The following is a 72,089-nucleotide window of genomic DNA, read 5'->3' on the forward strand; positions in this document are numbered from 1 at the left end:
CTGATCTAAATGATAAAATGAAATTCGGATAGATAGATAAATATTAAATAAATAAATGTACATAGGAAATTCATATTTTATATATATATATATATATATATATATATATATATATATATATATATATATATATATATATATATATATATATATATAAACTGTAAATAGGCATTTCTTAAATATGATTCTTCTTTGATCCGATTAAGAACCTTTAAGGTTGTATCCAAACTTAAGTATGTAGGATCCAAAATCCAGTAATAGTATTCTACACATTCCTTGTGTTTTATTCCCTATAACATCTCTGACAATAACATTACACCTTTGAAAATTAATTTAAATTAATTTTGTAAAAAAGAGTAGGCTTTAAATTAAAATTGTAGCTAGCATTTGTAATTCAGTAATTCAAATGCTCACTTAAAAAGTAATTCAAATGGCACTTTAAGGACATGTATAGCTGAAGATATAAACCTGCAAATTGTAGTTTTCTGTTTTAAGAACGCAATGAAAATCTGTTGCATTCATTGAGCAATACTGCCACCTGCAGGCAAAATACAAGGTTGAAAACGTATTTTTGTTCATGCAGTTATTTTTTGTAATCGACTATAACTTGTAAAACGTGTTGTATTCATTACTGCTTAATTACGGCTGTAATAACATTACAGAAACTGAAATGCAATAGTCAATCTCTATGAATAGGTTGCAATATAGTGCTTATTGTTTTATGTATAACCTGAGCTTAAACATTACATTGATTTTTTTCCTTTTCCTCACATAGCTTTGGATGAGGCATTTGCTGTTATAATAAATGTTGTGTTAAAATAGCCATACGGTACATTCTAGGTTATTTTTACGATAAATAATACTTTTATCCTATTATATATAATAGGTTCCACAACATAACATGGGGCCTATTTCTTATGCATTAGTCATCACGTGGACTGTATTCGTGGAATTATTAGCCAGTTAAAATGTATGGAAAGGTCATACGGTTCACTTCTCGAAAAAACTACAAACGTCAGCAGCGATGAGGTCACGCGACCAGAAGCCCACATTGCATCACTTCCGTGTTAACCACCTGACGAAACTAAACATGAAACCAGAAACGAAAGTGAAATCTGGCGTGTCCTGTTGATAGGACTCGGGAACTTTCCCTTTACTCATACTACACCAACATCCATGGAGCGTCTACGATTCCAAACAGAAGCTGTTATTCAGATATTATGGTAAGTGATAAAAACCTACACAGTAATTTTGCTTTTCTAGATTAGTAAATTACACTTAAAAATAAAGAGCCTTAAATGGTGGGGCGTCGAACTCAGTTCCAGGAGGGCCACAGCCCTGCAGACTTTACCTTTCAACCCTAATTAAACACACCTGATCCAGCTAATCAAGTCCCTTCAGGCTTATTTGAAAACTACAAGCAATGTGTGTAATTGAGTTTGACAGTGCATGCATGATGTTAACCAGAAAATTCTCTTTAATTGACAGTTTAGTATGGATAATATATTATCATTATTTATTTTTTCTATAAAGAAAGAGATAGATTTCTCGTTTTGATAATTTTTTTTTCTTAAAGGCTATTGTGTGCACTACTTACCGTCCATGCTTGATAGTTTTATTGCCAAATGAAACAAAATAATTCTTGTTATGATGTAAAACCCAATTCCAACATTGTTGAATTGAACTGCATTTAATTACCCTATGAAAAAAACGTTAGTCTATATGTTAGCTTTGGTGCTAACTATTTGCCAAAATATTTTTTGACAAATTGAATAAATACACTTAAAATGTAAACATTTTCATGATCAAATATTAATGACTCATCCTCTCTACATTTTAGTCCTATCAGACGCTCTCAAGAATAGAAATGCCCCTCCCCCAATATCACCAGCAATTGGCTAGTCAGATGTCAATCATGCGTAATAATTGTACATTGGAATGATTCTTAAGTAAATCCACAATATTAATGAGCGAAAAGTAGTCTGTCAAGAAATGTAAACAAACTTTTATAATACTTTTGATAAAACCCTGCCTCTGTGTGTGTTTGAAGATGATGGTGATTGTGTATTTTAGATGCTAATACTCTACTGTGTTTTTTAGATGCGCAATAGACAAAGGGGATCCAATCTTGGCCTGCTCCTACTGGCCTGTCAGGTTTTCCAGCTGGGAATCGACAACATCCCACCTGTCACTCTTGCAGCGCTGGGTCTGAACGTCTATTTGTTCCTGTTTCCTGCCAAACCCCTCCTACAGGTACATGTTATTATAACAAACTTCAACACCAAAAATGGGTCACATCTGCTAGTAGCGAGTCAATTGAGTAAAGGCAAGGTAAAGGCAAGTTGTAGAAAGTTCTTAAAGGGTTTTCTGGATTGTCTGTTTCTGTTTTGCAGACGTGTTTGAGTGTTCAAGAGGCATACTGGCACAGAGACTGGAGTCGTCTGCTGCTGTCACCGTTTCACCATGTTGACGACATGCACTTATACTTCAACATGGCCTCTCTCCTTTGGAAGGGCATTCAGCTGGAGAGGAAACTGGGAGGCGCCTGGTTTGCGTATCTGCTGTCTGTCTTCTCTCTACTCACCGGATTGGTGTACCTGCTCCTGGAGACAGGACTGACACACATGACAGAAGACTCCTCATATAGTTTACAGTGTGCAGTGGGCTTCTCGGGTGTGATGGATCAGGATGGATTGCATATGCTTTAAAATTATTGTTTTCTATTATAATATATATTTAAATATAATTTATTCCTGTGATGCAAAGCTGAATTTTCAGCATCATTAGTCTCAGAAATCATTCTAATTCTGCAGATTTTTATACAAGAAACTTTTTTTTTTTATTGTCAAGTTGTTGATTCTTTGATGAAAGAACAGCATTTATTTAAAATAGAAATCTATTGTAACATTACAAAAGTTGGTGGTAAGAATAAAATATGGAGCGGACTGATTCATATATGTCTACTAAGAAATAATGATTGAAGCTGTTGATTTATTGATTCATTTCAGGTGTTCTGTTTGGGCTGAAGGTGGTGAATAATCATTATCATCCAGGAGGGGCCACATACATCATGGGGCTGCTCATTGCTAATCGCTACGCCTGCTGGGTAGAGTTGGTCCTCATCCATATCATGAACCCTGGGTAAGCATGAAACACATTTCAAAGATGCTAGTGTAATTTTATTATTATTATTATTATTATTATTATTATTATTTTATTTGTAGTAGGCCTAAGACCTGATTCACAGTTTGTATTAACAGACATTCACACATCTCTTGCAGGACGTCATTTGTCGGACACCTGGCTGGGATTCTGGTTGGTCTGCTCTACACTAATGGACCACTAAAGACTCTCATGAAAACCTTTGCAGGTAAACACAACATTTTCAGTGTTTATTTTTAGTGGTTGACTGATATGTGTTTTTTGATAGCCGATGCTGATATCTTGGAAAGCAGGAGGCCGATAGCCGATATAAAGCAGATATGATTTTTTTCAAATGCCAAATATCGGCCGATATATCGGTTGACCACTATTTATTTTATAAGTGTGTTTGACCTCTTTGTAACTGCACTATGTTAATATGCTTATACAGTGCCTTTCAATAAGTTCATTTCAGTAATTTAAGTAAATTAATGCTTTTATGACAGTGACAGTAACAATATTTATAATGTTTATAAATTAGTTAAAAATTTATAAATATGCTACAAAAGATTTATATTTCAAATAAATGTTGTTCTTTTGAACTTTCAGAGTCACGGTTTGCACAAACACATTAACTGTTTTCAACACTGATAGAATAAAAAATATGTTTCTAGAGCAGAAAATCAGCATATTAAAATTATTTCTGAAGTATCACGTGACACAGAAGCCCGGAGTAATGATGCTGAAAATTCAGCTTTGTATCAACGCAATACATTTTTAAATTAAAATAGAAGCATAAGAGACTTTCAAAAACATAAACTTTTAATTCAGGAATGAATGCATCCTGCCACATAAACAGCCATGACTATGTAATTTCAGGCTTTATGGCCTCTGATGGACATTATGGAAGGCAACAAACATACTTCAACTCATCAGGTAAACAGTTTTGCTCTTTTTGTTTTACATGGAAATATTCATTTAGTTATAAAGACTGCAACCTGATTTAAAATTTCTACTGTCCTAGAGATGGCTCTGAGAACCAATAAAGATCGAGTGATTTAGGGATTGTTAACTAGACCATTGTAGCATCAGTCTGTGGACATCCTCATGATCTATAATGTGTATGTCTGTGTTCACAGGATACAGTGGATATGGCATGCCGTATCCTCCGAACCCCCATTATGAACAGCAGTCATTTATTCACAGGCAGTATGGCGCCCACTACAGGGAGCCATATGACACAGCAATGCCCTCTGCACCATCCCAGCATCCCTATACAGCAGGACTGTCAGAAGAGGAACAGTATGCAGCAGCTGTCAGAGCCAGCCTGAACGACAGAGGTTAGGTGGTCAAAATGGCCAGTTTCTTAAAAAAAAGAAGGCTTTTTCATAAATAATTTTGTAAAGAAAATTATTATATTTTTGTTTTATTTGTACATACATAGAGCAAAACAGCAATAGATATTTAAACGTAAAATATGAACAACATTCTTTGATTACTATCAAAGATTTAAAAGAGTTTGATTCTTCATGGGAACAAATTTGGAGAAATGGGGCATTACATCACTTGCTCATCAATGGATCCTCTGCAGTGAATGGGTGCCGTCAAAATAAGACTCCAAACAGCTGATAAAAACATCACAATAATCCAAAAGTAATCCACACAACTCCAGGAGAACTGTTCCTTTAATTTTTTTTCTTTTTTACAGTACTAGATTTTACAATGTGTAACATTGTTATTTTTGTTTTGTAGGTATTCCTATTCATGGGACATATACCCAGTCTAACCCAACTCCTGAAGAGATCCGCTGGCGACGACTTCATAGATTTAGACAGCTGAACAATTGAAGAACGTAACACATAATGATAATACTACTAGATTGTTCACATCAAAGAGAGCACTAAACAGCCAATTCAAGCTAGCGGAGAAGATTCTGTGGACTGGATGTGTCACCTAATATATTTTATGATGTCACCAGTGTGAGGTTTCAAAGACTGTTGGCTGTATTTCTCATTGCACACGTTTGTATGCACATTTGTTCTTGCTGTAAATGCTTCTCTTTGCATTAACGTCAAAAGTTGAACATTTATAAATTGAATATCCATGAACAATGGTTGTGGATGTGCCTTTATGTGTGACCTATACTTTGTTTCTTAAGTATATTGTTGTAAATAAACATAAATCATTCTTATTATGGTGCGTTCTTGCTGGTTTTCCATTTGTTCCATCACATAAAATATTTAGTAAACATTAAAGATGATTGTAATTACAAATATATAATTAAATTCAGTTTACATGTATTATTCAAATCACTGTGTAAGAGAGAATTTAGATGCATAATAATCCATTTTCATAGTACATTCACAGTACACTTCTATTCACATAAAATAAAAAACATTACTTGGCAAAAATGCTTTAAATTAATGAAAACTGACAGTAAAGATACATATAATGTTACAAAATATTTCTCATGTTTTCACCTATACTTAAATGACTAACTATATCAAAGGCACAGAAGTGGTTTATAGAAGATTTAATAATGGTAACACTTTACAATAAGGTTCCATTTATGTATTAACTAACATGAACAAACAATGAACAATACTTTTATTACAACATCTATTAATCTTTGTTAATGAAAATACAATTGTCCATTGTTATTGTTAACAAGCACAACTTTTGATTTTAATAATGCATTTGTAAATGTTGAAATTAACATAACTGATATTAATAGATGCGGTAGAAGTGTTGTTCATGCTTAGTTCATGTTAACTAAAGAACCTTGTTATAAAGTGTTACCGATTTAATGGAAAGTGCTGAAGGGACATTCAATTACCAGTGTATTCTTGCCAAAAATCTGAAGGTTTTAGAAATAATGATATATATGAACTTCCACCACTGTACCACTAGTGAGTGTACTTTATATAAAGTGCTCCTAAAACTCAAGAATACTGTATAAAAAAAAAAAAAACAGAGTAAAAACAATAAATGATGTAGTGATGTGAAACTCAATGCAGTTTTTTTTAGGTGTCTCAGTTGGGTGAGTTTATATTCTTTTTACCATGGTATTATTGCGCGTTATACAAATATCACACTTTATTAGACATTTAATACACAGTATGTTGAACCTGATTGTTAAAATGTAAAAATGCACGTGACACTGAACAAGATCAAACTTATTGGGAAAGAGTTTTAACAATCTGTGTTATCCTTATGTGTGCATCCACGCTCAGGCATAACAGTACAGTAATCAAGACATTAAAACATCCCCAAACAGTGAATTTCATTTCTTACCACAAAATTAGACTAAAAGAATAACTTATTTTATAAAGGAATGTTTTTCATTCACTCTTAAATTTTTAATTTCCATCCAAGATAGAACCAAAATAAAATATCTCTGGCTAAATAAATACTATTGACATTTCGTAAAAATATAAAGCTGTTCTGTCAACAGTGCAATCTTATGTACATACAAAAGAATATATCATGTTCAGAACAAAAACTGCTTAGGACCCCTTACATGGACTGTAAAATACTGAAGGTGTTAGTTACATTTAATAGTTTGTGTTAGTTTAGACATATATATAAACTAAACAGTGTCCAATAATGAAGAATGGGACTGGCAACAGACCTTTCAGAACACCAGAAGTAAGAAGAACTATTTTTATAGTATAAACAGTACTTAAAAAAAGTAACTGATTTGATTATAATAGAAGTGTAGTAACCATGTTTTATTTTCATTTTTATGACCACAGTTTTACGACAAATACCATAGTTAAACTATGGTTCATGTAGCAAAATCATGGCTAATTTGTAACTAGAATAACCATGATTCTTTGGTTTTATTTAGAGTAAATCCACTGTTAATTTTCTTAATGGACATACTGATAACATTGCTTGAGATGTATCTCTCGAATGACTAAATTTTCCTTGTTTTACAAACCAACAGCTAAAAAAATGTTGTCTTGGTTTCCTATAGTTCCTTAATTCAGTTAAAAAAGTTAAACAGTAAAGGGGTTAGGCAAAATGCAGGCAAAATATCAATTGTCTATTGTTAATAATGTAGCAATATTTAAAGCACAGCACACACAGAAGCCACTTTCAAACCAAGCAGCTGTTTCCCTGAACCAGGAGCAAAATCTGCATGAAAAAATCTTTAAAAATGATCAAAGAAATTCATTAATTTGTTAATATCTATACAGAAAAAAACTGCATTTACTGTACACTGACAGCAATAGCAATTTAGTTATCTGCAGCTAGCAGACAGTTCTATTAGATTTGACTGGATCATGTGAGTTTTGTTCTCAAGGTTCAGTATTCCTGCTTTGTTTGGCTATAAAATGGTACCATAGAGCTAAACTAGCATTACAATATAGTGTTGATAATGTTTTGATGTGCACAAACATAATACTTGCTTATACAAGGAACTAAAGAGAAAATGAACATTGGTGTACTGAGATTTGTGCAAACGGTCTTGGTTTTTGCAAGAACCAACATGTAATAAAAATGGGAAGACATAAAGAAAGTAATGTTAGACTGAGCTATGTGGGAACAAATCCGGTGAAGGAAAAAGTTCACAGCTTGTAGTTGAACAAAAATGGTCACAGATTATGTCCTTTTTATCGTCTCCAAAATAAGTGACCAAAAGCATCTCAATCACTTCCACTCCAGTGACCTATGGATGTGCATTCTCAGTGCAGTCTTTTTTTTTAGAAAACACAAGAGACTGTTTTAAGTCACGCAGACGCTGCATGTGCTGATGCTATCGAGCTGGTTCTCTTCAGTGAGAACAGTACTGTAAGGATCAGAATTAAAGGGCTCCATGTTCACTCTAGTCAGCCAGAAACTGTAAAAGGTGGGGGAATATTGGCACGTGCCAAGCGGACCTTGGCACTCCACAAACGGCTGACTGTGGAATTCCTGCAAACAGCTTCCTGTTGATGCCAGAGACGGTCCCCCTCCCTCGTCCCCTGATCCTGTATGCTGGAACGAAGAAATAAAGTTGCATCATGTTAATTGCTCAAAATGTAAAGAGATACACAGTACCATCAAAACATAACATTGAATATCAAAACATGCAATATTGTGAAATGTTTTTACAATTTAAAATAACTGTTTTCCATTTTAAAATATTATGCTATGTAATTTATTTCTGTGATACAAAGCTGAATTTCAGCATGATTTCTCCAGTCTTCAGTGACACAGAAATCATTCTAAAACGCTGATTTGTCTAGAAACAATTCTTAACATTACTAAACATTTTTTCATTAAAAAAAAAGATCAGTGTTGAAAACAGCCTAATATTTTGTGTGGAAACAGTTCTTTTTCTTTTCTTTTCCAGGATTAGGTTCTGTAAAATGATTCATGTTTTTCATGTTTTTACTGAAAGTATTAATTTTCTTACATACTGTACATAGACTAATGCTTATAGTTTATTCTGACTGAAAATGATATCAGCGTGCTGCAAACATAAAAACTAGCTATGCTAGCATAATAAATCTTGAATGGTTCATGTTTAACCAAATGTCTTTTTAAATATACATTTTAACACCAAATGTTTTCTTTATTTAAATGTATTAGTATAAAGAAATTTACTTCACCAAAATTAGGTAATTTAAGGCATTAGGAATGCATCTAAATGCCTAAAAAATATGATGAGTCGTACTTCTCTTCCCTTACCATAAGAAATGAATATCCGACCCAGAGTGTTCTCCAATTGAATGGACACTCTGGTGTATTCCCGTCTTGACTGTGTAATGTAATGGCTGGCGATGACACCTCACACACCACACACCTGCTGATGTGTGGTTGAATTTCCATCCCCCTCAGGGTGGAATTCGAGGGAATTGAGGCGTTTGTAGACAGCCAATAAGATTTGTCGTTGCGGCTGGCATAATCACATCCATTCATATTACAGCAGGAGAATGGTAGTGTGCTGAACATACGTAAACAGGAACCTGCTTGGCCTGGTGAAAACACACAAAAACACGTTTGAACATTATTGTTATCTGTATTGTGTATTGTATTGTTATCAGGGTTATTATAATTAACTAAAACTCTAAACTGAAAGTTTTATTGTTGACTGAAATAAATATGATGTTTTTATATTTCAGCTATTGCCAAAGCAACACTTCTCATTTTCATTTAGTTTAACTTGATGCACTAAAAAAACTAAAATTAAAACTGAAATAAAAATTAATTAAAACAAAAATAGAAATATTTAAAATAAATAAAATGACAAAAAACACTTAAAAATTACTAAACTAATTACAATATATATTTTTTTAAAGTCCCACAAGATATTCTCAAAAACATTTTCATTACATGAAATAAACATTAACTGAAATAAAATTAAATAATAATAATAAATTTTAAAAAAATCACCAGTTGATTTAACTAGTAAGAATTTTTTTTTTTCATTTAATCCACACAAAAAAAAATAAAAAATAATAATTGACACACACACACACACACACACACATATATATATATATATATATATATATATATATATATATATATATATATTTATTTATATAAAGAAATGACAACAAATAACTAAAACATTAACTGAAGTTATGAAAAAAAAAATTAATGATATGAAATAAAACAAATAAAAATAATAGTATTTCAATGATACTAAAATAACTGGTTATTATAGCTCTGTTTCAAAACCTAGTGAGCTTTACCTAGACAGCATTTTATGGAATCATAGCTGCTTTTGAGTGTGATTGTGTTTATTAGCCACATACCCAGGTCTTGTATGTGTGCTCTTTCCTGAGCCTCCAGATATAGTAGACTGTAGCCGTTCCATAACTCTGCTAGACCCGAAGGACAAGTGGGCACAATCTCAGACTGGCTGTGTATCACCAAAAGGAAGCCAGAGGAAGACGGTCCAGGAGGACCCTCATCACCAACTGATCCTTGTGGTCCTGGCATGGAAAAATAAATTTATGGACAAATGGTTGGGTCGATGTGAGTCGCTCTGGACAAAAACATCTGCTAAATAAATGAATGTAAATGTAGTGGATGAATGATGGCAGGAGGAAAAAGGATACAGCAGTGGCACGCACAGTTGAGACAATAATTACTGTAAGTTGTTAACAATATACAAAAACACACCCTGAGATCCTTTTGCTCCTTTCTCGCCGATCTCTCCAGGGTTTCCAGATAGTCCCTGTGGTCCTTCTGGCCCAGTAGGTCCAGAAATCCCAGAATCTCCTTTTTGTCCCTTAATACCTGAGCAAAAATAGGCAGTGTTCATCCAAACACAAACAATTCTGCTCATTTACTTACCCTCTTTTGCACTTCTGCACGTTCAAACATTAAGATTCTGACATCAATGTATACACACACACTTTATTACTTATTATATACACACATTATTTTAATAGCAGTCTTGGCATTGAAGAAGTAGTGTTATTTTGGTATTACCATATTGACCCAAATATAAGACGACCCTGATTATAAGAAGACCTCCCATTTTTCAGATGTACCTTTTTGAAAACCAAATATATTTTTTCTCTCTCTCTTTCTCTCTCTCTGTAAAACTAATTTTTTCTTACATTTTTTCATATTGCATATTTTTCCTATTTTAATTTTAGTTTTAAAAGTATGTTAAATACTGATAAAATGTACCAAAAATATAATATAATACATTTAAAAATATACACTTTTTGATATACCATAAAAACAACAGGTAGCCCATTTGAATTATATTAAATTTAGTTCATCCATCTCATAGTAGCCTACCAAAATGTTACTAAATGTAGAAGTGAAATCTTTATATAAATTTATATATATATATATATATATATATATATATATATATATATATATATATATATATATATATATTAATTCTTTCCTATATTAATTTTAGTGACATATATATATATATATATATATATATATATATATATATATATATATATATATATATATATATATATATATATATATATATATATATACACTGTATATATAGCTTTAATACATTTTTAATTCACTGAAACTTATTTTCACTGAAAACAAATCACTTAAAAAGGGCTAATCATTTTCACAAATAATAAAAAAAGTATTTATAGTAAAAAGTATTTCAATAATCTTATAATCTATAAATTTATGGTTTTCATCTAATATTTACATTTTATTTTAATTTAATCAATTTCAGTGATTTTGAATTTAGTTAACAATAACACCTCTGCCAAGAATGGGAAATGTTTCATCATCTTATGAAAATAAACATGCTGGGATTAAATTGAACTGTACCATTTGGACCCTCAGTACCATTAGGTCCATGTTCACCAGCTTCACCAACCGGGCCAGGTGCACCAGGAGCACCAGGAGGACCCGGAAGAAGGGGACAAGGAGTAGGGGGAATTATGACAGTCCCAGGGTCTCCTTTAAGCCCTACACATAGAAAGATATAAGGTATAAATCATAACTTTTCTGATTCATAAGATGGTCAGCTTGAGGATCTGAAAGCTTCAATGACCTGGGTCCCCTATGTCTCCTTTTGGACCACAGAGTCCTCGGGGTCCACAATCGCCTCTGGTGCCAGGGAGTCCTGGAAGGCCCATAAGTCCACATTGTCCTCTTTCACCTGTGGAATAATAATAATAGAACAATCCGAATGACACAACTGTGAACTTAAAGTGGCTGCAGGAGCCTTTTTCATGCAATTATATATTTGTCCATTGTGTGGTGCTCTTGTATGGTATATTAGGACATTTGGTGAATGAGACAACAGGTAACAGGTGTGCATTGGTAGTAGGGAAGCACACAGTTTTTGACTGTTCAGGATCATGGTAATACAGTAGATGCTGACCATGCTTATTGAATTAGATGTGTTAGAATGAGCTGAACAGCATGTGCTGAATCTTAAAGGTACAGACTTGATATTCACATTCTGTGAACTAGAAAATGACACCACTCCTATTACTATTACCAGCAGCTTAGTGAAAAGCTAATGCAGTGGCCCCAAAACATTTCTCATAAGCCAAACTTTTAATAAAAGCTGTTTCCTTTACCTTTTGGACCTTTTAGTCCTTCGCACCCTGGGAGGCCACTGAGCCCACACGATCCTCTTTCTCCTTTACACCCTGGGTCTCCTTTACAACCTGGGTCACCACAATCCCCGTTCACTGTGAACACACAGCCTGCCTCTCCTTGCTCTCCCTTGAGCCCTGCAAACAGCAAAACATTCACCATAAACATACAGTAATACACAATTCTATTTATAAACACGTAGCCTACATAGGCACATTACAGTTTGTCTTCCTGATTTGTATCAGTGCTATCCAACTTAGACCTCAAATTCTATTCGTACGCAACATTTGTGCCTCCAAATGTCCACACACACCTGGAGGTCCATCTGGCCCAGCACAACCCCGTTCTCCACAAGGTCCATGTTTAGGAGTCTTACATTCTGGACCACGACAGCCTGGAGGACCCATTGGACCAGGGTCTCCTATTAAAAACAAGAAAAGTTGAAAGACAAGGCAGTGTGGATTAAAGTAGATCATGAAAATGTGATTGTGATGCCTGATTTACAATCTACAATTCTGCTTGTTAAGACATTGAAATTAGCCAACAGTATCATAGAAACAAAATGCACTACCATTCAAAAATGTTCAGTTGGTATATATTTCATTGCCGCATTTTTATGAAACTGAAAGGGAAGCCTCCTGTACAGTCATACAGCAATCGTCACTATTAGAAATTATGAATTGAATAGGATTATGAGTTATGTACCTTGGCACCCACACTTTCCATTGGGACCTCGAACACCTGTTTGTGATGGGCCTCGCAACCCTGGGTCTCCTGGAGTGCCCTTGTCTCCGGTCAGCCCTTTATTGCCCCTACAACCGTTTATACCCTGTCCTGAAGGACAATGAAAGAGAGAGGGAATGACAAGGATGTTTTCAAGCTGGCAATATCAAAACCAACTTCTGACAGCACAAACAAATTGCGAATGAATCTCACCTCGACACCCCTTTTCACCGTTGTACCCCTCCAGGCCGTCCAGTCCATGGAGTCCTGGGGGCCCCGGAGGTCCTGAATATGTTTTTTTTTTAGTTTAAAATGTATATATGATTGTTCTAGTTTTAAAATTTGTGTCAGCATCAGTTTATTTGAACATAGCATAAGTATTCAAACCTCTAAGGCCAATCCTTCCTGGGTTTCCCTTAGGGCCCGGGGGACCTGGACATCCAGGGGGACCTTCTGGACCATGTCTTCCACAAGGACCTGGGGGCCCAACGACTCCTGAAAAGCATAAGGTGCATTAATATAGGTTTAAGATGTTCATTCACAGCTATGTGCATGTGTTAATTTAGAGCCTGATGTACTCATTTAACAATGGGTATTTTACCTGGAGGTCCAGTCAGGCCATTGTTTCCAGGTGGCCCAGGTGGACCAGAGCATCCCCTAGGCCCTTGTGGGCCAGGGTCACCGCAGTCTCCTTCACCACCAGGAGGAGCTATTGTGAAGAAAGAGAATGTTTCTACAGCTCTATCAGTTTCCCCATGCATTACTGTATTATAGAAATATATATTAAAGTACATGAACGAAAGAGGACAATAGGATGAACACTACCTGACACGCCTCTGTCTCCACATGGCCCTATCTCACCTATTAGTCCTGGCTCACAAATAGATTCACCTCTGTCACCTATACAAGACAGTACAAGGAGGTTTTTCAATAAATAAAACTTCAAAGGAGAGTTGAATGTGCAGATTGAATATAATGGGTCATATGTTGGAATATGTACACATACACTGTTCAGAGGTTTGGGGTCAGTATGACAGTAAAAACTCCTACTTTGTTACAAAAGATTCTATATTTTAAATAAATGGGGTTCTTTTAAACTTTAAAAAATTAGCATGGTTTACTCAAATATTAAGCCGCAAAACAGTTTTCAACATTGATAGTGATAAGAAACATTTTGAAGGGTTGTGTTGGTTTGAGTATGCAAGGTTTCAAGCATTGTATTTTACCTTTAGGACCATCAAACCCAGGGAAACCAGGGGTTCCTGGCAGACCACACAATCCAGGATCACCCTACAAAGAAACTTTAATGACTACGATTTACATATAGTTCATTTACATTAGCCCTGTTTACCTACAGATATACATACATACATACATATATATATATATATATATATATATATATATATATATATATATATATATATATATATCTGTCAGGACAATCAAAGCAACAACAAAATTCAAATAATTTGACAAAAAGATTCATATTTAAAAAAAGACCTTCCACTCACCTGATCACCATTATCACCTGGGAATCCCACAATTCCCTTTGGCCCACGCTGCCCACGTGCACCAGGCACACCGCACAGCCCAGGAATGCCTGCCGGTCCACACTGGCCACATTCAGACCCAGGAGGTCCATTATGTCCCGCACACCCAGGTTGTCCAGGCGGACCTGGGTCCCCCTTATTACCTGCAAGTAAACCACAAGAACTGGTGAAGTTTTTTTTTCTCTCCCAAGGTTAAAAACCGTTATAGGATTTGAGTATCTGTTATGGATTTACCCCTTTCTCCACAGAAACCATTCTCTCCACCAGGTCCAGGTGGCCCTACCTGGCCTTTCAATAGCACTGGAGTTATGTCTCCCAGAGGTCCTGGAGGTCCAATGCATCCTGTGAAATACAAGAAACATTTAAGAACATGTATATTTAATACATTTAACTGCCATCATCACATTAGAACTGACCTAAAGCATGACAATATAGCATTTTATAGTGTTTTAAAGTACCTTTCTGGCCCTTGGTTCCGTTTACCCCTGGGCAACCTGCATATCCACTGAAACCCCTGATGCCTTTCGGTCCAGGAGGCCCTAAAGGGCCAGTCCTCCCTTTGTTGCCAGGACAGCCATCTTGACCAGGACATCCAGGCAAACCTGAGTTGCAATACCACATGAAAACTGAGAAAACCTCTTTATATCTATTTCTAAATAGTTATAATGTACATACTGTACATTTAAATGGGAATTTGATATAACACACTTCAAAAAAAGAAATAAAATATTTTAATGTTGAAACTAATGTCCACATAAATATAAACAGTATGCAGTACTTTGCTCAAAAGTTTATATATACATATACATATACATATGTAATTTATTAACTATTAATATTAACACAATAATAATGAAATTTAATATCAATATCATTAGTAATAATTATCATTTTTGATATTAACAAATTAATGCTTTTATTCAGCAAGAATGCTTCAATTTTATATGAAAAAAAAATCCACAAATCCAAAAATATTTCCTCAAAAATATTCAGCAACTGTTTTTGACATTTTGATAATAATATGAAATATTTCTTGATCTGCAAATCAGCATATTAGAATAATTTCTGAAAGATCATGTGACATTGAAGACTGGAGTAATGGCTAATACAGCATTGCATCAGAGGAATAAATGACTAAATAAATGAAATTCAATTATAAATGAAATTAAAATAAACAATTTTTATTGTAATAATATTTCACAATATTACTGTATTTTGTATTAAATAAATGTGATATTGACCATAAGAGACTTCTTTCAAAAATGTAAAACTAAAAACTAGCATTGACGGTAACATCCATCTTAACTGTACTTTTTTCCAGTTAAGCAAAATGTTGCAAAACACAGTTATGCAATTTGTTTAAATGTCACATGACAGATCACATTTATTGAATGAAGAGCCGCTCATCAGACCTGTGGAAAGATTCTTTACCCTTTGGTCCAGGGCATCCAGGGTTTCCACAGTCCCCTTCGAATCCTGGAGGTCCCTGAAGGCCTGCACATCCTTGATTGCCCGGGGTACCAAGCATACCACATTGTCCTTTGGCTCCAATGCATGAAGATCCTGGCTCCCCGGGCGATCCTTTCTCTCCAGGGCACCCTAACACAGAAAAGTGGCATAATTATGAGAATAATCTTAACAAGCCTCTGTTCATACAGTGGTCTCTACTCACCTCTTGGTCCAGTGAAGCCTGGTGGTCCTGTATTACCAGGTGGACCAGCTTGTCCTTTGTCACAGTGCTCTGGTCTCCCACCTGGGCAACCAGGGGCTCCTGGTGTACCATCTATTCCGTTTTCCCCTTTTCTACCAGGAAAACCAGGAACTCCACATGCACCTGCAGAAAAAAAAAAAATATTTACTAGTATTTACTAGGATATTTTCAGATATTTTCAACCATTATTTCTGTTTTCCAGATATTACTCAACTCTCAGTGTCTCAGTGTGGTACCTTGCAATCCATTTGGTCCAGTAGGTCCAGGGACACCTTTAGGGCCCTGACATCCCTGAATTCCAGAAGGCCCTTTTGGTCCTGGAGCCCCTGTAATACAGTCGCCAGAACACCCTTTCAGACCCTGGCATCCACGATTGCCAGGTGTGCCAGGAGAGCCACAAACACTCTGGCCATCTGGGCCAGTGTCACCAGGATCTCCTGAACATCCAACTGGACCTGCAGATGAGATAACAGGGATATTAGATTTTTGTAATACTTTCTAACTTAATGCGCTCTAGTCGAGTTGATAGTGAGGATATATCATGCAGGTGCAGAATAATTAATAAATGCATGCTGAATAGAATAAAACCTTGTATGCTCTACCTGTAAGACCTGTTACCCTACAGTCACCAGGGTCTCCAATCTCTCCCTTGGGACCACATGGTCCATTCTGTCCGATGCATCCTGGATTTCCAAGCTTACCTTTCTCACCTGGAAGAAAACATGAAGGTTTTGGTCATACGCAGTATCCTATAACTACTCTATCATCAGTGTCATGATATTTCTACTTTAAGAATTGGTCCCCTTTCAATTCATATATTTGTAGTTTAAGAGAAAGAGGAATTTAGTCAAAAAAAGATTTACTTCATTAGTTCAACATACATTTTGCAACAAAACATCAACTGCATAAAGGATGATCTTGAAATGTAGAATACATTTGGAAGTTAAGAAATAAAGACCATATTGATTTCAAATTTACAACTATTTCTCTAATTTCTCTTATTTCTCTAAACTAAGTTTATTTTGTACATTTCTAAATGTCCATTTCATCGTTTTCAATTAATTTTATTACCATCAATAAAATATCCACATTTTAATCTACTGATTATATAGTTTACCAAGTTATAACCACAAAAGTGCAATCTATAATTAATCAAACTAGATCTAGAATTAAAATTGGCACGCAATGAGCAAAAGTATGTAAAATATAATACAATTTGTAAAAGACTTTGAGGTAAATGTACACTTCTAAGGTACTCTACTCTTATTCTTTCAGTTGTGTCTTTTTTTCAACCAATCTGAGAGAGGTCTCACGCTTTCATACAAAAAATATTTCAATATATATTTACCTTTACAACCAGCCATCCCTTTGCAACCAGGGGCTCCACGTATGCCAGGTCCACAGGGCAGTGTATCACCTACCAAACAAAACAATTTGAGATGTGCTTAGTTTTATTTTATTTTTAAAGAAATTATTGCCGACTTTTGAATGGTAGTGTGCATTACTCATCATTAACAGATTTCAACATCCTTCATACTGACGCTGGTTTTCAACATATTGTATAACTGTACAGAGCTGAAATAGTGGCTGGATATCAATTTATCATAAAGTATAAACCTTACTCAGCTTTGTGACTCTTACCTTGAACGCCTTTAGGACCAGGAGGTCCCGTCTGGCCTTGAGGTCCTTGGCACCCTTGTTGCCCCCGTCGCCCAACTGACCCCATCATATTCGGGCCAGGAAGACCAGCTGGACCTCTTACACCCCTCACACCAGCAGCCCCTGGACACCCCCTGTCACCCGGTGGACCAACAATACAATCTCCCTGGGAAGGATTTTAGTTTTTTTTAAAGAAACTAATTAATGACAGCAAATTATTGTTAATATAAATCATCTTAAACCATCCTAAAGGGAAGGTTCAACAATGACCTGTCCAATAACATGTCATTGAGTATTACAGGATTTATTTATTCATTAATTTAAAATTTTCAATGTTGACTGATACTTAGGTCAGCCACTAAATTTTACCCACAGCTTCTATATAATATATATATATATATATATATATATATATATATATATATATATATATATATATATATATATATATATAATTTCATAATTGTTTAAATGTCTTACCATAGGTCCAGGATCTCCAGGGGCACCAATCTTCCCATCAGCTCCTTCCCTCCCACTACATCCTGGTTTTCCACATGATCCAACAGATCCTGCATCACCTTTATCCCCTTTAACATAATGCAAAAATGTCTTAAGTTCTTATAACTGCATATCAGTTTGTACGTAAAATAAAGATGAGAGATTTGATAGATAACTTAAGAAAAAGAGAAGAAATATACAAATTCTGACAATGCTTGGGGATAAAGAAACTGCATTATAGTTGAATTAGCAGGCATTTACCATAACAGTTAATTCTGTGTTATAGTATCAAACTTATACTTAGATGTTAGACCATTGTGAGTCTTAAAAACGAAATTAAAATAATCTATTAAGGGCAAATATGTTTCACCCTTTCTGCACATCATCATCACATCTCCTTTCTCTCCTTTAGCCCCTCTGACACCTATGAAGCCTCTGGGACCCTGAGAAACAACAACAGACACAAACAAAAATAAGTACACACACATACACAAGTACCATACAAAAAAAAAAAAAAAGAATTCTACATTTATTTCAACCACGTTTACGTACAGTTACACCTCTCAAACCCATCTTTCCAGTGGGTCCAACATCGCCAGGAGGACCCTGACAGCCTGTTTTCCCAGGACAACCAGGGACACCAGGAGGGCCTGGAGGGCCCGGATCTCCTGGTAAATCACCAAGTGGGTCACATGCACATCCCCCATCAGGACCTGACAGGAAACACAAAGAACATAAGTGCATGTGCTTATACTTGGGTTAGAAAAGATGCACCCTTTGCTGTCTCCTAATGGACACTAATATACACTACACACAACGTTATAGTTGGGACAAAAAAATGAAAAATATTCAGCACCATGGACAGCACAATATAAGACCTTCCTCTGTTCAATCATTAAAAGATTTTGGCTAACTTGATAATGCTTTCATCTACAAATGAGATACATGTTTAAAAAATTCATGAGATAAAGTATAGACAGTAATACACAGTATAGTACATTATGTACACTACAAAAGTGGCACCAAAAAGTAGAAAAAAGTTTGGACAATTAGGATCAATATGACATTACATAACAAAATATAAAAAAAAATCTAATATTTTAAGCAAAACCTTTATAGTAACGTTTGACAAAATAAAACAAAATATATACTGTATATATTTTGGCAATAGCCAAAAAAAACATTGTATGGTGAAAATTATAGATATAGATTTTTTTAAATGCCAAAAATCATTAGGATACTAAGTAAATATCATGTTCCATTAAGATATTTTGTAAATTTCCTACCATAAATATATCAAAACTTTATTGTTTAAAAATGTTTAGGGTAAGATTTTTTTTTTTCATGTGTTTGTAATATGTCTCTTATGCTGCATTTATTTCAGTATTGTGAAGTATCATTACAATTTAAAATAATATTTTTTGTTTAGTTTTTTAATTTTGATAGATTTTAAAATGTAATTCATTCCTGTGATGCAAAGCTAAATTCAGTGTCACATGATCCTTCAGAAATCATTCTAATATGCTGATTTGCTGCTCAAGAAATATTTATTATTATTATTATCATCAAACTTTTAAAACAATTGATTAATATTAGTGTGGAAACCATAATGCATTTTTTTTAAGTATTCTTATTATAAAAACTCACCTTTTCTTCCCTGAACACCTTTTAATCCAGGAGGTCCTCTATATCCACCCTGTCCAGTTTCTCCACGTTCACCAGTCAGGCAGTAGTAACCTGTATCACAGACCCAAACTCTCATCACAGTGTATTAGTTGTATTTCTTAAGAATGATAGTGTTACTCTCAAAGTTGCATGTCTTACATATTTAAGGTATGATGTTACATGTTTAATTTATGTAGCATGTGACAGTCTAAAAATTGTGCTCACCACAAACTGTTCACTCGAAAGACACGACGAGACAAATGATCACACCGTAACAGGATGGACATACACACAAAAGACAACATGCAAACAGGCAAACAAAAAATAAGGATGAAATGTTTTTGAAGGGCATACAATAACTTCAGTGTTGATGCACACTTATGTACATTATCAATAATGTCAACAAATTGAGACATAGGTTAGTGTTTTATTTATATTAAGAACAAATTAAATAAAAAGGGCAAAATATTTCAAAAGACATCTCAATGAAAGGCAATTAAAAAAGTTAACAAAAGCATTATTGGAACATGCGTGCATTTTATACAGGTTTGTACAGATAGTTTCAATTTGACAATTCGTCAGGGCTGATTCAGACAGAAAATAGAAAATGTAACAATTTGAAGGGGGGAAAAATCCACATCTACTCACCAGAATTCCCAGGATTTCCACATTGTCCTTTGGGTCCAGGGCAGCCCGGTTTTCCAGGTTCCCCTAGAGGAAAAGAGATTGTATGTTAATAAATTATATTACAAAACCATAAAAAAATATCTTCTTCTATCTTTTTTGTTTTTACATTTAAATTGAAAGAATTAGAAAATAGTACACTACAGTAAAAAAGTTTTTTATTAATTTATTTATTAAAGAATGGATTGATTAAATGCAACAACAACAAAAAACATTTATAATGTTAAAAAAGATTTATATTTCAAATAAATACTGTTCTTTTGAACTTTTTATTAATCAAAGAATCCTGAAACAAATGCAGAATGACAAAATATATTGCAGAATATCCCAATATATTTAAAATCACAATAATATTGTATTGTGGGGCCTCTGGTAATTCCTACCCCTAACATGCCTACTTATCCTATTTTGGACAAAACTACTGAAACTTTAAATACGATTATTAATAAATCCACAAAGACCTACAGCTTTAGTGTCCCTCAAATCCCAAAAATGATGTAATTTTTCAGATGATTAAATCCAAAAAACTGTAATAAAAAAGTACTGTCAGTTCAAAACAAGAAAAAAATAATAATATATATTTTTTTTTATTACTGGCCTTAACATGTCAGTCACACAAATAATATAATACGTCTTTAAAATCATTAGAATGTCTATTAAAATTAAATATTTTGGCAAGCAAACAAATAATCTGAAATATTACCATTTAAGAGTGACCCGCATAGGTTTCCTGGGTCACCTTTTTCTCCTTTGAGTCCATTAAGACCTGGCAGACCACATTCACCCTCTGGACCTAAAAGCGGAGCAGTGTTAGAAAGAGAATCGAGAAAAGAAAGAAAAACGCACACTAAGACGTCTAAGACAACACTTATGATTTACAATATATAAATAACATACAACAAAGATAATATTTAAGATAATTCACACCTGTTATACATGCTCCTGAATCACCAGGGGGTCCAGGTATACCCGGCATCCCTCTATCCCCAGGAAGTCCCGCTGCACAAGGAAGCCCACGATCTCCAGGTGGTCCTACAGCACACATAAAATAAATACACACAATTGAATACTTTTTAAATTAAATATCATATATACATTTTAAAATGATCTTGTATAATCTAAATGCATATTATACATTTAATATATAAAATATAATGATGTATAAAAAAGATATATCAAAAACCCAAGCAGACCTGCCTCATCTGAAACTCTCAATATAAAGCATTCTAGCTAATTTAAGTGAAGTGAAACGCTCTTCATGCTAAATACTGTACCTAACCACATACCGTACAGTACATTTCACATGTATTTGTTCTAATCTCAACTCCATTACCTATCACATGGTTGTAATAGCACTCTGGGTTTCCTTTAGGTCCGGGGTCACCTGAGCAGCCCTGTTACATATTCACAGTTGCAGTTTCAGCAGACAAATTACAATATACCGAAGGCAACTCTTTCTAAAAGAGTTAAAACTCTGATTAGTCAGAATCTGTGTCTGACCTTTGGCCCTTGGATGCCACATAGACCAGGAAGACCAATATCCCCACATGGACCCTGTATATGTAAAAACATAACATCAGAATTGACATGCAGTTTAATTCAACGAACCATTCATTTCAAAATACATAAGTCATTATTAATAATAATTGTGAAGGATTATGAAGTGTACTTTAGGTCCTGGAGAGCTTCTTCTGCCTGGACATCCAGGAAGGCCCTATTGTTTAAAAAAATTTGAAAAAATAATTTTCTGGCTTGCTTTCAAAATTGCTTTTTACTATTACATGGTTTATAGTCTTTATTGTTGATTTGAGGTGTTATGTTCGGCTGAATTGTGGTGTTGGTTTGTAGTGACTCAATTAATATGGAAACTAGTGAAGATTCTTACTCTGGGACCAGAGAGCCCAATTATGCCTTTCTGTCCTTCTTCTCCTGGAGGCCCTTCACAACCCTGAAAACACATAGATGAATGTTAAACCACATTAACGAGCTTCAACTAACACAGATCACATATCAGGGCTTGATAAACTGATAGATTCAAATAAATATACCGCAATACTCACCTCTGGCCCAGGTACCCCACAAATTCCTCTCGGTCCTTTTTTCCCCTATGAAAAAAGTTATAATATTCCACCATCATTTAGTTCTTGGAAGCTGCCTGGCATCCTTATAAAACCTCAACTACTGAAAACTCATTTCACATATGCAAGTATTACCTTATCGCCTTTTACACAGTCTTCTGGGTTAGGCTCCACATATTCAAATGGACCTGGTTCACCCTGAGGACCGTGGTCGCCCTGTAAGAGAATCAAGACGATGTTGTTAAACACAAATTCATGTATGATGGAAAGCTAATACTGTCATGCGTGTTACCTCATCTCCTTTCGGTCCTGGTAGTAACCTTCCTGGGTCTCCCTATGGAGAAACAGAACAAAATATCATCCAAGAACATTTATAATAATCTAAACGGCTTCATATCATGCACAGGTAGCAGAAGTGAAGCAGAAGCAGGAGTGCAAATGAAAAAATGTGAAGAAATCTAGGGCCGCTGCTGTACTTAAAAACCAGGTTTTCAAGCATATAAACTGTAAACTTTAGATAGAGAATCTTAAAATTCAGGGTAGTACATGCAAAACTCACCGGTGGGCCTCTTCGACCTGATAATCCTTGTAAACCCTACAATAATACAAGAAGAAGTAGACATTAAATTAAATATATATTAATATATACATAAAGATATTTTTTTTGCCATAACATTTAAACTTTTATGCCAAAACTGCATAAAAAGTCTCAGAAATGTGATAATCCACAAAAAAACTTGTCATAATAGTATGAATGAATCAAAAATGGTGCTCTTTTGAAGAGTAAATGCTTTTCTCACCATAAATCCATCAGGTCCCATTTTTCCTGGAGGACCTCCTGGGCCACATAAACCTTTCAGTCCCTTTTTGCAAATGCAAACACAGACACACACAAACAAGCCTAACTAAGCAATAAAACTGCGCTAGTAAAGATCACACTAAAGTAATGCATTACAACTCATAAAATAACTATTTTTTTGCACCCAGTACATACGTGTGGTCCAGAGATTCCAGAAAGTCCATCATCACCCTGTGAATGAGGTTAACAGAATTGTTGAGCATAAAAAAATTACAAAAACATTTCACTGTTTAGGAAATCAGCTGTGTTTGCTTTTATATGAAACAGCACTGCTCATCCTCTGGACTGCATGCAGAATTTTAGTCAGCAGTAATAAAATATAAACACATAAACTTAATTTCTGGCATTACACTTACAGGTGTACCAGGAATGAAAGTTAAACTTGTAGACGTGTCTCCTTTGGCTCCTTTTAACCCAGGTAGTCCCTGAAACAAGAAATAAAAAAGTGTCATGGACGTCATTTACTGCGGCAATGAACACACAAATTGAACCCAGTCAACACAGAAGATAAAATACAAATAATATGAAATACAATTAATATTGTAGATTAATTGCGTGTGAAGAAAAAAATGCCTGTAAAGTTTCTCATACCTTGGCTCCTGGGAGCCCGGGTCGTCCTATCTCACCATTCAACCCTAATTTCCCTCTGGCTCCATTACAGCCATCCTTCCCTGGAAACCCAGGAGAACCACCAGGCCCTGGATGACCCTGGAAGATATCATTTCATATATTATGATATAATTTACAATAAAAAAAAAAAAATACATTTCACACATGCTTTATATATATACATACATACATATATATATATATGCACATACACATATATATTTCATACTAATCACTCATTACACAGAGCATTTCTGTTGTTGAATATTGTATGCAGAATGTCACTTACAGGCACTCCATCTAATGCAGCATGGCCTTTTTCTCCTTGAAATCCCTAATACAAAAGAGTGCTTGAATCGAGGTCCTTGTATTACATTTAATAAGAATTGTGTATGGATGAATATATACCTGGTCTCCTTTCGGGCCGGAGACCCCAGGCAATCCTACGGGTCCACTTCGACCCTTTTCACCATTAAGTCCTCGGGGGCCAGGCAAACCCCGAGGCCCCTGTGGGCCCTGCTGACCTAACACACCAGGATTCCCCTAGAAAAAATGAAGGTGATGTTGAATTTTAATATAATGACATTATAGTAATACTCCATCCAACTCAACACACTCAGAAAAAAAAGGTACAAACTTAAAATCTTACTGACCCCAAACTTTTGAAGTGTAATGTATTTTTACGAAATAACCACAAGGGTGTGACAAAACATCAAGAACATATTACATTAACAGTGCTGTTGTGTTTCATCAGATACTGCTCTTAGCTTGATTGTGATTGGTCATTGATGTCAAGTGCTCTCATATTGTTTCAGAGTGAATTGACATTTATTTTAAGTGCTTTCTTAAGTGTTCTGAGTGTGACTGGTCAGTAGCTGTGTTGTATATTTTTGTATGTAATTGTCTATAATTGCGTGTACTACATAAAAACAACTGATTGTATCGCATCTAATTAGTGCTATAAAATTATATATTCGTTTAAAAAATGGAGGCAAAAAATGAAAAAATAAGACTATATACACTTGGTGAGAATGAATTTGTAAATTTCATGAGTGACTAACTATTTAGAATAACTGACTGAAACAACACACTGATGGGAACTAAGAACACACACACGCACACACACACACGCACACACACACACACACACACACACACACAGAGATGGGAACAGCAGTGGAACATTAGGATTTAGCAGTGTTTATACTCACACAGCAAAAATCCTCAAAAAAGTTCAGTTGCAAACGTGAAATTTTTTAACACTAGGTAATTACCTACTGCATACTTTTTAAAAATAGAATGTAAAACATTAAGCAACATCATAGTAAAAGATTTTTTTTCAAAACTTCATTTATTTGATCATAAATAGAGCTAAAAATATATATATATTTTTTTAAATGAAACTGTTTTCTAATGGAATTACATTTACATTTAATAATTTAGCAGACAATAATCTATCCAAAGTATCACCAATTATAATATTTCAAATGTAATTTATTCCTGTGATGTAAAGCTGAATTTTCAGCATCATTGCTTCAGTCTTCAGGGTCACATGATACTTCAGAAATCATTCTAATATGCTGATTTGCTGCTTAATATTCTTTGGAAACCGCGTGTAGAGAATTCAGAAGAACAGTTTTTTTATGTAGTTTTTTTTTAATAACATTATACAGTAAATATCTTTACTGTCACTTTAGACCAGTTATCAATCAAATTAAATCAATGATTTATTGCACTGTAAATAAAAATATAACTTTCCTTCTTTAAAAAAAAAAACATATTAACATAACAAATAATTGAGCCTTTGTTAAATATGACATTAATCATCAGTTCACATGTGTCCACAGGTTGACAACAATTGGACATTCCCAAAACATGATACAGTGTTACAGAAATGACAGTTATAGGTTGATTGCGGTTTCATTTTAAACCTCTTGTAAGGAGTTATGTATGCTCTATGGATGACTTTGAAATGGATAAGACGATGAGACTAAGTTTTTAGACATTAAAGTTAGATTAGACCACACCCTCTCCCACTCGACTGATAAGTAAAATCTGTTAGTTTATGAGTCCAGATATGTTTAATAGAAAGAGGCTTTGCAGTGTGATCATTAATTTACTATATATTTAAGAAACAGATGGCTGACCAGAGGATGGTGCGATCAAATCCCACATAAAATGAAAGGAAATAGGGGATGCCCAGGGAACTCCATAGGCATTGAGAGCAGAACATAACTGAAAAAAGACAAAATATAATAATGCTGGTAAACAAAAGTCCTTGGTTATCATGTAAGTCACCGCAAATGTGTATGCAGTGTATTTTATGTGCCAGTAAGTAAAAATATCTTGGAGCCTATGTAGTTTAACCTTGTCAGCTTCCATAAGTCGTGAAGTTTCCATTTCAATTAAGTTGAAATGATAAATAATATAATTTAAAAATTTGGTACAGCCAATCCTCCTGAAAGTATAGGACACTGCAAAGTGACAAGTTTTATTCTGGGTCATTTACAATTCCAGATAGACTGGGAAAACATGGAATTGATCTCCTTAAAGTAGCCTGGAGGAGGGGAAAGAGGCAGCATAGAAAAAAGAAAATTAAGCCGAGGTAACAAATTCATTTCGACGGTGGCAATTTTGCCTCGGAGAGAAACTTTATGATTATTCCATCTTTGAGTATTGCTTCTGATCTCGACTAAAATGCCATTACAATTTTCTCTAAATATGGTAATACCCAAATAAATGATAGAATCTTTAATGATTCTCATTATATATGATCCAGCTGTGATGGATATGTGCCATAGTATTCTTTAAAGGAGACATCAAAAAAAATTCACTTTTACATGGTGTTTGTATAGAAAAGTATCTTAGCAGTGTGTGGTCACAACCACCCTACAATGATAAAAATCAATTCAATCCTTTTTAACCCCCCGAAATCTTAAAGTCTCTATTATCAAGCCATTTAGATTTTCTGAGCAACATGATGTCATATTGATTAGGCCCTGCCCACTACCGCTGACGGACTGTCCACCATTATCTCCACGCTTGAGCAGCTGTAGCGACATTTCTCATAAGAGATGCACACATTTTGTAGTTTGCTGTAAAACTGAACTGCTTCTTCGAAAACTTGAAACCTTATAGAGTAATGCCAGTACAATAAACTGGAAAATTATCACTAATTATGCAAATTGCATGCAAATACTTACAAGCCTGCAGGCAGTATATAATGTGGTGAGAGCGACAATTGACTCAGAATCTAAGACTGAACACTTGCACTACAGATCAAGAAGCAATCACGACAGTCTTCAAAATGTTTCGTTCCTGCTCTCAGGGAACCAAGGTTACGAAAATAACCAGAGATGTTCCCTTTCGAGGCAAAGTTCTTGTCAGTGAAAAGGTCTGGTGAAAGGGGCTCGCGGCTTTCTGGTGGCAGTGGGCCTCATCCCTATGAGGCCACAATCAATGATCCTCAGAGTCCTCAAAAAGATCAGACTAGGTTTTTTCCTACTCAAACCAAGAGCATTTCAGAAGTCAAGCAATTGGATTCACAAGGGCAAGAGATTTGCCTGTCCGACTTTATTTATTTTTATTTTTTTGAGTTTTTTTCAAATTGTTTTTCGGGATTTTATCATGGTGTGATGAGTGGGGCAGGGCCAAGAGCCATGGGAACGAGCGAGGCCGGTGGAGTAACTGATAATGAGTGACAACTGCGCCACTCACTGGTGGAGGAGCATCAGGCCTTCAAAGATGTCCAGTAGCATCGCATGGCACTGGGAGTGAGAGCCCTTTCAGCTGATTGAGGACCAAGAGGACCAAATTGCTCATGGATCATTGGAAGAAGTCGCTCTTGCAAGGCGCTTTGATCCCATTCTTTATTCATGGCAGTGTTTTTGGGCAGAATTATGAGAGCCCACTCCATTGGTTGAAAAGCAACCCAACACATGGATGGTCTCAGGTTGCTCATATTTCAAGCATCACAACTGTTGTCAACATTGATTATAATAAGAAATGTTTCTTGAGCAGCAAATCAGCATATTAGAATGATTTCTGAAGGATGATGTGTCACTGAAGACGGAAGTAATTATGCTGAAAATTCAGCTTTGACATCACAGGAATAATTACATTTTAACATAGCCTAAAATAGAAAACAGTTATTTTAAATTGCATTAATATGTCCCGATATTACTTTGTTTAACGTATTTTTCATCAAATGCAAATGCAGCCTTGGTGAGCATAAGAAACTTCTTTTAGAAACATAAAACAAATTGAAAAGTGAAAAAAAAAGAAAAAAAAAGAAAGTAGTTTAGTTACTCGTTATCACAAAACTATCTTGTCTGATGTCAATATGAAGATATTATAATTCATATTGATTATGATGTCATATTGTCCACAAAGTCAAATTCATGTAATGGACTTACCCTCTCTCCTTTGGGGGGGAAACACTGGCAGACGCTGCAGTCTCGACCGTCGCACCTTTCTGTCTTGTCTCCCTAAAATACAGAAATATATTTTCAGATATGGAATGAAACATACTCATACACATGTAGGCTCATATACACTGTGCATTCATGATGGAAACTCACAAATGATCTGTATCTATATTTGAAACTTTTAGAAGTCAACATTCATTGCTTGTATTTAATGCCTTCCTTAGATAGCACATGTATGTAGACATGGCTGGCGTAAGCTCAAATGCCGCTATAGGCAGAGCACGATCGTGCCGCCCCCACCTCACATTCACAATTAGGGATCCTTAAGGTGCATGTAAAAAAAATATTTTTTTATCTATGAAATTACACTAAAAAAGCTAAACAGTCTTAAAAAAGCTAAACAGTCTTAACAATCAAGCAGTTTTGATTTTTTTAGAGCAAAAGGACGCCATACTGCCGAAGCCCCGCCCACAATGGACCGACTGACTATCCCTTTTAGCATATCTTTGCCCTCTTTGGTTATACACTGTCCCTCATTTTTTCCGCGCTCAAGCAGCTTTAGCGTAAACAAAGATTTGAAAGCAATGCAGGTGTTTTATAGTCGGATTTAAAAGTGAACACAAGATCATAATAATCTCCCGACATGAGAGCCACTTTGGATGCTGTGGGTTAGTTTTGTTTTTGATGGTAATGTGCCAATGAATACACCTAAGTTAAATTTGTTTATGTCTGCTCAAATGTTTACTCTAGATTGCTTTCTGAACGAGGGACACTTCAAAGCAGGTTTTTCTTAATGACCACATGACGCACAGAGAGGTACAAAATCACTTTCCAAACTTTAACATTCACTGTTCCTCTATGGTTGAATGATATTTCCAATGTACCTGGACAGCTCAGTCCTTTGCAATATTCAGAAAAAGCTAAAATTGCATCTTTTCCATGAGCAGTAGTTCACCAAAATTTTTTTATTTGCTTAAGATTTTCTCAAAATCAGGCCATCCAAGAAATGTTGCATTACATCACTTGCTCATCAATGGAGCATTTGCAGTGAATGGGTCAAAATGAAGAGTCCAAACAGCTAATAATTATTTTAGCCATTTATTTTCAGTGATGCTTTAATGAGAGTTCACTGAATAAGTAGTGATGTCCAATTCAATAATTAATTGTTCTTTTGATTCAAATCATTTCATTGAATCTTTCAAGAGAGTTCACTGGAGAAGTGATGCTTGATTCAAAGATCAATCGTTTTTTTTAATCAGATCTTTTCGGCCAGTCTTTCAAGAGAGTTTTTCTCACTGGAGAAGTAAAAGTAAAAGTGACGTGACATTCAGCCAAGTATGGTGACCCATACTCAGAATTTGTGCTCTGCATTTAACCCATCCGAAGTGCACACACACACACTGTGAACACACACCCGGAGCAGTGGGCAGCCATTTATGCTGCGGCGCCCGGGGAGCAGTTGGGGGTTCGGTGCCTTGCTCAAGGGCACCGAAGTCGTGGTATTGAAGGTGGAGAGAAAACTGTACATGCACTCCCCCCACCCACAATTCCTGCCGGCCCGGGACTCGAACTCACAATCTTTCGTAATGACGTTCGATTTGAGAATCACTAGTTCTTTGCACTCAGTGATCTGATCTTATTGTCTAACAGTTCAGTAGAAGAAAAGATTATAAGAAAACAAGATCTTTAATCGTTTCTATAGATTTCTGGATCCCTTATGCCATCATAGCTCCTTTGGATCATGTGACACGACTTCAAAGGCAGCTCTATACCAGTGAAATCAAAAGATGGGCGCATGTAAAAACAAATATTGCTTCACCGGTTAACATTTTTGTTTTGCATCAACACATGATGACTTCATCAGTACCTCGATCTCACAGTCTCACAAAGTTTCTCAGGAGAATGCAATACTTTTGCAATAGAATGCAATTTTTTTGGGGGGGAATGCAATATTTTTGGTCACAGAACACAAACACATTGACATACAATTTTTCCTCGAATCATATTTGTTTTCATCATTATTAGGGCTTCCGTATTTCAGTAGGAATCCGAGTGTTTGGGAGTTTTCTGAGACATCAATGTATTGATGTATTGGGCCCAAAATTTAATACGCTTTTTTATTTGAAGATATATGAAAACATTTTAACAAAGTTACTTGCACTTGATCAGCAGTTTCTAGCCATGCAGCCTTTCTCTCTGATTTTATAACAGCTGTATCTTTTATGAATTAAATATGAAAATAAATAATAGAAATCCGACTACATTTTAACTAATAAGAGGAACACACATTTAACTCATTTAAGGATGTATTAGCCAACTTACATTTGATTAACGGTTACTGCTATGATAAAAATACACTCATATGTAGGATTAAAAAATTCAACATGTGTAACATTTTATGTCCAACAACAAATATTTTAGCGGAATGCATATTTTATTCAGAATTATTGCGCTATTATTCTGTTGAGTTTCATCTGTCTAGTAGTACACAATGTCTTAAATGCATTAAACAGCACAAATATTCGCTGTTTGCCATTGTGGATCGACTTGATCCATGATTGACACTAAGGGTTGCTTAAGAAAAAGCGTGCACACTTTAATTCCCACTTTTCTTAGCGTCTTTTATAAATATCTTCATTTAATGTCCCACAAAAGAAAAAAAGACTTGAGGATCAGTACATTATGACAGTTTTCATTTTTAGGTGACCTATCCCATTAACATGTTGCAAAGCTAATGACAAAATATTTTAATAAGCATAAAAATATGCAGCACATACAATCTCAACTTTTACCATGTCCATCTGAACTTTGTAGGAAAAAAGCCTGACTGGGCCAGCAGTCTTATCTTATCATTGTGAAACCATTAAGACAACTTTATTAAGATAATACAAGGTAATACTCACCCCCAATGCTGTGTGTATGGTCATAAGTGCAAATAAAAGCCTCCTGCTGGAAAATAAATGAATGAGACATATTGAATAAAACATAAGTAATCAAGACAGAAAAAAAGAAGTTAGGAGGCTCTTTTGGAGACATATACAGTAGTACCATTCAAAGGTGTAGGGTAGGTAAGATTGTTTAATATTCTTGAAAGAAGTCTCTTAAGCTCACCAAGGCTGCATTTACTTGATCAAAAAATACAGTAAAAATTATTATATTTTAAAATAGTATTACCATTCAAAAAAACTGTTCTCTATTTTAATATATTTCAGAAAAAATATAATTTATTTCTGTAAAGGCAAAGCTGAATTTTCAGCATCATTACTCCAGTCTTCAGTGTCACATGATTCTTCAGAAATCATTCTAATATGCTGATTTGCTGCTCAAAGAAACATTTCTTCTTATTATTAATGCTAAAAAAATATTTGTGGTGCTTAATGCTTAGTGATAATTTTTTTTTTTTTTTTTTTGCAGGATAATTTAAAATAAATATTTTATGGCATTAAACTGTTACTTTTGATCAATTTATTGCATCCTTGCTGAATAATAAAATAAAATAAAAAACAGCAAACAAAAATTCTGAGAACAGTGCTTATTAAGATAAAATGTTTTTGATTAATACATAATTGTGTTATTAGATGTAGGGATATAATCAGCTGATTAGGATTTGATGTGATAGAATTATGCTAAATGTCCAAAGACAGCCTGCAAACAAGGATGATGGGAATATAGGGACAATGGGGGCTCTTACAAGAAAAGGTGGCTGGTGGAGGCGATCCGGTGGGGACGTGACATCTCAGCTGCCACTCAGGGCATGTGCAACCTGTTGATATATCCACCGCCTCAGAATGGTGTGGTCACTGATGTAGCTACCACTCCTGATGTCCCCACGGACAACTCATCCACCTAAGGGAAAAATCAAGAGATGGATGGATGGATGGGTAAATCGCTGCATGCATATCTTAATAAATAATGGTGTGCAAATTAAGTAAAGGCAGACAGATATACATTTAGATGTTACAGATATAATATTTATATAATATACAATATTTCCAGTGGCTGACAATACGGCTGGGGTTAGAATGAAAGAGACTGAATCAATAAAATAGATGGAGCTGAGACAAAGTTGATCTTTCATGATGGCTTTTTTTTCATGAATATCCAGGATACATCATCAAATTAAAATCATTACACTCATCTGCTGCATGTGCAAGCCATTACATTTCTCATGCTACTTTTTGATCTGATTGGCCAATGAACTTTATTATTACTAACAATCAATATAATATTTTCATATGTGTTAGCTATGAATTAAATTTATTTTCAAAACTAAAGCTGATCTTTAAACTGTAAATTAATGTCAAGCACAAAGAGTGCTGGTGTTACCCATCCCATTATCTATGGAAACCTACCGATAGATCTATACATTTTGTCTGAATTTAATGTGGTACTCAAATAATTACACCATCCAAAGTCACTCACATTTCATTTTTAACATTTCAATTCAAAATGGTAAAAATCTAGGAAATGTAATGCATTATAGCAAAAAAAAAAAAAAAAAAAAAAAAAAGTAGTGTGTACCCATACAATATTTAGCCTACAGCAAAATGGGTTGGGCTCAAGGGTAGAAGTTTTTTAGCTGAAGCACCGCACAAGGCGACATGGATTATTTAGCACCAAATTCAGCCATGACTTGGATTTCTCGCTCTATTTCTTCCTTTGAAGGCATGGCCGCGAGACTGTCACGATGGACGTGTCATTGAAAGGTTGGAGAACAGTTTGTCAAGGATGCCCAATGCAGAGGCACAACGCGGCTGGCATATAAACAGATTGGAGTTTCTGCCGGTCTTTCTGGCTCTCCGGACAACATAGTGGTTGTATCATATTTGAATCACCAAGGAGGATTACGCTCTCGACCCCTGTCAGAAAGCAACGCTTGTCCCATTGGCTGTTGGAGGCTCTATTCTTAGCCTATGAGGCACATGGACTCGCTTCGCCCTTAGGAATTCGACCTCATTCCACAAGGGCAGTGGCTTCATTGCAAGCTTTCCTTAGTGTATCTTCAATGGAGGATAATTGTGCTGCGGCAGGATGGTCCTTGCTGAGCACTTTTGTCAAGTTTAACAGCCTTGATGTGAGTACAGCTCCTGGCTCCTGGGTTCTCTCCACGTAAGAAGATGCTTTCTTAGGATCCCAGCTATCTCAGGTACGTCAGGCATGATGGTGTTGGGTTCGCATACGGTGACGTCACCACAGCATGGAAGTGACTTATGAAAGGCAACATCTCGGTTACATATGTAACCCTGAATGGGGGAACGAGATGCTGCGGTTTGGGCCGTTCCGTACCTTGATAACGTTTCCTTAGATCATGAAATCTGAGCGAAATAGTGTGTGAAACGCATACATAACTGAGATGATTACACCCCTGTAGCCTACTTAATTTTTAACTGCTACAAATCATGGTATTACATTTGACCATACGTGACTCTGCATTTCATGACGTTATGGGGTGTACAAAATTACAATGCAGGTACTGAGGGATATGGCAAATGTGATATTCTTGAGTCTTGATTCAGTATAAAAAGGTCAAAATCCGTTTCTTAAGTACAAGTTTACGATTTATTTATGAGATGGTCGCAGTGTGTCTTCAGGTGGCACCGGAGGCAGATTTGGATATCTTGCTGTTCCCATCAGGATGCCTGCATAGCTTGTGATCTCAGATAGTGGCGATTGGACCAGTGGGAATTGAGTCATGAATGGGTGTCCTTTATTTTGCATCGCTGAAGGTGGCAACCCTACATGACAAACTTCTGTGAATGTTATCTATCAAATGAAATTTAAATCATGGTAATTAGTTTTTTTTATTTATTCATTTATTTATTTATTTATTTATTTATTTAATTTTTGACAGTTCTGCAGCTGTTACTTCGATGGGATGGATTTTTATTATTTTTATTTTTTTTAATTTTTTTTTATTATTATTACTTTGCTTAAATTAGGGCTACATTTATTTGTCCAATTTTTTACTAAATAATTTAGCATTTTTAAAAACTTTTTAAAAGGCCAAATCTTATATGACATTTTTGTTATTATTTATTATGTATATATTTATGATTAATATAAATGATAAATTAATAAATAGGGTCTGACATTAATTATAATCTATTCATTCATCTGTCGAATAATGTCTAACAATATAATAATTATGTCTACCAAGCTCTGAAAATGTATGGAATATTACATTAACAGACTATCCAAATTTTAGTTAATGGACAGGCACACTGACAACTTTCCCACACAGACATTCGTCTGCAGACTGAGTCTTCAAAGGGCAGGTGTGAGCTCCTATGTTTTAAACCGCGTTTCTGCGCTCGTGTGAAAGGGCTTTAACGGAGCGCGTTCTAGAGACTCCGTCGCTCGAATGAAATTGATGTCATCATAGTTGCTATTAGTATTATAAACAATGCAAAATAGTTATTTGTTAATTCAACTATGTGTTGATATAGACGAGAAAATTGATTCTTGCCTTTTCGGGATGACGTTTCTGAGACTTTTTATTAATCCCAAAGGGTGAGTTTAATAAAATACTGTCTTCTACTTCTCCAACATTTTTTTTTAACACGAATCTTTTTAACGAAGAAGAAGAAGGTTAATTTATTCAAGTATGTGGAGAGATGACTGGATTATTTAATTAATAACTCAATAGCTCCGGATTTTAATGATTGGTTTTAGAAGTCTTAGAAGTCTAAGAAGTTTTAGAAGTTTTAGAACAAAGATAGCAGATATGTCAGAGCACTGTAACGAACTATTATGAAAAAATATAGTCTAATATCGTAAACATATGTGTTTTTGAATTATACGGGGTGACTTCACAGATCAATTTAAGTCGTAGTATGCGACAATGTGATGTCAAGAGCTTCACTTTTCAGATGTATTTTCCGGTTACCTCATTTTTGTACAGAATGTGGCTCAATGTTTGTGCAGTATAGGCATCATGTATTTAATAAAGCAAAATGATGACTCTGTAAAAGTTCACTTACCGCTGTGTGTTGTGCTTCCAGGCCCATGCAGGTTGTAAATCTAAGACAGCCAGAGTCCACACAGATACCTGCTGCAGACCTCAGCAATCTCTCTGACTTGCCACTCTGCTTTCGTAGTAACTGACTACTGACAAGAAAAACAAGTGAGACAGATTTCCATAGAGAGATAGCCGGGGGGGTGGGGGGGGGGGGGGGGTGGGGGGGGGGTGAATGTCAACACAGGTGAATTCTTCCCCTACCCTCCTAGTGAACATAATCATTGTTATGTGTGTTCTTTCTTACATAACTTTGCTTTAATTTTTAAATTGTGTTACTTTAATTAGTTTAACAATATATTAATTAATGTATATTTGTTATGTGCTTTGTTTTAGAAAAAGAAAAACTAATCAAGTCTTTGTACTTCATATTTTCACGCTTAATTAAATATTACTTGCTGTTTAAATTAATTATTATGTATGAATAAATCATAGAATGAAAGTTCTTTCAAAGTAAATCCTACACCCAACTTGGTCCAGTAAAAGTTTTTTTTTTTTTTTTTTTTTTTTTTTTTTTTTTTTTATGTATCAGTAAAATGTTTTTGGCTGAATCTAGCAGATTAATATCACAAAAAATAATACATTATATTTATAATACATTTATACAGAGACATTTCTTCTAGTCTTTTACTTCTCCCTGGTTTGGCATCTCAACTCATGCAAAGTCAAAACAACAACAACCACAAAAAAAAAAAAAAAAAAAAAAGTATTAAGGGAGCAAGAAAATGTTCATCTTCAATGACTGAAAGACAGTAAATCTTGAACATTACATATTCGACTGCTGGTTTTCTGCTGCTCAATCTGTTTCTCAGAAAAACAGATTATTGGAAATATCAAACGTGCATAAACATTGTGTTTCATGACTAAAATATTCTGCAGTTTTGTTGAGGGTGATAGCAAGATGATAAATGAGTTAAAACATGTTCTAAAGAATATATATATATATATATATATATATATATATATATATATATATATATATATATATATATATATATATATATATATATATATATATATATGGCCAATTATGTTTTATGGCCATTTGTGAATTCCCAACTTCACAAATCCGGGTGATTTGTGAAGTTGGGAATTCACAAATGGCCATAAAACATTGTGTTGTAATGTACAATGTATTATGAGACCTTTTGCCTGAGATGTGCACATGAGGTCAAATCTCTTAAAGTGCTGCAGTCAGTGTAGTTCTTGTGAAAATACATTTTGCAAGTTTAAAGAACAGGAACTGAAACAAGATTCACAGCTCTAAAGGCCTGTTCACACCAACAATTATAATTCAAATATTAGCTCTGGCACCATTGGCTGATAACTTTCTGTTTTTTATTTTAGATTTATAAACACTCCCATCTGCCACTTTAAATGATCGCGCTCTTTAAATTTAAGTTCATTCTGATTTGCTGTCAATGTTTTCACATTTATCAGCTGTGAAAGATCCATTCTGTAAGTGATTCTAATGCAATCTTTTCTCTGTGTCATTATCATCAGCTATGTTGTGTAGTTCACAATTTTTAGGAATTATTAGGAATGCGATTATCAAATTTTATTTTTTATTTTCACCAATTTCTTCATGATATATACAGTATATATACATATAAAACAATAAAAGAAAATATCTTATAGGAAATACTCATGACAACACATGAAGAATATATTGAAAAACCATTTACAAAGGTCAAGTGTTTGTATCTGTCACACTGCAATATGTCTGTTTATGGAGGAGCTGAACTTATTCATCAAATGTCAAAGTGCACTTAAAAGAGGAATAGTCATCTTTCTATCTTTCACTTTCTCTCTGTCACTGAAATATGATCTCATAGATATTATCAGAGGAGCTGAAGGTCTCACAAAGAAGACAAACATATTTTTTCATGGCACTCCCACATTAGGACAGTGTAAAATACATTTTACTGCTAACATTTTAATGACTTGACACCGCAGATTATTTTGAAAGCAGTTTCTAAGTGCAATGTTACTGATTTACATTACATAGATTTACTAGATTTCACCTCTTATAACCTCTGTTAATTCTTCAGAGAAAAATCCCCAGCTTCCATTTAAACTCACACAAAATTGTTGAATATATTATATATAAAGTATAAAGGGAAAAGTTACCAGAATTTCAAACTGTTAAAAGCTGATTATGCTTTTAAAAATAGAACCGATATTGCTAACTTAACATTCCATAAAACAGAGAATCAGAAACAAATTATTTATTCTATATACAGTTAAATACACATGTAAATAAATAAATAAGTTATTGTAACCGTTGTAGAACGAAGTAAATTACTTATACACATCGAGTAGTAGATTTACAAAATAAATGCCCCGAAAAAAATTATTTAGTCCCAGGAGGATGTATCACTTTTGTACTTAGAATGACATCAGTTTCATGTCAGTTTCAGATGAATAGCAATAGGGGGCGACAGCAGCGCAACAAACGGAAGACACTTCCTTACGCGACTTTCTGTCAGCTGATCGCGGTTGAAGCTTGTTCAGACTAAGTTATGTTAACACTTTTTTTTTGTCGTGCAGCTTTGTAGTCAGTGTGATTTAAGCGTTGGGACTGTAAACGGCTTTAAATCATGGATGATTCAGATACCAGCGCTATTCTTGCGGAGGACCTAGAGTCGAGTGACTCCAGAAGAGTCTGTTGTTGTTTTAAGGTGCCAGAAAGCAGACGTCCACCGCCGTGTTCATGTCCTTTTTCCGTGACTGTGGAGCCCGTGATGTTCCTTTCCATGTTCTCCATAGTTCTCCAGTGGCCTTTGAGCACGCAGTACCTTTGGGATCGTATCAGTGAAGACGTGGGTTACAATGGAACTAAAGGTGGAGGAGGATGTAATGCATCTACAGTCGACGACCCCCTGCAAAAGGTAACAGATACTTGACACCGAACAGTGTCAAAAAGTAAATAATAATTATTCACATGGGTAGCCTACTCTCTGTGTCTCAAATAGCCTACTAAAATGCCATAAGAGAACTCAAACGTTAAAGGTACAGAGATCTCAAAAGAGAACCGCAATTATGGTTTTATTTGTCACTTGTTTCCTTCATCTAGGAAGTTGAGACCCTGACCGCACAATGGAACCTGTACATCAATATGGGTGGATTTCTAGTTGGGTTGATCATGGTGACACTGCTGGGCTCATGGAGTGACCGGGCAGGTCGGCGTCTTGTTTTGATCATCCCTTCCCTTGGCCTGGCTGTTCAGGCATCTGTGTATTTGATTGTCATGTATCTGAAGCTGCCTGTGTTCTGGTTCCTCATTGGGAGAATCTTTAGCGGCCTGTCCGGGGACTTCAATGCCATTTTGGCCGGTTGCTTTGCGTATGTGGCCGACACGAGTGGCAGGGGGTCTCGAACTTTTCGTGTAGCAATACTAGAGGCTTGTCTCGGAGTGGCTGGCATATTTGCAAGCGTCATTGGAGGACATTGGCGACGGGCACAAGGGTATTCTAACATTTTAATATTTTCGAAATTAAAGATTATTAAAAAAAAGAAAATGTCATGTTTTCCTCCAGGTATATTAACCCATTCTGGCTAGTATTGGCCACAAATCTTGCAGCAGCGCTCTACGCATACCTGTTTGTGCCTGAAACTGTCACCCCTGACCCCGAGGCAAGGTTCCTCTCCACCAGGCACCACCGGGCCATCTTTCACCTCTATTCATCTGATGCACCACAGGGACGCCGAGCTAAACTGTGGCTCTACACTATCTGCTTCTTTTTGGTGGTGTTTGTACATTTTGGCTGCAGTGACCTCTTTGTGCTCTATGAGTTGAGCGCTCCACTCTGCTGGGGTCCAGAGCTGATCGGTTATGGCTCTGCAGCCAAAAATCTGGCCTACCTCACTAGTTTGATGGGGCTCAGGGCCATGCAGTGCTGTATGAAGGACTCCTGGGTGGCTTTGGTTGGCCTTACCTCTAACATAGTGGGATTAATTGCAATTTCGTTCGCTAACTCCACAGCTCTGATGTTCACCGGTAAGATCTCTGATATATACAGTTTGTACACTATTGTTATAAAGTTAGGGCTCTAATATTTTTTAAGTGTTTTTAAATAAGTCTTCTAAGCTTACTAATGCTTCATTTATTTGATCAAAAACACTCAAGAAAATATAATATTGTGAATATATTTATACATTTAAAGTAGCTGTTTTGTATAAATATGTTATTTATTCCTGTGTTGGCAAAGCTGAACTTTCAGTATGATTACTACAGTCTTAGTGTTACATAATCCTTCAGAAATCATTCTAATATGCAGTTATTAACAGTGTTTAAAGTGTTAACACTGCTTCAACAAAAATGTTAGTGCACATTTTTTTTTCAGTAATTGTCGATGAATAGAAGAATCAAAATAATAGCATTTATTTTAAATAGATTTTTTTTGTAAACATAATTCATGCAAATATTGATGCAATAAATTAGTTAAATAAAACGTTAAAAAGGAATTTCTTCAAAATATAAATCTTTTCTAACAATACTGTCTTTAATCTTACTTGCTGAATAAAAGTATACATTTCTTTAAAAATAAAAGAAAGTTAAAAACGTTATTGGCCCCAACCTTTTGAACAGTAGTGTATATTGTTACAAAAGATTCATATTTTATATAAAGGCTGTCATTTTACCTTTTTATTAATTTATTCTTAGTAAGCAGTACAACTGTTTCCAACAGTGACAATAAATCAGCACAATAGTATGATTTCTAAAGAATCGTGTGAAACTGCAGAGTTATGACTGATAAAAAAGTAGTAAAGAAAAAAAACCTTATTTAAATTGCAATAATATTTCACTTTAACCTTGATGAGCATAAGAAACTTCGGTTGCACTTTATTTTACAGTACGTGTACTAACATGTACTTATAGTGAACTTACAGTGTATTTATTTAAGAAAGTTCTGGTTATACAAGGTAACTACATGGGGTAGGGTTAGGTTTAGGGGTAGGTTCAGGGTTAGTACCTAGTTATTACATAGTTATTGTAATTCCTACAATAAGTACATAGTATGTACATGAGGAACAGGACTGTAAAATAAAGTGCTACCGAAACTTCTTTAAAGAAACATTCAAAATCTTACTGATCCCAAACTCTTAAACAATAATACGCATAAAAGTTAGATTATGAATGTAAGTAATCATGTAGATCTTGGAAGTTTACTTACAAATGCTATATTTAACATCAATTATGTAGTTGTATAAAACAGTATAGCCAAATGTCAGTAGACATTTATAATTTACAGCTCAATTAAATGAAAATATATTATGTTAGTGTTCTTCTATTTAGAGCATGCCTACACTACATGATAAGATATATGCAATGCTGATCCAGCCTCACACTGTCCTCAAATGGCTACAGTATGTAAATATCTATCAATGAAATTAATTTGGAGAATTACTGCTTATCAGTCTGTCTGTCTGTGTCAGGATATGGCCTGTCCTTCCTTTTTATGGCTTCCACCCCAGTCCTGAGATCTAAACTGTCCAAGCTGGTGGACCCTTTAGAACAAGGTGAACAAGAACAGCTTTGGGTCACCAATGTATATCATTAAATAAAAAGGAAGAACAATTTTGTTCACTTTTTGCTTCATCCTAGGAGCTCTGTTTGCTTCAGTGGCGTGTGTGGAAGGCCTGTGCTCACTATTATCTAGTGTGGTCTTTAACTCTCTCTACCCTGCCACCCTATACTTCATGAAGGGGTTCCCTTTCATCTTTGGGGCCATCATCCTCCTGATTTCAGCTGTCATTATTGGGTAAACCAATTTCTTTCTTTTTATGTACTGTATGTAAAGGCTTTATCTTAATCTAAACATATTTTTTCATTGTGATGTGTACAGAGGCTTGGGTTGCCAGGAGGAGAGAGAGGGCGGAGAAAATCGAGAAGGTTCTGTGATATCCTGATTCTTTTATCCAGCAAAGATTAAATTGATCAAAAGTGACCGTAAAGACACATTAAATTGACAATAAAGATTTTTTAAATTCTGTTATTTTAACATTTCTATTTATAATACTGTACTATCATGAAAAAATATTAAGCAGCACAACCATGTTATCATGGATAATAAGATTTTTTTTTTCTTGAGCAACAAATCACCATATTAGAATGATTTCAGAAGGATCATGTGACTCTGAAGACTCCTGAAAATTCAGCTTTGCAATAAATTACATTTAAAATAGAAAAGCTATTTCAAATTGTATTAACTTTTACAATACAGACCCCAAACATTTGACCAAAAAGTTTGTACACACCTTCTCATTCAAAGAGATTTCTTTATTTTGATGACTATGAAAATTGTAGAGTCACACTGAAGGCATCAAGGTCTATTTGAGCAAGAAGGAGAGTGATGGGGTGCTGCGCCAGATGACCTGGCCTCCACAGTCACCGGACCTGAACCCAATCGAGATGGTTTAGGGGTGAGCTGGAGCGCAGACAGAAGGCAAAAGGGCCAACAAGTGCTAAGCATCTCTCGGGGAACTCCTTCAAGACTGTTGGAAGACCATTTCAGGTGACTACCTCTTGAAGCTCATCAAGAGAATGCCAAGAGTGTGAAAGCAGTAATCAAAGCAAAAGGTGGCTACTTTGAAGAACCTACAATATGACATATTTTCAGTTGTTTTACACGTTTTTGTTATGTATATAATTCCATATATAATTCCACATGTGTTAATTCATAGTTTTGATGCCTTCAGTGTGAATCTATAATTTTTATAGTCATGAAGATAAAGAAAACTCTTTGAATGAGAAGGTGTGTCCAAACTTTTTGTCTGTACTGTACATATAATTGTTTTTTTTTGTTTTTTTTTTACTGAATGTGATTAATGCCACACTTTCTGCATCTTGTGATCCTCATCTTATTTTAACATCAGCACTATTTGACACCATTGTTTAGCCACTTAGAGTGAATGTTCAAGGATTATTGATTTACATAGTTGCCTGTGAAGATAGCCTGTGCGATTCCAGTATAAGAATCCACTGTTCCTAGAACCAAACTTAAAAATCGAGTTGATTGTGCTTTTGCTACAGCTGAACCAAAACTCTGGAATAGCCTTCCAGCCCATATCTCTAATTCAAAATCAATCTTAAGACACATTTGTTTTACCAGGTTTTTAACATTCTTTGAATTATTCAGTTTTTTTTTTGTTTTTTTTTTACGTCACTGTGGATTGTTGTATTGTATGTTTATGCATTCCTGTTTGATTCCGTATTTTTTTTCTTATTATTATTAGTAATTGCACTGTAGTTTGGTCAAATTTGGTTGTTTTTAAATCGGTTCAGTTAATAAATATTGATTGATTGAATAATGGGATGTGTGTATTTTTTATAGGTGTTCCCCAAAAGTGTTAAATGTGGCTCTGTGGGACTATCAAAACTGTTATTGTTCTGACATCCTGACCAGCCCAACAGCAATATTAGCTCAACTGATGATGTTCATTTGGGAGTGATTTATCTGGTAACCAGTGGGAGAACCGTGGTCTGTGTTTGGGAAACCTGTTTGAACCTGTTTTTGCAATTCAGGTTGGGGGTATTTTGTCACCTCAACCAACTCAGCCTGAGGTCTTCTGGTGCAAGAACCACAAGATAAAAATGGCATGGGTGAATATTTTATGAGAAGTGACCCACATTTGGTTTTCTACCACTGAAAATGAGTAAAATTCAAAAACGTGCCTGGAATACAACATTTTTATAAAAGGCCTACCATTCTCTTTGACTTCAAATATCAAATGAAATAAACATTTTGACTCCCCTTAACAAAAACATGTGATCACAGAAAAATTTCATTCATTTTATTAATTTTTGCCTTTTATCTCTATTTATGTTAATTTACTGTACATGTACTCAATTTTTGGTAGGAGCTCCATTTGCTTTAATTACTACCTCAATTCAAGGTGGCGTGGAGGTGATCAGTTTGTGGCACTGCTGAGGTGGTATTTATGACAGTGGGCTTCAGCTCATCTGCAATGTTTGGTCTCTTGTTTCTCATTTTCCTCTTGACAATACCTCATAGATTCTCTCTGGGGTCCAGGTCTGATGAGTTTTGCTGGCCAGTCAAGTACACCAACACCACGGTCATTTAACCAACTTTTGGTGCTTTTTGGCAGTGTGGACAGGTTCCAAATCCTGGTGGAAAATGAAATCGGCATCTTAAAAAAGCTGGTCAGCATAAGGAAGCATGAAGTGCTCCAATATTTCTTGTTAAATGGTTGCAGTGACTTTGGTTTTAAAAAAAAAAACACAATGGACCAACACCAGCAGATGACATTGCACCCAAAATCATCACAGACTGTAGAAACTTAACACTGGACTTCAAGCAACTTGGGCTATGAGCTTCTCCACCCTTCCTCCAGACTCTAGGACCTTGGTTTCCAGATGAAATACAAAACTTGCTATTATCTGAAAAAAGGACTTTGGACCACTGGCAACGTTTCATTTATTTTTCTCCTTAGCTCAGGTAAGATGCCCCTGACCTCTGTGGTACAGTGGTTAAACAAGAGCAAGTCACGAGTTCACCCTTACATCTAATCTGAAGGCGAATAGTAGGCATATTTTGGCGTGCTGTCCATATTATGGCCCGGAACATAGCCCGAACCAAAATAACTCGCCCTATCCCTAATTTAGGATATATAGATTAGAAGTGAGGAGTTGGGGTGGAGGAGGGATGCCAAAAAACTGTCGTGGGACAGGAGGTAGGAAGATTGGAAATGCATGTATGTACATGATTGTATTTTTGAGAAAAAAAATGTTTAGCTAAACGAGATGCACTTGGATGATGCCAAATTGGATGATTACCTGATCGTGCTCCTCCCGAACTTTGATAATAAAACCACGACAACTGTAACCAAATTCCTTGACACATGTGTGTGTGGTGGCTCTTGATGCCTTGACCCCAGCCTCGGTCCATTGCTTCTGAAGTTCTCTAAAATTCTTGAATCCAGTTTGCTTAACAATTCTCATAATGCGGCATTTCTCTCGGTTGGTTGTGCATCTTTTTCTTCGACACTTTTTGGATCAACTCAACTTTCTGTTAACATGCTTGGATAGCACTTTGTGAACAGCCAGCTTATTGGCGATGGATTTTTGTGACTTACATTGTGATTTTTGTGAAGGGTGTCAATGATTGTCAGAGACGATTTTGAAGGCTCAGGAAACCTTTGCAGGTGTTTTGAGTTGATTAGCTTGATTGGCATGTCCAAAGACTTAAACTACTTCAGTCTATGTGCATTGAATTTATTAAATACATGAGTTTCACAATTTGAGTTTAATTACTGAAATAAATCAACTTTTCCTTGACATTCTAATTTATTAAGAAGCACTTGTATAACCTGCAGAGGTCATGTCTCACAGGTGTAGCGGAAACAATCATAGTAATGTTAACATGCTTTTCCATGTTATTTGTGTTCTAGACTTGTAAAATCTGAAAAGCAGACACAAATTATGTGGTTGTGGTCTTGCAGTGTTTTTTGTTTTTTTGTGTCAGTATGCTGACAGGAAGTGAAAATGCCATCAAGTGGTTTGTGTTTTCTGAAAGCATCAAAACAGTCATGCAACATGACATTTTCGTGAAACAAAGCTGTGGTACAAAGGGATGTTTTCCAAACAAGCTTTATTGCCACTTTTATGCCTGATAGAGAACATTTTGTTATTTCATGTAAAGATTTTATACATTGTATAACATTTGAAATATACTCAGAAAGACATCACAAGGCAACAGTAAGGAGCTCAATAGCAGGATAAAACTTGAGCTGTTAGTAAATAATCATTAGCGTTTTCCTTGATCAGTTACATCTTCAGAGTGACTGAACATTTTTCCCAAAAATCTAACTGATTATACTATACTTTTTACGATACAAATCATTACAAATTTGTAATCAATAATTTGCTTAATAAATAGCAATTTTGATTACTATAGCACAATTGAGGAATATTCAATGCTATTTGCCACAAATTTTGTCAACAGACATAAAGCTGTAAATAATTCTTGTGGTGAAGTCACATTTACTGTTGTTCAGGAAATATTTGCAGGAGGATATCAACAGGAATCACAAATTTTGTTTGAGGGTGGAAATATTTTACCATGTAGATTTTGCAACAGGTTCAATTCGGTCATGTGGATTTGCCACTCTGACCAACAGAAAGTTGCATGGTTTGAAAATGACTTCTGTGTCCAGAATTTTTTTTCCACTGATATTTGCAATTCTGACCACACCTTTAAAGTTACAGTGCGTCTCTGGGTAGGATACATATATGTATTCTCTCTTTTGAAGTTGAAATATCAGCAGTTATCTATCTACACTGTAAAAAAATATATTTAACAGTTTGGTTTTTTCAAAGAATTTTTTATGTTGACAATTTGCAGTTACTGAATTTGTTCATTCAACTTAAAATTTTAAGTTCCCTTTGTATTATCCCTTAATCACCAGTAAAACTGCCATGGAGACATGGTTCCTATCTTTCTTTGAGCCAGGTCACAACTATTTGTTGATTCTGAAGACATTATTTTGTGACTAATCCAGATTTCTACTCCGTTGTAGACTGTAAATTAAACGATACATTTTGAATACTTCTTTTAGTCATTAAAAATTAAACTTTTGTCATTTGACTGCTTTTATTGTTTTGATAAGTACATTAGAGCTGGCACACACACACACACACACACATATATATTTAAACATTTTCATTTTCATTTATATATATATATATATATATATATATATATATATATATATATATATATATATATATATATATATATATATATATATATATATATCTCATACTCAATTGAGCAAATATTTTTTTCTAGATATCATATATATTTTTCATATATTTTGATTTTGATTTGATTTTAATTTTAATGACCACACAGCCAAGCTGGTGGAATTTGTTTTCAGTACAGCTCTTTGGTACAGGTTCCAGCATTACGTTAAACAAACAATAAACATATAAAATAAAATAACATACATATACATACAGAAACATTGATACATAATAATACATAAAGGGTCATGCTTAATCCACAGTCCTCAGCATTCAGAGTTCAAAATGTTTATTGCTATTGGGATGAAACTGTTTTTGAAGCGAGTTGTTCTGGAGGCGATTGTCCTGTAACGCCTCCCAGAGGGCAGTAGCTGGAAGGCGTAGTGTGCAGGGTGGGTGATATCAGAAATTATTTTGTGGGCTCTGCGTAGTGTCCGTTTGTGGTAGAGTGATTCAAGGGATGGTAGGGGTGAACCAATAACTTTGGATGCTCTGTTGATGATGCGCTGTAATTTCTTCTGGGAAAGTGTGTCAAGACTGCCAAAACAAATTGTGATGGATGTGGTGAGGATGCTTTCAACGATGGCCGTATAGAAGCGGAGCAGGAGATGAAACCTTACTCTGAACTTCTTTAGCTGCCAGAGATGGAAAAGTCTTTGCTGGGCTTTTTTGTAGATATGATCTGTGTTGATTTTCCATTTGAGGTTGTTGCTGATATGGGTCCCAAGGAATTTGAATGTACTGTATCAATGATGGAAATGGGTTCACCTTCAATAAGCACTGGAGATTTGGGGGATGGCTGACGTCTTAGGTTGACGATGAGTTCTTTTGTTTTTGATGTATTGAGAAGGAGATCATGGTCTGTACACCAGGTCACTGCTTGGTTGATCTGTGCACGGTATTCGGTTTCTTGGTTGTTGGTGATAAATTCTATGATGGTTTTATCGTCCGCATATTTGTATAGGCCGACAGACAATAGCCAGGGTGAGAGAACACAACCTTGAGGTGCGTCTGTACTGTTGAACAGAGGGGAGGATGTATAATTGTTAATCTTTACCTTCTGTTGCCTGTTCCAGAGAAAACTGTGAATCCAGTGACAGATGCATGGGTCGATATTCATGTCCAGTAATATATTAAAAAGTTTGGCTGGGTTTATTGTATTGAATGCAGAACTGAAATCCATAAACAGGATGCGTGCATATGTATTTGCGGACTCAAGGTTGTTCAGTATGTGATGAATTGCTAAATTGACGGTGTCCTCAACTGACCTGTTGGCTCTGTATGCAAATTGGAATGGGTCCATTAGGGGGGTGGTGACAGTTTTTAGGTGATTGAGTATGATGCGCTCGAATGATTTCATGACTGCTGATGTCAAGGCAATAAGGGGGGTTGGGAGGAGATGGTGGTGTAGCCAGTACCTGCACAAACCTCCCATAAAAGAAGTTGAGTGTATCAGAGAGCTGATCATCGCCGTCAGGTATGGGGGTGGGTTTCTTTTTGTAATTTGTCATGTTTTTAAGTTTTTTCCAGATAAAACGTTTATCATTAGTGGTGATTTGTTCTTCTAGTTTAGTAGCATAATTGGATTTGGCTATTCTTATATATAGCCATATATTGTTCTTTGTTTCGATGAGCTACATTTTTCTCCTTTCTTAACTGTTTAATATCTTTGTTAAACCATGGTTTGTTGTTATTGTAGTATTAGATTTTTTTGATTGGTATGCACAGGTCCACACAGTAATTGACATATGACGTTATTGCGTCGGTGACGTCATGGAGATCGCCTGCAGCATGGAAAACTTCCCAGTCTGTTCACACGAAACAACCACAAAGTTTGTCGATGGCCTCTGGGGACCAGCACTGGACGAATTTTGATGGTGACTTGGAGGATTTAACTTTTTGTCTGTATTGTGGAATTAGCAGCAGCATTGCATGGTCAGACCTACCCAGCGGAGCCCTTGGGAAAGCAAGGTAAGCCTCTTTGATGGTAATATAGCAATGGTCCAGCGTGTTGGTCCCTCTGCTAGGGCAGGCTACCTGCTGATGGTAGCCGGGGAGCTCAGACGACAGATTAGTCTGGTTAAAGTCCCAGAGGACAATGACTGCTGCGTCCGAGTGTAAATTTTCCACTGAGGAGACGTAGTTGGCTAACTCGGCTATAGTGGTGATAGTGTTAGCCTCAGGTGGAATGTACACACAGATCATGATTACTGACGTGAACTCCCGTGGGAGAAATGATGGTCTGGATTTAACAGTGAGGTATTCCAGGTGAGGTGAGCATACATGGGTGAGTTCTGTAGAATTTGTACACCAGCGTTCATTGATCATTATGCTAATACCACCGCCTTTAGACTTGAGCGATAGTTTGGGTGATCTATAGGCACGGTGTAATGTGAAACCTGGAAGTGTTACCGCTTGGTCAGGTACTGATTGATCCAGCCAGGTCTCTGTCAGACAGATGGCAGAGCAGTCACTGTAGTCTTTGTTAGTTTGTAACATAAGTTTGAGATCATCCATTTTGTGCCGGAGGGATCTAACGTTTGACAGCAAAAGGGCTGGGAGCGGTGGCCGGTGAGGGCGTCTCCAGAACCTAGCAAAGGTTCCTGAGCGACGGCCTTTTTTGGTCGGCAGCCATGGTGTTGAGTGGCTTGATATTTTTAATTCCCGTAATTTCTCCAGCAAGGATGTAGATGGACCCAGATCACTGTGAGAAGTGTATCTGAGGTTTAGGAGCTCAGATCGAGTGTACTGGATTAAGCATGACACTTCACAAACAAATAACGCAGATATTAAAATGACAGACAGGAACACTGTTTGTACTGTGGCAAGCCTCACGGCCGCCATTTTGACAAATCAGCAGAAAAATATGGAAGATGAAGTGCTGTTATTTATGCTTACATCTTACATTTTTTAAAAAAATATGTACATATTATTGTTATTCATATTTTAATTATATTCATGTCTTAGTAATAAAAATCTGCATTAATTCAATAAAATCATATATATATATATATATATATATATATATATATATATATATATATATATATATATATATATATATATATATATATATTGATATTGATATTGATACCATTTTATTTAATTTGAGACACTCTCACTCGTAATACAGTGAATGCCTAGAAGAGTTAATATAGTGTCTGTCTGACCTTGGTATTACATTAACGAGACTTAATACTAGTCTCCACACATGTGTAGAATACAGCAATGCATTTCCCTTCCAGGCATGTGCCGTCCAGCAGGAGCATGTGATTCAGGTCTGCTGCAGTGCGGCCCTGCATGCTGTCATCACTGTCCAACATGTTACGTGCAAACTCTTCAGGGTCCAACAAGGCAATAAATGGTTCCACCTACTCCAGAGTACCAGACTTCACCACTTCTTTCTCTATTGCCCTATTAGCTGCCAACACAGCCACGGCCAGACAGGCATGGAACCAGATAAGTTCATCCTCTTGTGAAAAAGCCAGTGGGAACAACCATTCAGCCCCCTGTTTTTCGATCATCAGATGCTGACAGAGGTGCCCACCGTACATAGCACAGTTTGCCAGGGCCACAGAGCATTGTCGCAGTACAGCTGGGTCTGTTCCATGGCACCAATACAGGAGGGTGTCCAGTGCTCCGTTAGTCTTGAGCTGTGCAGATGTCTCCTCTGTGTGTTTAAACATGTGCTCAAGGATGCCCGACACACTCATGCCAGCTGGGCATCATCCTGCTCACGGATCAGGTTCAGGATGAGCCCAAGCCTTCTTGTTATGCACGGGAAAACAGATTTTTTCCTTTCTGCTGAAGCATGATTTGTTCAGTGGCGCTAACCAATGTAGACTCCCGCTTTTTTCAAAGCGAGGTCTTATTTGAGAAAATAAAACCTCTCGCCTCCCATTATTCAGCCTGGGCAGCCATTCCGGGAATCTCGAAATGGGTTTCGGAAACAATTTGATGAGGCTACTTACTGCAGTTCGCTCGCAGACCGCCCCATTTCATAGGCATTTGTTCTAACTTCTGTCCCAGACAACAAAGCTATTGATCTCCGGCAGGAGGTGCAAGCAAAAAGGCGCTGTGGAAATAGTGCTCCCAGCGAACAGGCTTTTTCAGCCGCTATTTCCTTGTCCCAAAGATTCGCGTTCGAGGGAGTGGCCTATCAGTAAGCAGTCCTCAGGCAGATGGGAAACTGTGTATTGAACTACCTCGACGATTGGCTGGTTTTAGCCAGATCAGAACAGGAACTAAACTCTCACGAAGAGCTGATGCTTAGTCACCTAGTGTGCCTCGGGTTGGTCAGCAACCCACACAAGAGTCAGTTGTTGCCCAGACGACGAACTGTCTTTTTAGGAACGGTTCTAAACGTTGCCCTAATGTGTGCATGGACCTCGCCGGATCTGTCCCTGACAATTCAGTGATTGACAGCTTCCCTCAAACCGAGGAAGCCATACTACGCTTGGCGGTTGAAGAGATTTCCGGTCAGGGTGGACCACCACTGTATGGAAGCTGTGGCCCCCTGGAGGATGACTCATGTTTCAGACAGGAGTGAGGATGGGTGTGGTCTCCAGAAGGAAAGAAATCACGATAGACGCGTCCAACTCCAGGTGGGGCGCACTGTTGGAGGGCAATCGGGCATTCGGCTCCTGGACAGCTCAGCAGTGATGCCTACATATCAACTGCCTGGGAATGTTAGCAGTCTCTTTTGCCCTGTATTCCTTCCTTCCAGCCATTAAAGGCCACCACGACAGTGGTGTCTTATATCAATCACAAAGGTGGTCTTAGGTCTCACGCCTTATACATATTGGTTTGTCGCCTTCTTCTCTGGGTGGTTCATGTGTTGGGCAAGATGAACCTGGGAGCAGACATGCTGTCCAAAGGCCAAGTAGCCCCAGGCAATTGGGTGCTGCATCCTCAGATGGTACAGCAAACTTGGGCACTCTTTGGGAAGGCAGAGGTCGACCTCTTTGCCTCAGAAGACAACTCTCATTGCCCAACATTTTTCTTGATACACAGAGCTCGCCTGTATGCATTTCCACCTTTCGCCCTGATTCTCCAGATCATCAGGCAAGTCAAGTAAACCAAATACTCCTTCCCTTTAGTAGCTTGACTCTGGAGGAACCAGGCTTAGTTTTCAGAGCTGATGTAGCTGCTGACAGCAGCTATAGATCCAGGACTGGAATTCCCCATTGGTGTGAGAGCCTACTCCACAAGGGGAATGGCCTCCTCATGGGCGTGATCCAGTGGCATATCCATCAGTGAGATCTGTGTGGCCGGTGGCTGATCGTCGCCATCCACTTCTGCTTAATTCTATAACTTAGACATCCCTGCCCTGCAGGTGCGGATTCTAACTATTTAAACCTATTTATTGAATTAATGCAGATTTTTATTACTAAGCCATGAATATAAATAAAATATTAATAACAATAATATGTACATATTATTAAAAAAAACTTTAAGACGTAATCATAAATAACAGCACTATTTATCATTTCAATATCTAGACAAAATATTAGCTCATTTGATTATATATATATATATATATATATATATATATATATATATATATATATATATATATATATGTGCGTGTGTGTGTAATATGTAAATGTGTGTGTGTAAGTGTGTGTGTTATTAACAGAGGTATATGATGTCACACTTTCCATCTGGTTTGTATCCTGACAGCATTTCCTGCATTTCCATTGTGTTGTTTTTGTTTGTAATTGTTTACAGTGTAATTGTTTTTGTATTATTGTCAATCAGCTTCCAATCGATCGAATAGATCGAACCTCTGTCTGCTTGTCCTTGCAGCAGTGTTTTAAACCAACTGTATAGGCCAATTAAAGAGGACTGGCTTAATAAAGGGAATTACCGTAGTCTATATGAGATAAAATAAATATGTGAATAATCTGTTCAAACTGTTTTACAGAAAGTAGATACTTGATTTCCATTAAAAACCGTAAAAGGCAAAAGCTTGATTTGACCACTGCACTAATTCGTTTTTAAAAACTCTGGCTAAAGTAAATAAAATACCAAGATTTTTGGCACAAGGTATAATCTAAGAAGAGAGATTGCAAGTAATGGGCGCAATCCTCATGTGACTTTAAACCAAACAAAACGATTTAAGTTTTGTTTTCATTTAACACTAGAAGTTTCTGCTTTAACCATATTTGTAATTAGTTTAGACAAGCCAGCAATGGTCCTAAGGATTCTTTGTTTTTATGCTGCAAAGGAAAGCATACAGGTGAAAAGACACTCCATGTTCTCAAATATAGCACCCTGCTGATGATCAGAAGCATATATAAAGAAAATAAAACTGGGGCATGAATTGAATATGTATGTTTAGAATATGTAAATCAGATGTTTGTACACAGCAAATGCTTTCCCGATGAAGATATCTTTAATAGATAACTTGCAGACATACGTGTGCTATCTGGGATTATTACAAAAACATAAAAGATCACTATCTCTACGATTCACTTGAAAAATAGATCGTAGACCTCTTTATCTTGATATAAAATCGACAGATCGCCCAACCCTTCATGCACGGAAAACCCTAACAAACCCAAACAGATTGTCTATCACACAACGCATCTAACCAGCGGTATGCAGAATCTACAATTTCTGTAGAACTGCATAGATATATTATATCTATACATCTGAACAATGCCAGACAGATTCGGTTACAGAGAAACAGTTCTAGCCAAATGGTCTCTGAGATCATCAGGATCATCCGGAGGTATATTTTGTTGTGTATGTGAGACAGACAGCTCTACCCTGTGTATTTGAACTTTGATATCAAATCGAAAGTCTACTCCTGTGAAACAATTAGAAGATAGTAAGATAATAACAAGAAAATAGTAATTTTAAATATTATTTCACAATTCTGTTTTCAGCAAACTGGAGCAGGACTTGATCCCTGTGACACTCCACATGCAAGTGGGCATGAGGATGAATTATATTTGGCTAACAGAAACACTAAATCTTCTATTTGTTAGAAAAGATTGAAACCATTTTCACATCATGCTCTGTTACCCAACACAGCTCTCTAACCTGGAAATCAAGGTATTGTAATGGACCGTATCAAATGCAGAACTTAAAAATAAAAGCACCAAAGCCACAGCATTGCCTTTATCAGTTCTTAGTATCAGTACTCTTGTTTCTTTTCTTCTCTTTTTTCTTCCTGTCTCGTCAAATCTCACTTCATTTAGTTTCTTTTGTTTATGAAATTGTTTTGGCCTTGCTTTTTGAAATAGACAATTATTTTACAAATGATTGACAAATGACTATTTAATGCAAGACATGCTTTGTACAGATATTTTGAGTATGTTGGTGTGTGTGCTCAGTGTTTACCTGTCAGAACGTGACTGTACCTGAGTACGCTTGCATAGAGGCAGTGCATCTGCAAGCACAAACACATGTATTCTGCAGGCCCCTTTGAAGCCTCCTGAAGCCCCCAGCACATGTGCATCAGGACTCAGATCTCTCAGTAGGCCACATATTTCATTACTTGTGGCTCTGTGTATTAAAGTCTGTGTCATGTCATATCTTATCTGCAGTGTCAGCATAGCACACAAGTATGAATCCAGATAGGTAATAAACTTTGCTAAAATTGATAGTTGTGTAGAGAGACAAGAGAGCCAAGTATGGTGACTCATACTCAGAATTTGTGCTCTGCATTTAACTAATCCAAAGTGCACTCACACAGCAGTGAACACACACAATATTGTATGTTAGGTTTAGTGTAGGAATGGATTTAACTTACAACAAAGTACCATGCTTTTGGTGGCACCATGTGATGGCATCATATGGTAATGTATGAATTTTTTATTTGAACACCATTCTGAATATTGGCATTATTCAAATATCATGGCTTTGGCAAATTTGCCATTGAGTTCCCAAGGTTTCCAAATAACACAGTACAAAGTACCATGCAAAGAACAACTGATAGCATCACTGTATCATGGTACCACCAGAACTTTTGTGTAAGGATTGGCGAAGTAATGCTACTCCAGCATCTGGGTAAAAATGTGCAAGGGTAGAAAGACAAAAACAGTTTATTTGTGATACAGAATCACAGTTGAATCCCTGTAATCAATGTTGATTCAGATAAGGAGTATCAACAATCATTGACATGATTTTAGCAAAGATCTCAAAGGATGCAAGGTTTGAATGTGTGATTAAAGAAAAGGGGTTTGAATGAAACTCGATGTTAGAGTTCAACCAAAAATGAAAATTCTGTCATCGTTCTGACAACCAAACAGTTGTTGGTCCCCACTGACTTCCGTAGTAAAGTAAAATACTATGGCTGTTAGGAGGACCCAGAATTATAATAATTTAGACAGTATAGTACACAGGATGAAAACTTGATTAAGACAGTTGACAGTTCTCACTATATCTCCACTTGCCTGTTATTGGACCCTTTTGCTCACGGAATAAGTTAATAATGACTGATTGCATCCCAAATTACACAATTTGCTTTAGAAATGTCACTCATTGCATCATTTGCATAGTTAATAATTGTAACGAGTAGGGTGGGGCCGAGGGACATGGGAACAAGGAGTGAGGCCGGTGTAGTGATTGGAGATGAGCTACACCTGTGACCCACCACCAGTCTCGAGTCCCACGTAGGAGATGGAAGGATATAAAACTGGATCGACTATAGTGAAGGACGAGAGAGGACCAGGCCTGGGCTTCATTTTATGTTTTGCTTTTTATTTGTGCGCATCAGTCGTCCGTGAGGGGCTGTTGCGCTGTTTTGTGTTTATTTTTAAATTAAAGTCTTCATTTGAATGTCTGCCGGTTCCCGCCTCCTTCTGCCCGATGATTATGGAGTCTTTATCTTTACAATAATGCTAATTTTCTTTGTCACTCTTGCTTTGTGACATGGTTCTCCATTATGCTAGAAAATGCATGGATCACCACCAATTTGCTCATGGATCATTGGAAGAAGTCACTCTTGCAGGACGTTTTAATACCATTCTTTATTCATGGGAGGGTTTTTGGGCAGAATTGTGAGCCCACTCCATTGCTTGAAAAGCATCCCAACACATGGATGGTCTCAGTGTGACGACTGGTGAAGGAGGAGCTGGAAGCAAGTGCGAGTTTAAACAAAGTTTTAATGAGAGGTGGTAAACAATCAAACTGGAACACAAACAACGCTGGGAAGGAGATACTGTCCGAGATGGTGGAGGGAAGTGATGAGTCCAGATGGACGTGGCAAGTTGGCAGCAGGAGAGGGTGGCACAGGAATTGCGGGGAAGCGAGCTGAAGGTAAGTCGTGATGCTTGTGGTGGTTGCGAAGAGTGGATGAGGTTCCGGGGAAAGACATGGACATCCAAAATGCAGAATACACAACAGAAAACAAAGCACGGTTAACAAACATGAAACAACACTCTCACAAACACAAGACGTGAGACAAGCCATTATATAGAGAGAGTAATGAGTGACAGGTGCTGCTGATGACAATTAACGGAGACGCCCACAAACTAATCAGTGCAGACGCGTAACACACAGACTTCACCCACAAAGTGCAAAACCCAGAGATCGCGGTTTACCAACCGTGACACTCAGGATGTTTCACTGTTGGCACAACAAAGGACTCATGGTAGTGTTCACCTGTTCTTCTCAGAAAATTTGATTTTCCAGTAGTCCCAAACAGTTGGAAGGGAGCTTCATTAGAGAAAATAACTTTGCATCAGTCTTCTGCTGTCCAATCCTTGTACTTCCTGCAGAAATTCAGTCAGTCGTTTTTCTTGGAGAGAAGTGGCTTTTTTTGCTGCCCTTCTTGACACTAGGTCATTGTCCAAAAGTCTTGGCCTCACTCTGCGTGCAGATGTTCTCACACCAACCTGCTGCCATTCCTGAGCAAGCTCTGCACTGCTGGCGAGGAGACCGTCCTGGCACTTGCTCGACACTCTGAGACGTCCTGAAGACTTCTTCACTGCAGTCGAACCCTTCTCCTTGAAGTTCTTGATGATCGGGTAAATGGTTCTTTCAGTTTCAGCATTCTTTGTGCATGAGCGTTTGCTCATCTGCAAAACATCTATAGGATGTTTCCTATGAGATGTCAACTATACATTTAGAAAATGTATTTAAAATGGTTTATGATTTAGAATATGTAAAACTGACCTCATTAAGATGTCTATCAGATGTTTGTACACAGCAGATGCTTTCTGGATGAAGCGATCTTTCATAGATAACTTGCAGACATACGTGTGCTATCTGGGATTATTACAAAAACATAAAAGATCACTATCTCTACAGTTCACTTGAAAAGTAGATTGTGGATGTCTTCAAGATTGATCTTAATATAAAATCCTCCAATCATCCAGTCCTACGTGCACGGTAAAACCCAAACAACCTGAACCCAAACAGATTGTCTGTCACACTGCATCTAACAGCGGTTTGCAGAATCTCCCATTCACCAGAACTGCACATATTATATCTATACGTCGGCACAATGCCAGACAGATTCAGTTAAAGCGAAACCAAGTTACCCAAATGGTCTCTGAGATCATCAGGATCATCAGGAGGCATATTTTGTCTTGCACGTATGTGACACTGACAGGTCTATCCTGTGAATCTGATCATGCGTACATGCATTACAGAACAATTCTGTCACTGAAAAAAATGTAAATAAGTTATTATCGATTATGGAAAGTCTGGAAGAGGGATAAAACAATAAAATGTATACTGTAATTTTATATTACAATAGAAAATAGTTATTTTAAATAATACAAATATTTCACAATAATACTGTTTTAATGTTTTTTATCAAATAAATGCAGCCTCGGCGAGCATAAGAGACTTAATTAAAAATGAATGAATTGATCCAAACATTTCCAAAGCAATTTAGATGTGATTAATAGATCAATAGAAAAAAAAAAAAAAAACTAAGTCTGTTACTTTTATTCAAAATGATCTAGTGGGACATAATAGTGCTCAATTATCATCTTCTGTTGTCATCAAAGTAAGCATAGCTTTGCTGTTACTCACCATACCTTGCAAAGACTGTATGAATCTATGATCTCGTGAGATATGAGGTCATGAACCCAGGCCCATCTTTTAATTATGGAGTTCAACCGTAACGATGCATGTTCATTCACAGAACCAGAGGAACTCACAGCATTCCTTTAAGCCATGGATTTTATCCATTTCATGATTAGGTGATTTCATTTAAATCATTGGTGCCTATCTTTTGCATACAGTCAGTTACTCAGAAATCCCAATGACAAGATGCTACAAATCCACAAATAATAAGAATTTTTAATCAATATTTATTTTCTTTTCATTTATTAAGTATGAGAAAACCATATAGTACTATTCTATCTTTAAATGCATGCATGCAGTCATGGTGTTATTTTGCTTGTGTTTTCCTCTCAGTGGTGTGTTTACAGAGCAAAATCAGGGTGCAACTATCAATGAATTAAAGGACAAAGGGTAATAGAATATGCAAACATATATAAACACATGCAATCATATCCACACAGAAATGACAATGTCTTATTATGTCACAAACATTGCTTTGTGACTGCTTTTATCCTTACAGTGTGTTCAGTTCAATACACGTTTATTTGTATAAAGCTTTTCACAATACAAATCGTTGCAAAGCAGCTTCACGGAAAATTAAAGTTTCTACATTAAATTTAGCAGTAGCTTATGCAAAACATCAGCAGCTGTGAAAGTATCTAGGGATCGTAAGCATAAATGTTGCCCTCTTCTGGTGAACGTTTCTGGTGCAGAGGCTTTGGCATTTGCCATAGAGTAGAATGATGTCAGATTTATTTGTATAGCGCTTTTCTCAAAACACATAGTTTCACAGCAGCTAGAAAATCATAATGTTAACTTTCATGATATACAAATATACTTTGAATTTAAGTTAAAGGAATAGCTCATCCAAAAATTGTAAAAATGTGCAGAAAACTTGAATGAATCTGATGCTGGTTAGGAGACACTACAAACTGTTGTGTAGATATTGAGTTGCATTGAACAATCAGATTCGGGACAGCAGACTTTTGCTTATCTGGATCTTTTAATCTGATACAACACAGAAAACAGGCAGCCTCCGAGTAAATTGCCCTTATTGTTGTCTTCCAAAAAATGTAATCAGAAAATGTACACAGTTCAGCATGTGCTTTCAGTTTCACGTTCAGAACAAAAAATACAAACATAATTTGAAAAAGGGGTAAAATGGCAAAAAGTGATAACACAGGTAAGCTAAATAACACTACACACATGAATTGGGATGGAAATATGAATATAAGGGTTACAATAAAGATTAAATCAGATTATCAGCGTTTGAAAAGAAACTGGTGTTCCTCTCCCATGCAGTTACAAAGCAAAAGAGAAGAGAAAGAGACAAAACAGAACACCACAACAATTAAAGGGAAAACACTCATATTTCAATATTAATATTAACATTAACACGTATTTAACAGTACATACAGTAATTTATATTCTTGTTACACTCAGGCTATTCATAATGTAGATGAGTTTTTTTTCTTCTTCAGAACAGATTTGGAGAAATTTAGCATTACATCACTTGCTCACCAGTGGATCCTCTTCAGTGAATGGGTGCCACTAACATATTTGTTTAGAAATGTATTGGACAGGTTTTCCATGTAAGCAGTACGATCTGTGTATATTTCTCTCCTGATTCAGACTAGATGACATTTACACTGGGAAAATTTATATTTTTAATAGAGGATTTGTATTTTAGCTGAAAGCAAGGGTTTGAAGTTACTGTAAGATAAAACATGTATTTGTTATCAACAAACATGCAGCTTTTCGCTTCACAAGACATGATTGATAGACTGGAGTCGCGTGGGTTACTTGTGGATGTTGTGATGTTTTTATCAGCTGTTTTGGACTCTCATTCTCACGGCACCCATTCACTGCAGAGGATCCATTGGTGAGCGAGGGATATAATGCAAAATCACAGTATCACTGTATCCCTAGCTACAGACCACTTATCAACAATATAAGTCACGCACACGCTGCTCTGTTTGTGTCCACCTGTTTGTGTCTACTTCTGTCTATACTTGTGTGTTTGGCATACCTGTCATGGTATGTTCTTTGCAATACATGCTAGGGTTGAACATGGGATTAGATAAAGTCCATGGAGCTATTTTGCAGACATTCCTCTGTAAGATTTTTCCGGTCTCTGTGTTCATAAACATCTGTTGATTGTCATACCTGTCATGGTATGTTCTTTGCAATAAATGCTGGGTTGAATAGGACTAGATAAAGTCCAAGGAGCTATTATGCAGACCTTCCTCTGTAAGAATTTTCCATTCTCTGTTCGTAAACATCTGTTATTCATCATATTTACAGGTTGTGATTCAGTGGAGCCAGAAAAAAAGGGCTTCCCCCATCCAGCAACTAGCTGTGGTGGGTGGGACTTCAGTTTAGACATCATCTAATTGGACAATCATTAAAATGTCAATCATCACACTGATAAGCATTCCACTTTGATTTTACAATTTGTATTACACACTTTTACTAATTTCTTGTTGGTTTACTATTTTAATGGACTCTTTAATTATTTCCTTTCTGTAATTAATTTTCTAAAGTATACAGGGTCACGCACACTCAACTCAACCATGGAGAAAAATTCTATACTAATAATTGCAGAGAAACCACCACTCTAAAGGATTTATAGTTATGATAAGATATAATCAGATTTGAAAATGTGAATCAGTCTTTTAAAAGTATTTATTAATGTACCGTGTGAGATAAAACACAGCTTTACGGAGGAATTGCAAACATTTCAATTACAACATGACTCTCTTCAGTGCCAATTGTTTTATGAGCAAATATGAACATGTATTTTCCCTCTTTTTGAATATTTAGGGCCTGAAGGGTGTGATGTTGTGGCTCTCTGTCCCAGGAGACCCGGGTTGTCCTGGAGAAGTCAATGAAAAAGGAGAACCAGGAAAACAAGGACCTAAAGGGTTACAAGGTCCAAAAGGTACAATGCCACAAATACAATGCTCTAATTTTCTCTTAAATGTTATGATTTCATCTTGTATCTTGTAATTCCCCACATTTTAGGAACTCAAGGGAAGTAGTGGTGTGGATGGAGGTCTTGGACAAAAGGGGATGTCTGGATTGATGAAAAAAAGGAAAAGAAACTTGAGAGACGTTAAGAGAGACAAAGTGTGTGTATGTGTAGTCATTATGTGAATTCAGCCTATCACTGCATTAAGAAGCTTTGCCCCATGACTCATATTCAGTTTACTTGTACATTGTAAACAGAAATGAATTATTACATATAAAAGCTTGTCAATGCCAAATCAACTGATAAATTAGGAATCTTCCTCTGAAGAAAACATAAAACACTTCCTCTTAAGAAAATATAAAATCTGTTATCATTATATAATTCGCTTTATTGCAGATCCACTGTCACAGATCCAGAGAAGGTCTATATTTCTTGTCTTTTTTCTTGTACTAAATGAGTTAAAGCAGAATTGGCTAAAAGTGTGATTTATGTGTGCATATGAATCACACATACTGTTTTGTGCTTTCATAATTGAAAAATAATAGAAGTTTAGTGATTAGTGAAGTTTAGTATAGTCTCTTTTTTGACTGCAGTGTTTAATACCTCGAGTAATGTATAACTGAAAATGTTGTTAAAAAAAAAAACCTGATTATTTCTGTATGTTTAGTATAGGATCTCAATATATATCTCTTATGTACAGATTTTAATTGGCCAAAATATACTTTTTTCTTGTTAAACACTCCATCAGTCCATAAATAAAGATCATTGTGTTTGGATGTATAGTAACATTGCACTACTTGACTAAATAATCTTTTGGATGACATTAATATTTAGCTCTTTAGATTATGGCATGTATTTGTACCAAACATTTACTGAACAAATACAGTATTGAAATAATCACATGTGCATGTACACATGTGCAACTTCACTGCCACTTCTCTGCATACTGAATGACATTTTAAACTCTAAATCTCCCCCCAGGATGAGACAATATAGTTTACATTGATATGCTGTGATGTTGATAACACCAATAAAATAAAATAAAATAAAATAAAAATAAGGACACAAAGTGAGCTCCTGCTGGAAAAGTGCCTGATCCAAGTTGTTTCATAAGTGCTTTGAACTAAATCATAAACCATCATGTCATGACTGCTTAAGGCTGACCACAAGATGTCAGGCCAGAGTCTCTTTTGAATAACTAACGCAAATGTTTTTGTGTGAATTTCCACTAGCAGTTTGGCTTTGAAAAGCCTCTAAAAACAGTAGTTTATAAAATTCACTCCTTTTTTTAGAAAGTGGTGATCTCATAGAAAAACAAGTTAAAGTTCAAACTGGATGTGGTATTACTGGAACATGACTTCATGTTCAAAGGCCCCAGTGCCACCTTCTCTCACTAAGAAAGGAAATGTAACTCTCCATAGTTTTCTGGTTCTTTAATGGCATATTTATGGTTTCATAAAGAATTGTAACATCTGTAGAAATTTTACATTGCACAAAAGGTTGTTAATAATGGAAGAGGGTTCTTTAGATTATTAAAATGTTTTTCACTCTTAAAAAGGAAATGGTCCTGTTAAGAACTGTTCACTGAAATGTTCTTTGGCATCACTGTGAAAACCCTGCTGAAAGCTTTATTATTTAAGATTGTAGATGCATTGTTATGTTGTTGCTAGGGTTTTCTGCGTGGTTGCTAGAGTATTTATAGGTGGTTGCTTGGGTTTCGATAGGTTGCTAAATAGTAACTTACTAGCCAAAGTCAAAAAGGCCTACCACTTTGAAATTCTTCAATTCTTCTAATGGTTTCTTTATGGCATCACTCCACAAACCTTTTAGAATCTTTATTTTTAAGAGTGTAGATGGTTGCTTACTAGCCCATATTTAAAAGAGCCCAATCCCAAATCCCATAAATTGTATTCTGGTCTCAAAATATGGTCTGAGAGGTTTAAGATCCATATGAATGAAGTGATACTTGTCTTAGTATAATAAAGTATCTTCCCCTTTAAATATTTATTACGTTTGGGTTTTGCTTTATAATGCATATCACACCTGTCGCTTTATTTTTCATCAATGCTTTGAAACCTAATGGAGAATTCACTAATAATTTAATTCAACAATTTATCTCTACAAAGCAAATAGAAGATGTTCCCAACAGCACAAATGCTTGTACTTCTTGAGTTAACACTTCAGGAAAACACGCATTATTGTCTTACTTCAGAATCAATTAAGTTTCTAAAAGCTTTTATTATTCACTTCTGCCACGGTGTGTGTGCTTCAGAGCGATGGAGACGCACACCCAGGCATTTCTCCGTTGTATTTGCTTTAAATTAGCTGAACAAACCCGAATCCATTCAGTCTAATGCTTTTATTGTAGCCCCCTTTGTCAAGTCGCAATTTGTTCGTTTGCGTTATCTAAATGAGAGTGTTTCCCATTAGTGTGGGACCAGAAGAATCTAAATGCTTTATGACATCACATTCCACTATCACCCAGCAACCTGGGCAGCTGTCAGTCAACCATATGAGTGGAAGGAGAGTTTAAAAAGAGCGCTTGGTTTTTCCAAGGGTCCAGAACCCGAATCACAGCTACAAAGAGTCCCTCCGTGAGCTGAACACAGAGGTTTGAGATGAGACTGTGTGAGCTGCACTGTTATTTGGCCCTGTTGGGTCTGTCCCTTGTGCTGTGTGGTCGCTGTGCTAACTCACAGCTAGAACCGGACCTGGACTTCCGCCATCACAGACTTCTGCAGAGAGCAAGAGCGACTGGACAGGCTACACAGGTGAGTCTCAAACGAACATTGACAAAATATGGCTTGTATTTATCTCCTGGATTCTAGTTTTCCATTGTCTGTATGTTCAAGGCTGCCAATGAAGCTCATATTCAACTAGCTATCAATTATTAGTTATGAATAAAGGATTTTCCCTCCAAAAATTGTCATTTACTCACCCTCATGTCACCCCAAACAGATACAGACCCAATTTCTTCTGTGGAACACAAAAGAAGCATTTCAACAGTCTTTGTCGGCACGTTAAATGTCAAAGGAGTCCAAAACAACACTGGACCCCATTGACTTTCATTGTATGGATAAAAAAATTCTTCTTTGTTCTGCAGAAGAAATAATATCAATATAATTTTAGAACAAGGTGAGGGTAAGTAAATAATGTCGGTTTTTCATTTTAGGTGAACTATTGCTTCAAACAAAGGGATTACATGTATTTCAGTTTTAGGTTGCTGGAATGCTCAGTTTGTTTAATGCGCTAGTTCATTCTGCTTTTAATAGACGTTTAAATGGGAAACTACTACGATCCTCATCTAATTCTATAGGAAGACATCATTCCTTCCAGTCCCTCTTTCCCTCAGTAATGTAGCCCACACACATTTCTAAATGACCCTCTTGTTTTTCTCATTTACGTCTTTGCAAAGTAAATGCATTGTATTTTACTATACAGGAACGCTGAGTTAATGGAATACATTTAATTCTAATCAAACACACATTCCACTATAAATACAAAATGGCTTTTCTCTTTTAGACTCTGCTACCTCATGTATATGTTGATCTTAATGAATGTGCACGATTAGTTTTACTAGACACTGAAATGTTGATCCCATCACATGCTTTAACATTTTTCTCAGGACTTTACAAAGAGAGACGTCGAGAAGCTCCTTTCCCTGCTTTCCATCCCCGAAATGGAGATGCGCGAGAAAGGCCTTTCAATGGCAGGCGAAAGCGAGGACCTGCGCTTGGAGCAAGAACGCTCGGCAGAAAGTTCAAACCAACTGCCCACCCGGGTACGCAAAGAGGGATGCAAAAACTTCTACTGGAAGGGCTTCACTTCCTGCTGAGGCCCTCGCTTGAAGTTATTTAACATCCTCTCAAATCTCTTGCTAAGCTAACCGCTGTGGTCAAACCACAAGTTAATTGGTTCTGTCAGTCAACTGACTCAATGTAAGTTAATAAAACACAAAATAAAAGAAACATTAAAATAAAAGAGCATCTTGTTGTGGATGATGTGATGGTGCATAGCCTACATTTATAATGCTATCTTTTCTCTGGACTATATTTGTGTGGGAACATTAACATTAATGATTTGTGTGTGTATGTGTGTGTGATTGTTTATGTAATGTCACAATGGTGATTAGTGGTAATTGACAAGCATTAGGGATCATCCGTTCTATTAAACATGGTGAGAGGCACGACACACCAATATGATTAAGAATGACAGATGAGTGAGAACGACGACAAAACAATCTGTTCTAAATGTTTGTGGACAACCCCCTTCACCTTTCCGCCATTAAAAGCCACGTGTCCGCATCTCCAGATGAGCATGCATTGCTGAAGGAACATCTATGAAGGGAACAAAACTCAAGCATCATTTGCTCTCTTGGTCTCTCCGGCGCACACACTTCAGTTTGATGTGTTCTTCATTAGCATGTTATTGGCAGTGAAAACAGACACTGCTCCATGACTCCAGCTCTGTCCCTTGAGGCTCGCGCACGAACGCGCAGACAGGGTGGAAAAGGCTGTTAGTCAGATGTAATTGTTATTTAATTATGGTCCTGAAAGCACCGCAAATATTTCGACAGATATGGACTGTTTGATTAGCAAGCCTGAGAAGAGACTTTCATCAGGCATTATGAACGGTTCTCTGCTGCTGTGTTTACCGAGTAGACATTTTCACAGTGTGTGTGTGTGTGTGTGTGTGTGTGTGTGTGTGTGTGTGTGTGTTTACGTGTCATTCTGACACTTATAATTTTGATGAGCTTGCATCAGAATAACCATATGTGCATACGTATAATAGATGTGTTTGTATAACAGTACTTGTTTGGGGAAAATGAGTGTGAATGTTCTCATAAGAATAATAATGATAATATTAATAAAGAATCTCTTTAACATTTTTACCTTCTCCTAGTGGAAATGACTTTAAATTGAGATCAAATGAGACTTTTGTTGAAGTATCTTACTTTTCAGATGCTGTTCCTAAATGACCACAGCAATTGCAATCAATTCCCAAACTGGGCTCAGATACCATGAGATATTCAACATAAACTTAAATATTTCCCATCACATTCTAATTTATTTGTGTAGAAAACTAATAAATGTAAATTGAATGTGATATAATATCATGTATTCTATAATAATATATAATATCATAATTACATATATACATACACACACACACAAACACACACACACACACACACACACATACATCTTCATAATTCCCCTCATCCAGCTAAAACAACACAGTAATATCTCACAATCCCTGTTTTGAGGAAAACAATAGGCCTTAAGCATGAACTGAGTGTATCTTCACCGTCCACACAGCTCTAGCAAAGCCAGTGACGTGTCACGCTCTCCGAACAAAAGACTCATTACTGTGATTCACGATCCCCTCAGCATAGTGAAGGAATACAGGCACACAGCCAAAGTTATTGAAATTCATTGCAGTGCAGCTTATATATGGTATTTTGTTACTTAAGTATTCTTTATTTCAGTGTGGTCAAATGGAGATACACTGGCTACTGTGTCTGCAGCTGTCAATCAACGAAATTAGTGAATGTAATGAGTCATCGTGTCAGCTGGTTGATTTTTTTTTTTCTTTATCCGCTCTCACTGACTGCAACGCAACCAACTCTTACAGGTTTCAGAAATATTTGTCCAGACTTCCAGAATCAACAGTTACTAAAAGTCACTGTACATGATGACAGCATATGTTTCACAGCCATAGGTCACCATGCAGTGTTTAGTAGCTTGCACAATTGTTTAATTCCTACATGGTCTAATTGCTTGAGAGGTGCTTTTTTCAGCCAAATTCAGAAGCATGGTTTGAAAATGTATTTATACAACACTTACATGATTACTGTACTTTATAAATATAAAGTCAAAGCTAAACGGTGTGACATTCAGTAGGATTAGAAAGAAAAATTTGTAAAGAGAGGAAAATAGAAGAATTATGGGGGATTCAATAAATGATGAAGAATTTACTGCCATTGCGTGAATATGTAATCATGTAACTTATAAAAAATATAAATCTATACTGTAACTAATCTGATTATGAGCATTGTAAAATGTAATAGGCCTATACTCTAATCACGAGTAGGCCTGATTTATTTTTAAACTGATTACAAAATACAGATTACATGTATTCAGTTTCTAGCTCTGTTATTCATTTATTATCATCATTTTTATTATTATTATTATTATTAATCACTATATTTTTGTGCTATTATATTTATAATCAATAATAATGATTATTCTTATAATAAATAAATAGTACTTGTAATAATAATAATAACTGTTAAAAACAGAACTTTGTGTTATGTTCTCATTTAGATAAATATTTTGTGTCTCATTTAGATAAATGTGTGTGAGTGAGTGTGATTATGTACATGTGTGCATGGTCTTAACGGAATCATTAGTCTGTGAACGATGCAGGCAGTCATCAGAGCATTATTCAAATGACACAAATCACAATCACTCATCCATTTGAGAGACACAGCATGGCTTCCTAAACACAGTGTGTGCATTTGGGTGTTTATGTGTGCTTTGAGGAGACCAGCATGCTGTCTTCACACACTGAGCTGGCCCATTAGCCTTTGAGGCCTTAAACACTCCCTACCATTCATCCCATTAAACTCCATTTAACATTCTTCCCACTGCTAGGCCACCTATCAATATCTCTCTGCATGTGTGTGTGCGTGTGTATGGTTTCATATGCTCTGATGCAGATGAAAGCTGACTCAACTGATGACAGACAGTGACTTGGTCAGAGGTCTATTACATCGCACCTCAGCACTCATGCATATGGGCATACATATATACACCACATATATATATATATATATATATATATATATACTCACCCTACACTGGTTACGATGTACGATTTTTATTAACTAAAAACAATCATTTCTTGAGCCATTTGTTTGAGCATTGGGTATTACACTGGTCGCACTCTATAGTTTTCATTAAACACACCGGTTTATAAGAGTCATTTGTTCGAGAATTTTGTCTACACTGGTTGCGCATATATAATTTGGCGTGAAGTTGAAGATTCATCAAAGGGCAGCGCCAGCTGACAGCGAAACAACACTGGTACATGGCTTTTATCTGAATTGTTCCGTGTTTTATCTGCATTTCCGAAGAGAACTTCAATTATGCATCTTATTTGAAAGTTTCCTACCGCAGCAAAGTTCTAATGAGGTCCTGTATCTACTAAGAAAGTGTTCAGCGCAAGGCAGTGAGAAGCGTCGCCTCCTAGTCATTTTACACAGACATTAAATTAACTTCATTACCAGTACACTGCACCATCAGCACGGAAAAGAACATTAGAGAAATGAGCCGGCACAAATATGTCCACTTCTGCCTCTAAATCCCCATTTAAACTCGCTTAAAGTTCTACCTCCTCTGTGACTCATATGGAAAATTACTGTAGGATAAACTGAAGCCAGACTGTACACTCAACTGTTTCAGCTGTTTTCCTCCATCATTTAAATACTTTTATTTGATGGACTCTTTTATTGTGTTGCATTGTTTTTGTAGTGTATAGAAAAATTGGGTCATTGAGGGTCAGTAAGATTTTTTGGCCCAATGTTTCTACCATGACATGATGCAACGTACAGTGAAACAGAGGCTTAAAATTAATTAATTCATTCATTCATACATTCATTTATGTATACACACACACACACACACACACACACACACACACATATTATCATGCTGGTGGGAGCATTTAAGATTAACATTATGAATGAATGCTTTGTTTTTGAATGACCAGTTCTCACTAATGATGAATCATAGTGGAAATATGCATCAAACTAAATATTTTTCATGCAGTGTTCTGTATTTAAAGAGAGTTCACCCAAAAGTGAAAATTTGCTAAAAATATACTCACCCTCAGGTCATCTAAGATGTAGATGAGTTTGTTTCTTCATCGTTATGTATTATTGGATTCATAATTTGGCCAGAAGTGACTCGTTGTGATTTGTTTCTTACAAATATGTAGCTTTTCCACTTTTGTTGCTTTTCTACTAACAAGATGGAGTTGTGTATTATTGTTATGGTTTTCTCAGCTTTTTGGATTCTCATTCTGACGGCACCCATTAACTGCAGAGGATCAATTAATGAGCAAGTGATGTGATGCTAAGTTTCTACAAAACTGTTCTGATGAAGAAACAAATTCATCTTGGATGGCCTGGGGGTGAGCAAATTTTCAGAAAATTTAGATTTTTTTGTAAACTATTTATTTTATGCTGCTTTGTGTAATCTTTTTTTTTTTTATATATATATTTAAGTAAAGACTGTTATTTTTCTGATTTATTATTTGTATGTTTTTGTGTTGGTCCTCTGAGGCTGTGGAAAAATGTGTCTGGGTTCTTTTCGTCATCTTCACACCAACAAATAAAACTCATTAAATCACAGATGCGTAAAGCAGACTTGGTGATACATCTATGTTAAAATATTGTTAAATCATAATGCTGTCCTATAGGAAAACTAGATAGAAGCTATTTTTGTAAAGGAGATATAGAAAGAGGAGACCGCCTAACTTTCATTGAGCAGATACTGTAGTTGCTGTAATATGCCTTCAAACTATTGCAAATGCAGTTTGAATAAGGTGTGTCACGACTGTCATTTCCATCAAGGTCAGACGTGTGTATGGCTGACAGATGTGTTAACACACAGACTGATAGGTCAGCTGGTATCCGCACTAGAGCCAGATAAAGGCTAAGTTGTGAATGTATTGAGATATGGAAATATGGAATTGATTCCCTGTGATCTTGGTGGTCATGCTGTTTTGCGAAAGTGTTTGGGAATGGATCCCCTGGATGTAAGTATGTACTTGTTTGACATGCCTGTTAAAGACCCCCTGTGGTGTAAATCTAGTTTTTAATGTTGTTTACATGTCTGTCTGGTGTTTTTGATATGCTTCAAGGGAAACCATGTGCAATTTTATCAGTCAACCCCATTGTTGGGTATTTTCCCTGCAGAATACCAAAGTTCTTGTTTCCTAACATCACAAAGATGTAACCAATCATGTCAGCTTTTCATATCATGTTGATTTCTAGAGAGTAGCTGTCTGAGATGGTGAACAGCCAGGGACATGGTTTGTGTAACATTAGCAACACATTATTAGCTGTTTCATAACAGGCCAAAGGCTAATGTTATCAATTATGTGTCCAACGTTTTAGAGAGTGACCCTCAAAATGCAAAACCGACTTAAAAACAACCCTGTATAATTCAATCTTCCTCTACTTCTTCAGAATCACTTTATGGTTCAAACATGCGTATATGGCTTTTTTTAATCCAATATTGCCATTTTCTGTTTTTTAGCATTTAATACGAAGATTAACTAAGTTTAATTGGAGCAGGTAGTCTGAATTGGTGTGATAGGTGCAGGCTGGGACTAATTTGCATATTCATGGTTTCTTGTATAGGCCTTATATAGCACCGCCCTGTTCTGCACTTCTTGTCTTCTGTCTTTCATTCGTGATGCGCTTCAAACATATGATAACTTTCATTTACTCTACAATAAGTAAATGCACTTCACCAGCTAATTACTATTCAACAGTGATGCTATAGATCAGGTTTATCCAAAACTGGAAGTTCCTGGAAGTCTACTGTCCTGCAAAGTTTAGCTACAACCCTAATTAAAGGGATAGTTTACCCAAAAATGAGAATTACCCCATGATTTACTCACCCTTAAGGCATCCTAGGTGTATATGGCATTTTTTCCTTCAAAGGAATATAGTCGGGGTTATATAAATGTTGTGGCTTTACAAGCTTTATAATTGCAGTGAATGAGTGTTATTTTTCAGTAGTCCAAAAGAAGTCCAATAAAGTGCATCCATCCATCATATTTGCTCTGGGGGTCAATAAAGGTTTTCTGAAGTGATTTGATGCATTTTGTAAGAAAAATATCCATATTTGAAACTTTATAAACAGTAATCTCTAGCTTTCACTTACTGTCATACATGTGTTTATAATAGAATGCTGCTTTGGTGGATGACGTACAGTAGGCGTATAAGTTCGAATAAAAAGTGTCTCATGCTTAAACAAAGAAGAGAAAGCAAAACAAAACACAGGTCATGAATTAGAAGTACAAAACTATATAGATTAACCACAAAAACTCAAGTTCAAAGATGAAATTCAAAAGATGGCTGCGCACTTGTTTCTCTGACGGATAAGGTCTATCTGTACTAAATGAGTTAAGGAAGTAGAATTAATATTCAAGCCATTTAAAGGGATAGTTCACTCAAAAATAAAAACTATTAAAATTTTTGGGTGAACTATCCCTTTAAGGCATGAAGGTGTTTTTTTCATTGGAAAATGTTTAAATATGTCATTTCGATTATCAGTAATGAGTTTTAAGGGATAAATTTAGTGGGAATGTAGAATGATGACACAATGCGATTTGACGCCTTTGCAATTCATAGAGTATTAAAACCCTCAGAATGGAATATGTAAGTATGACTCACATTCAAATAAATATGTAAATCACAAAGGTGACCGTAGGAAGTGACATCATGGCAAACTGTGTCTGATTGTAGCGACAGCTTCAAAAGGAACTAAATAAATTAAGCAATAAAGAAGTGAATGTGATGAAAAACTGATAATTGCGTAATTTGTTGAACAAGCAAAGAAGTTTGGGGCTGTCAGCCGATTAGCATGAATTTTGCATATGAATGAATAGCTCCCGAAACTGGTTAGGTTTTCTTTTTCCTGACAAATTTGTGTTATTTGAGCCGCATACTGTAAAAACAATCACAGCGTTCAAATTGCAGCCTATTCTTTGTTGCAAAAACGGAGATTAAAAGTTTGAAAGCAATTTATTTTGAGACGCTCAGATCATTTTGACCTGCTCAAAGACATTTATACACACACACAAACACGCACACACATATATACATGAGAGTGTGTTCTCTCCGTCTGAGTTGAAGAGCTGATTAGCAGTGTAAGGGTGAGTAGACGGGTTCGACTAGGCTGTGTTTAAATATCAATGCTGAATGATTCCACTGCCAGGTGCTCTTTTCTCTCATCTCTGCCTGACTGCTCGTCACTAAATACCATTGATTCTGCTATTACACACACGGGGTGTACCGCTTCACAGAAGTACCATTTATTTGTTTGAGACTGTGTGAGTATGTTTGTTGAGCCTGATGAGAAATACAGTAAGTGATGTTGTATCATAGGGCAGGTGTCTGAAGCTCAGAGATTTCAATGCACAGTGAAAACTGTGAAACTGTGAATGCAGTATATAAAAGCTTTAACTTTATAAATGAAAGAGAGTGAAAAAGATGTGCATATGAGAGAGAATATAATGTAATTGCATGGGTTTTTATAAAAGGTAGTTACTGTATATTTTTCAAAGTTGAACAATTTTATGTTTAATAAACACACACACTGAAAAGTGGGGACATCCCATAGGCGAAATGGTTTTAATATTGTACGAACAGTATATTATATCGCCCTACACCAACCCTAAACCTAACCCTAACCCTCACTGGAAACTTTGTGCATTTTTACTTTCTCAAAAACACTAATTCTGTATGGTTTATAAGTGTTTTGAAAAATGGGGACATGGGTCATGTCCTCATAAGTCACCCTCTCCTGCGTGTAATACCTGTGTCATACCCATGTCATTATACAGAGCTGT

At 36.1% G+C, this 72,089-nt stretch overlaps 4 protein-coding genes and 1 pseudogene across 5 annotated transcripts; 3 read left to right on the plus strand and 2 right to left on the minus strand.

Annotated features, from left to right (window-relative positions):
• Positions 1–44, minus strand: part of LOC113058751 (insulin receptor substrate 1-B-like) — a 4,860-nt pseudogene extending 4,816 nt beyond the window's left edge.
• Positions 45–1,067: 1,023 nt separating this feature from the next.
• On the plus strand, positions 1,068–5,332 carry LOC113058752 (rhomboid-related protein 4-like). The gene is made up of 8 exons (XM_026226940.1): positions 1,068–1,223; positions 2,101–2,253; positions 2,394–2,673; positions 3,009–3,141; positions 3,282–3,370; positions 4,021–4,077; positions 4,281–4,481; positions 4,894–5,332. Exons 1-8 carry the CDS (start codon positions 1,221–1,223, stop codon positions 4,986–4,988), a joined length of 1,011 nt encoding a protein of 336 aa, XP_026082725.1. The 5' UTR covers positions 1,068–1,220; the 3' UTR covers positions 4,989–5,332.
• A 1,977-nt stretch (positions 5,333–7,309) lies between these two features.
• Positions 7,310–35,761, minus strand: LOC113058753 (collagen alpha-4(IV) chain-like). Of its 2 annotated transcripts, none has more exons than XM_026226942.1 (49): positions 35,639–35,761; positions 32,350–32,504; positions 31,562–31,604; positions 28,647–28,718; positions 24,640–24,774; positions 24,521–24,565; positions 24,214–24,330; positions 23,979–24,047; positions 23,758–23,793; positions 23,564–23,626; positions 23,323–23,358; positions 23,056–23,097; positions 22,899–22,979; positions 22,746–22,790; positions 22,571–22,633; positions 22,355–22,399; positions 22,186–22,239; positions 22,019–22,079; positions 21,613–21,717; positions 21,389–21,478; positions 20,650–20,712; positions 20,227–20,232; positions 19,984–20,073; positions 18,889–19,049; positions 18,707–18,779; positions 18,319–18,425; positions 17,821–18,004; positions 17,528–17,596; positions 16,782–16,889; positions 16,416–16,634; positions 16,141–16,302; positions 15,900–16,067; positions 14,927–15,070; positions 14,703–14,810; positions 14,430–14,611; positions 14,142–14,205; positions 13,741–13,815; positions 13,517–13,624; positions 13,303–13,410; positions 13,129–13,200; positions 12,898–13,026; positions 12,506–12,613; positions 12,174–12,329; positions 11,639–11,746; positions 11,413–11,553; positions 10,264–10,380; positions 9,894–10,073; positions 8,821–9,107; positions 7,310–8,124 (listed from the first exon to the last, which is right to left on the minus strand). In XM_026226942.1, exons 2-49 carry the CDS (start codon positions 32,391–32,393, stop codon positions 7,873–7,875), a joined length of 4,995 nt encoding a protein of 1,664 aa, XP_026082727.1. In that variant the 5' UTR covers positions 32,394–32,504; positions 35,639–35,761; the 3' UTR covers positions 7,310–7,872. The 2 variants fall into 2 exon arrangements, with proteins under 2 accessions (XP_026082727.1, XP_026082726.1); XM_026226941.1 differs by having other exon boundaries at positions 31,562–31,607.
• Positions 35,762–38,028: 2,267 nt separating this feature from the next.
• On the plus strand, positions 38,029–42,017 carry LOC113058754 (proton-coupled folate transporter-like). The gene is made up of 6 exons (XM_026226943.1): positions 38,029–38,564; positions 38,750–39,141; positions 39,213–39,673; positions 41,113–41,196; positions 41,282–41,438; positions 41,523–42,017. The coding sequence occupies exons 1-6, from the start codon at positions 38,274–38,276 to the stop codon at positions 41,584–41,586; spliced, it is 1,449 nt and encodes a 482-aa protein (XP_026082728.1). The 5' UTR covers positions 38,029–38,273; the 3' UTR covers positions 41,587–42,017.
• A 20,923-nt stretch (positions 42,018–62,940) lies between these two features.
• On the plus strand, positions 62,941–65,239 carry LOC113059034 (somatostatin-2-like). The gene is made up of 2 exons (XM_026227271.1): positions 62,941–63,211; positions 64,066–65,239. Exons 1-2 carry the CDS (start codon positions 63,059–63,061, stop codon positions 64,273–64,275), a joined length of 363 nt encoding a protein of 120 aa, XP_026083056.1. The 5' UTR covers positions 62,941–63,058; the 3' UTR covers positions 64,276–65,239.
• Positions 65,240–72,089: the final 6,850 nt, after the last annotated feature.

Source organism: Carassius auratus, chromosome 40 (assembly GCF_003368295.1).
Source record: "Carassius auratus strain Wakin chromosome 40, ASM336829v1, whole genome shotgun sequence".
NCBI classification, from domain to species: Eukaryota; Metazoa; Chordata; class Actinopteri; order Cypriniformes; family Cyprinidae; genus Carassius; species Carassius auratus.

Coding starts and splice junctions, on each gene's coding strand:
- LOC113058752 (XM_026226940.1), top strand. Junction 2,674..3,008: donor GTGTGCAGTGGGCTTCTCGG/GTGTGATGGATC, acceptor GATTCATTTCAG/GTGTTCTGTTTGGGCTGAAG. Junction 4,482..4,893: donor AGCCAGCCTGAACGACAGAG/GTTAGGTGGTCA, acceptor TTTGTTTTGTAG/GTATTCCTATTCATGGGACA.
- LOC113058754 (XM_026226943.1), top strand. CDS start 38,274: ATGGATGATTCAGATACCAGCGCTATTCTTGCGGAGGACCTAGAGTCG. Junction 39,674..41,112: donor CACAGCTCTGATGTTCACCG/GTAAGATCTCTG, acceptor TGTCTGTGTCAG/GATATGGCCTGTCCTTCCTT. Junction 41,439..41,522: donor ATTTCAGCTGTCATTATTGG/GTAAACCAATTT, acceptor TGATGTGTACAG/AGGCTTGGGTTGCCAGGAGG.
- LOC113059034 (XM_026227271.1), top strand. CDS start 63,059: ATGAGACTGTGTGAGCTGCACTGTTATTTGGCCCTGTTGGGTCTGTCC. Junction 63,212..64,065: donor CGACTGGACAGGCTACACAG/GTGAGTCTCAAA, acceptor CATTTTTCTCAG/GACTTTACAAAGAGAGACGT.
- LOC113058753 (XM_026226941.1), bottom strand. CDS start 32,393: ATGTCACGTCCCCACCGGATCGCCTCCACCAGCCACCTTTTCTT. Junction 13,816..14,141: donor TGGGTTTGATGGTCCTAAAG/GTAAAATACAAT, acceptor TGTCTTGTATAG/GTGACAGAGGTGAATCTATT. Junction 9,108..9,893: donor AGCACACATACAAGACCTGG/GTATGTGGCTAA, acceptor TGTTTTCACCAG/GCCAAGCAGGTTCCTGTTTA.